Below are 71,403 nucleotides of genomic sequence, written 5' to 3'. Positions count from 1 at the left end.
CTTTAAATAGCAGGCATTTCAAAGAGCCCTGTGCTTGGCAAATGGCAACACTTCAGTCAAAGAATTCTCCCCCCCTCCTTCCCCCAATCTCTAGACTCGAAATGTCCCTCCTTCCCACCCCAAAGTCTGTCTGACAGGCCCATCACCTGCCTGTTTACCTGTCAGGTATTTATCTCATGGCAATGGGGAAATGCCAGCAATATATTTCTATGACAACACACAAACAGGGAGTTGGAATGAAGGGCTTAGACTGATCCCGCAAAGTTGAATGCATAGAAATGAGAGGTTGAGAGTGGAAGAAAGCTAAGCCGAGCATCCTTAGCTAATTGCCTTCTGCGTACCTGGGGTCTATTAATGGTCCTTAGCTCAGATGACAGGTAAGTGGGCATGAGCAGAGTCAGGCACAGGATTCTTCAGGGTACCGGGATTCGAGATTCATCCTGAGCAAAAGAGAGCTTTGCAATGCTTGCGCTTCTTGAACGCTGGTCACACACACACAATCAGACCCCCAAGTGGGAAAAGGCAAATTTGACAGTTTAAAGCCAGATCTTTTACTCAATCGATCAGAGTCTCGAGACGAGTCCCCCCCACCCCTCAGTAATCGATCTTCTCAAAGGAGTAGGGCAGGAAATCTTTAATGGATGTAAGAAACAGAGTCTATGGGGTGTGATTGTGTGTGTGTTCAAAACGACCTGCTGGGATGAGGAGAACCAGAACTGCCCTGTAACCTGGTGTCATTTGCTGGGGTGGTGGGGGTGGTGGGGAGAAACGACTTGGAAGCGGCTAAGCTGGAGGGTTAACACATTAGGAAAGGCTTGTGTCGTGTACAGCAGGGCCAAGAACCAGGCCATGTTTGTGCAGACTTGGCTCCCAGCCCTGCTCTTTCCTCCCCGTACTTCCTCCTCCTCTTGGCTAGCCAGTGTCTGGTTTGAGGAGGCTCTCGTGGTCTGTCTGCGCTTGGCTGGGCTCCATCCTTCACTGCTTCTCCTGGATCCCCAGTGGGACGGCTCAGCTCAAAGCCAGCCAAGCATTTGTGCTTTGGCTCTGGAAGATTCTCGCTTGTCATTCCGGTGGGACCCACTGTCTTGGAACAGACAGACAAGGAGGACTGTACCTCCGTCTTAAGGTGCTGGGCAATATTTGGATGAATGATGGATAGATGTGGGAACGGAGCCGGAGAAAAACCCCACACCGACAGGAGAGAGGCATAGTTGCTGCTGCTGTTCATATCTTTCTCCTGCTCTTTGTTGTTGTTATTGCCTGTTGATCTCACTGGAGGGACCCATTTACTCTGGACGGAAGGCATTCTACATACTTCCTTTATTCTCCATGTCAGATTTTGCTTTGTTTTGTTACCGCAGTTGGAAAAATACTGTTGCTCTTAAGTTATTTAGGGGACAGTACACCTTTCCTATATATAGTCGCACCTTGGATCCCCAACGCCTTGCGAGTTGAACGTTTTGGCTTCCGAATGCCGCAAACTCGGACGTGAGTGTTCCGGTGTTCCGGTTTGCGCACATTTTTTGGAAGCCGAACGTCTGATGTGGCTTCCACAACTTCCAGTTGCACGCCTTGGTTGTCAAACATTTTGGGAAGTAGGACAGACTTCTGGAACAGATTCAGTTTGACAACCAAGGTATGACTGTATAGTAGGCCTGCACATTTAACTTGTACACATTCAACTTTACATGCTTGGCAAAAAAAGGATTAATTTTTTTTAAAGGGGGCAGGCATCCGGGGGGAGGGGAGGCTTTGGCAATCCCACCAGCCATTGCACCCAATGTGTTTTGACCAATTGGCTATTCCAGCCTTAGGAGACTTTGATTATTTGGCAAAATTTGGTATATACCACTTGATTGCAGTAAAGCCTCTAACTCAGGGGTCAGCAAACTTTTTCAGCAGGGAGCCGGTCCACTGTCCCTCAGACCTTGTGGGGGGCCGGACTGTATTTTTTTAAAAAATATGAATAAATTCCTTTACCCCACAAATAACCCAGAGATGCATTTTAAATAAAAGCACACATTCTACTCATGTAAAAACACCAGGCAGGCCCAACAAATAACCCAGAGATGCATTTTAAATAAAAGGACACATTCTATTCATGTAAAAGCATGCTGATTCCTGGACCGCCCACGGGCCGGATTTAGAAGGCGATTGGGCCACATCTGGCCCCCGGGCCTTAGTTTGGGGACCCCTGCTCTAACTGGTATACAAAAAGAAAGGGATGTGGGTGGTGCAGTGGTCTAAACCACTGAGCCTCTTGGGCTTGCACATCAGAAGGTCAGCGGTTCAAATCCCCACGATGGGGTGAGCTCTGATTGCACTGTCCTAGCTCCTGCCAACCTAGCAGTTCGAAAGCACGCCAGTGCGAGTAGATGAATAGGTACCACTGTGGTGGGAAGGTAAAGGCGTTTCTGTGCACTCTGGCTTCTGTCACAGTGTCCTGTTGCGCCAGAAGCGGTTTAGTCATGCTGGCCACCTGACCCAGAAAGCTGTCTGTGGACAAACGCCGGCTCTGAAAGCGAGATGAGCGCCGCAACCCCATAGTCGCCTTTGACTGGACTTAACCGTCCAGGGGTCCTTCACATTTACCTTTTTATACAAGAAGATGACCATGCAAGAGTTTTCTGGGCCTTGAAAAGGGCCTCAGGAGGCACATAGGAGAAGGGACAAAAAACGTCAAAATGGGTCAGGACAAAGGCCCATCAAATCCAGCATCCAGTTCTCACAGTGGCCAGCCAGATGCCTTTAGGAAGCCCACAAGAGCAAGCAAGACAAGAGCACAAGAGCGCTTGCTCCACTTCTGATTCCCAGCAACTGGTCTTTCTTCAGAAATTGTGTGTGTGTGATGTAGTGGTTAAGGTACTGGACTGAGTCCTGGGAGACTTTGGTTCCAATCTCCACTCAGCCATGAAGGTCACTGTGGAGGTAAAGGTAGGAAAAGTTGCTGAGCTTTTTTCTTTTTTTGGCAAAACCGCAAATGACATTTTTTGGCTATTTTTATGGGAAATGGGCAAAAACGACACTGCCGACATGGGTTGCCATACGTCTGGATTTTCCCTGACATTTTTGCTGATTTCTGCCCAGATACTGCTGTCGATGGCGGCATTCCAGATATGTCAGGCAAATTCCGGGCATATGGCAACCCTAGAAACAGACTGCTGCACCCTTATAGTTCTCTCTGCTTGGAGAATTGTAGTAGCCTGTTTCTTTCTCGGAGCGATTATGCCTGGTGATCCCAAGTCAGGTGTGTTGTGTTGACTGTCTTGTTCCACGCCATTAAGAACATCAGAAAAGCCCCGCTGAATCAGGACAAAGGCCCACCTGGTGCATCATCCTGCTCTCACAGTGGCCAACCAGCTGCCTGTGGGAAACCTTATCCCTTCCCATTCATCCCTACTCCCCGTATTTCCGACTTGGATGCTTTCTTCCCCCTTGTAGATGACACCACTCGCCGTCCTTTCCCTAAACCTCACACCGCAGCAGTGGGAACCTTTGATTGCGTGCTGTGGCCTCAGGCCCCGCAGTTCCCTTAGATGATAAACACATGGAAACAAGTATTTTGGGTTAATGGGATAAAATAGGCCACAACTTTATTGGTTACAGATGTGAGCGGTTTGGCTTAGGCCAGTGGTGGCGAACCTATGACACGCGTGTCAGACGTGACACGCAGAGCCCTCACTGCTGGCATGTGCTGTTGTTGTTGCCCCCCCATTTGTTCTCCCGCTCCTCCTCACGCTACCGCTTGTCTCCGCTGTTAAAACCCATTGTCTCCGCTGTTAAAACCTGGATCCTTTTTTGTTGTTGTTGCTGCTGCTGCTGGTAGCCAGAGATTGGTTTTTAACCCTTTCTGTGCTGTTTTTTCTGGCGCTTTGGCAGACGATGATTGTGTGTAACAGCGTTCATTTTTTAACCCATTCTGTGCTTGTTTTTTTTTTTTGGTGCTTTGGCAGACTATGTCGGTGCTGCGTGTTAGTTCCAGTAAAAGTATTATTCGTCATTTATTTCTGTTCTCTTTCCCCCCAAAAGCACAGCAGCTTTGGGGCATCCCCCCCAAAAAAGCAAAGCAACTTTTGCACCCCCCAAAAAACCTCCAAAACTTTGGTCAGCAGCTCCCCCCAAAAAGCTCAACAACTCTGGGCACTTTGTGGTAAATAAGGGGTTTTTGGTTTGGTTTGGTTAAATAATTAGTTTTTGATTTATTAAATACAGTTATATATTACAATTATACATTTTTGTTATTTAAACTATAAATATCACAAAATTATGGTTTTTTTCTTGAAGTGACATACCACCCAAGTTATGCTTGGTTTTTGGGCGGATTTTGACACACCAAGCTCAAAAGGTTGCCCATCACTGGCTTAGGCATTGGGTGAAACTGGACTACATCACCACTCCTGCCCATCTGCAGGGAGTCCCACTAAGGGTAAACCACCAGTAGGGGGAGCCTTATGACATATGTCAAATCAGGACACCCTGCGAGGTCTCCAATGGGGTCATAGCATGGCCCTAGCCCACGCCCAGGCTTCAGACAAGATCCACACCCCTGGCTCCCTTTAACAGGGTACCTTTAATGAGGAGGGGCAGACTGAGGCTACAGCCACCCCTCCATCCAAACAAAGGCTTACCCAATGCCTAACCTTCCAAAGTTGTGACGCTTGCTACAAGGTAGGCGAAAACCAAATGGCTGGTGCCAATTTTGCCAAGTGGGAAAATAATTCCTACCTGGCCCCAGCAATATGGCGGCCAACATTAGTCCATAGCAGGAATAGGCAAACTCAGCCCTCTAAGGTGTTTTGGGACTACAACTCCCATCATCCCTGACCACTGGTCCTGTTAGCTAGGGATCATGGGAGTTGTAGTCCCAAAACTTCTGGAGGGGCGAGATTGCCTATGCCTGGTCCATAGCAAGGTCGCGGTCATAGCAACACATAAGAAGAGGGTGGGTGGGCTGGGAGATCTGGCGAGGAGGTGAAAGGAGGATGCCCCCCCGGCCACACCCCTGGCTGTGCCGATTGGTCACTGGAAGGTCCCAGGTCCCCTGCCGCAATATTGCCCACCGGGGAAGCTGAGCGGGCTTCACAAAAACCCACTTTGGGTGGGGGCTAACCCTAGATACATCCTACTGGGGAGGGCTCAAAATCCAGGTGTGCAGCGAGCAGAGTTAACATCTGTGTCAATCACAGGACGAGGACCTGCTAATCAGCAGCCGTGATTCAGGGGCATGCTACACCGCCAGCTCCTAGGGGGATAAGATGGCACTAAGAGGCAGCAGTTCTGCATTAAAATTCATCAGCCTGTTAAATATTTAACACTCTCCCCCCCCCCCCCGTTCTATCCAAGCTCTATTCCCATGAAAGTGGACTCCACTTACCTTCCGTATCTGGGAATGAAATGCTGTAATCTTACTTCCCATCGCAGGCATTTAAACCCCTCTCCCTTTCCCAGAAGGAAGGATTAAACCCAGAAGTTCTGGCTCCCGGCTGGTCTGTTTTAACCGCTTCTCCCTTTCTCTGTGACCTCACTGTCTCTGCACATAGCCATCAGTTCTCTAATGGAGCTGTGATGCTGATGACTCCTGCCAGCTAAGCAGGATCAGAACTTAGGGTGATGCCTACAAAAAGGTTTTGTTTGGGTTCCTAACTCTGTTCGCTGAAGGCATAATGCGTAGAAGAGTGCTTTCAGAGGAAGAAGGGTTTTTCTCACCTGTCAGCCTCACTGTTAGGCCACTAAGTGAATTTATTTGATCGGGTCAAGGAATACACGAAAGCTGCAAGAGGTTCGGATCTGTCCCACAGCGGTCTGCACACTCTGCTCATGCCAGCCTAGAAGAAAACATGTGGAACAGAGTCTGCAGTTTGCTCCGAGAAAAGCTAAATTACTGACTTACCCTGTACAAAAGCAGGAAGTAGATCCTATTCAGGGAACAACCTGGGATGAGATGCAGCAGATGTTCTCAACATGTTTCTGGTGGAGGGGCAAAGCCAGACATATATAGCTGGTACAAACATGTGAAATAGTAGCAAGAAAGGCAGCCAGTACCAAATCAGAGACTGCACCTTTTGTGCAGGTGGGGAACATCTGTTAGCAACATTGGCCCCTCCAGCTGTCATTTCAAGGGTGCATTCATGATGATTTGTGCTCATGGTGATATTGGGGTGGTCATATGCAATGATATTGGGGTGGTCATATGTCAGGCTTCAGGGAATCGTCTTCCTCCCCCCTTTGGCAGTAGATAAGCAGAACAAAGGAAAAGGAGCCTTCTTACCAGTTAGAAACTCTAATGGTCACAGCAAGAGAACAAAGAATCCATTTCCTAGGAATGACGGTGCTCCCAATTAAGGTTTCCACCACCCACTTCCCCCCTAGTCACCCACGTCACTACTGTGTCTTGTAACCTGAGCTTGTAACCACTGTGCTCTCTGTGCTGCCACCTTATCTGCTCTTCTTGACCTTGGGCTGAGTGGATGGATACTTTCCAGAGACAGCGAATCTGTTAACTCTCTCTTCCATAGTGCTTGTTCTCCTGGCTGTTCCCCATCCAGTATTTCCCAGCTTCTGCCTTCTGAACTATGCCCCTCTGCAAACCACTGTTCCAAATCTATACTGTCCTCCTGCTCCTGGGAAGATTCAGGATCTGGATCTGGAGCAGGGGGAGGGGAAGGGGGAGGCTCCCACTATTTCTCCTCAGTGCAGCCCTTCTCAGCACGGTCCCTGACACACTGCATGTACCGTAACTTTCTGTGCTGAAATCCTGTAACTTTTCATACCACAAATGTTCAGGGTGTGTGTGCGTGTGTGTCTCTGTATGTGCGTCCCTCTTTTGTTACACAATAGCACAAGAGTGTCCATCCAGACTTCATCGATAACGTTGGGAAGGAAGCATTGCAGAACAATTAACAAAGCAGAATTACGTGTGGACGGTCCAGTATAAATCTACCATAAATGCACCAGGGTGGCATCGATAACATATTGCAGAATTCGCCTACTAAAACCCCCTAAAAAGTCAGGTCACGGTCTGATGTGTCAAGCACACCAGTAATTCCCATCCTTCGGAAACAGAACAAAACAAAACAAAAAAACCAACAACAACAAAGCATCAGGCTTGGGGCATCAGTGTGGTGTTTTTTTAAATAAAAAAATTAAATATTAAAGTCTCCCAATCCACCTCCAGGTCGAAGCAAATTTATCCCAATTTGCATGGGGCTGGGAGGCAGGCGGCTGAGTCAACAGCGCACAAGGAGATTGGGCTGATTAATTATGAATTAGGACAAATTGGCGGCCTGCTACTCACTAATCTATGTAAATAAGGACGATAATACCGCAAGTGCCTGAGCAAACAGGAGCTTGCTAAGGAGAGCCAGGCAGGCCATCTCCCTGCAGTGGTGGGTCAGGGGAGACTTTGTGGCGCCATTAACTTTTATGGGGGTGTCGGAATGAAATTTGCATGGGCAATGAGATGCTGCCTATCTCACGAGCTGCCCCGTTGAAATGGATGCTGGATGCATCAATGGGTCAACTAACAAAAAAAGGTGGGGAGGGATGAATTGCTGTTGTAGGCAGAGGGGAGCGACTGATAAATGGATAAACAGGGAGGCTGTCCCTCTTGTCTGCCTCCCTGCCTGCCTGTTTGCATATCTGTCTCGGTATGAGATTGACAAGGATGGTCTTTTATTAATGCAAGCAGCTAGGGTCCTGGGATACTTAACTCTTTGCATGTGTTTGTTCAATTCTTGAAGTATTGGGATGGGCAGGGGGAGCCCCATGCCCTCCAACATTTCTCCAATGAAAATAAAAACATCTCTCCAACATTTCTCCAATGAAAATGGCGACGTCCGATTCCATACCCTCCAACATTTCTCCCATGAAAATGGGGACACCCTAAGGGAAAGCGGGACACTCCGAGTTCAAATCAGAAACCAGGACGGCTTCTGTAAATCCGGGACACTTGGAAGTTCGGGAGCCCTTAATTCGTTCCACAAGCTCTGCCGTATCATGCCCGCTGTCTTGCAGCTTTCTGAAAGAAGTACCGACAAAAGGCAATAGTGGATTGTGCCCCAGCGCTCATTTAATTTGAGCACCGGGCATGACAATGTAGGTGCCTTATTCTTCTAAAAAGATATATTTCAGTAGCAGGTCTGTTTCCTGAATGGGGTCCAACATTACGACTACAGTCATACCTTGGGTTACAGACGCTTCAGGTTGCGTGTTTTTAGGTTGCGCACCGTGGCGAACCCGGAAGTACCGGAACGGGTTACTTCCAGGTTTCGGCGCTTGCGCATGGACAGAAGCACTAAATCGCGCTTTGCGCATAGAAGTGCCATATCGCGACCCGCACATGCGCAGACACGGCGCTGCGGGTTTGCGAATGTGCCTCCCACACTGATCACGTTCGCAACCCAAGCATCCACTGTACATTAAAAAGAAACGTGCAATTTTTTTAAAGCAATTTTTTTTATCCCGTAAGAGGAAAACTCTACAATTTGCAGATGGGCAAATCCTTTATCAACATCAACCAAAGTGTTAACATGTGAAGCGACTCTCAGATAACCAGACCTGGGGCCTTCCCAATAAACAAATTTAGCGCAAGAGTTCTGTACACTACACTGATAGTATATTCTGTGGCTGCAAACAGAATAATGCAGTAGGCAGAACAAATGTTGGCGACCTGCCTTCCTGCCTTTGCTGCTGGGAATCTCATTCTGAGCTGAACTTTATATTAAGAGTTTGGTTTGATGATGCCCATGTATCAAGACTTTTTGAAATGGATGGATGGCACAGAGTGGCACAGACATTGGTTGTGCAAGTGTGAGGGCATTCCTGGTACCCAAACATTTAACACCACTCAATGGTTATTCCATCATATGCATCTTGTTTCCTCCCACCCCCAATTTTCTTTGGTTACTTTGGTGGGGAACAAAGTCTTATTTTTACTTGTTGTGATGTTCCTAGGCAGAAAGTAAAAAAAGGTAAAAGGACCCCTGGACAGTTAAGTCCAGTCAAAGGTGACTATGGGGTTGCGGCTCTCATCTCGCTTTGAGGCTGAGGGAGCCGGCGTTTGTCTGCAGACAGCTTTCCGGGTCATGTAGCCAGCATGACTAAACCACTTCTGGTGCAATGTAACACCGTGATGGAAGTCAGAGTGCACAGAAACACTGTTTACCTTCCTGCCACAGTGGTACCGATTTATCTACTTGCACTGGCGTGCTTTCAATCTGCTAGGTTGGCTGGATCTGGGACAGAGCAATGGGAGCTCACCCCGTCGCGGGGATTTGAACTGCCCACCTTCTGATCAGCAAGCCCAAGAGGCTCAGTGCTTTAGACCACAGTGCTACCGGCATCCCTTAGACAGAAAATACTTCTGAGTGGGAATTGACATCCACTACTAGTGGCAATCAATGGAACCCCAATCGCTTGCGGCTTTCCGGGCACAGTACACACCATGGAAATCATGCACCAATAGTAATCGAATAATAGGATTTGAGAGATGGAAGGGTGTGGTGGTCATCTAATCCAAACCTCTGCAGATACTAGGAATCTTTGCAGCTACAGGGTCCCTGACAGATGGACATAACAGAAACACCCTGTTAAGATGTGTCTCAATGTGCAGCTGAAATCTGCTTCCTTACCATCGTCACCTGTTAGTTCAAGGACATAATAATAGATCAGGCCTATGGCCCACCCAATCCACCATTCTGTTGTCACAGTGGCCAACCTGACAGCTATAGGAAACCTGCAAGCAGAACCCCCTCGTGCGCTCTCTGGAGTAACGGAGGGCAAGCCTTCTCCATCTTTCAGTGGGACCAGAAGTTCATCAAAGACTGGACTAAATTTGTAAATTATTTGAAAGACAATTGTACTCAATTAAATACGTTGGTAGGCTTGCAAGAGGCTTTGTAAGTAAAGATATAAAAATCATTGTAGAAATGAAATTTTAATGATATATTTTGGATGTTGTGGTAAAAAAGCAATGGTTCAGTAGTGAAAATGCAGAAATTTGAATTGAAAAATAGAAAATCATAAGGAAGGTTTGAAGGAAGCCATGGCCTTAAAAAGCCAAAAAGTATTATATAAGAAGAGAGATTGTATTGAAAAGTATGAAAAGAATTATTGTAAAATAAATAAAAATTATTTGACCATATACAGTACTGTATATATATTGTTTGCATTGAAAATTCTTCTCTTTCTTTCATGCATATAGGGCAGAAACAAATACATCTGATGTAACTTGTGAGAAAATAAAAAAAAATTCCTTCCAGCAGCACCTTAAAGACCAACTAAGTTTTTATTTTGGTATGAGCTTTCGTGTGCATGCACACTTCTTCAGATATACTGAATTAGAAGTCCCCAGATGTTGTGAAAAAATGTATTTGTACTGAAAACCTAACAAAAACTTTTTCTGTTGGGGAGGGAGATTCCTCTGCACCTGGTCATATCATTCATTGGACAAAACATGGATTATATACACACAGAAAAATAAGAGTCTTCTCCGTCTTTTCTCCATGGTCTTTCAGATATTTGAAGACAGGGATTGAACCTCTTTGTGCATGAGGATCCACACAGGGGCCTTGTGCTGATTCCTGTATGTGACTGCCTTTCGTGTAGGAAGTTCTGAATGTGTCAAAGAGCTTCCACTATCCCCGAATCCAACGAGATTCTTCCTTTGTGTGTTGCACCTGTGAAGATAGAGATCCTTGTACAAAGAGTTCCACTGCCTCGTTAGGAGTTTTGTCTGTGCTTTTAGGATGATGTAGATAGATGCTGCCACCTGGCGTTTTAAAGCATTTCCTAAGATTAGGAACTTGAACTCTCTTTAATTTGAAGCAATGCAAAATAAAAATAAAACCACAGACAGGCTGCTGGGGCGGTGTTGCTCTTTCCCTGTATTCAAGTGAGCTTGCAACTTGGGAGACTACTGCAGAGCTCTCTGACTTATTTAAGCAAAATCAGATCTTTTGGTATTGACTTGGAACCCTTGTAGAATTCAAGTGAGCAATCTATTTATCGCAATATTCAAACCAGATTAAGGGACGTTGAAAAACAAAACATTGAGTCAGCTGTAAATAAAAGTTGCTTCCCCAAGTTCTATGGTTTAAATGCAACAGGTAACAGGGTAACTTATATCTCAAAATTAATAATTCCAGTCCTTTATGTTAGCCCGACTGAACGTTTTGCCCTGAGCTTTTGTCAAGGGCAGATATTTAAACATACCCAGAAATAGCAGCCATTGCTGATGTTCTTTCAATGTGCCGAACACTGCAGAACATATCCTTTTCTACTGTCCATTGTACAACCAGCTATGCTAACCCCTTATTTGGGTAGTCTAAAATCATGGCACAATGAAACCTTCAGATTCTATCTGTGTGACATTAATCCGGAAATGCCGTAACTGCAAGGGTGGCTGATTTTTTATAAACAGTATCTATTAGAATGGTGAATGGCACTATTTAGCGGGAAGAAATCCCAATGAAAGTCCTCGTCATTATATATATTACACAGCGCACTTGAGTAGCAGTCAAATGTAGTCTAAAAGCTTGCACCATGGTTTTGTTGTGGCGTGTTTCCCCTTTCTCCTATGCAACTTTCATACCCTCCAACATTTCTCCGATGAAAATAGGGACGGTCCATTCCACAACGATAATTTCACTATTTATACCCCACACATCTTACTGGCTTGCCCCAGCCACTCTGAGCTGGGCAGCAGCTTCCAACATATATGAGAACATAATAAAATATTAAACATAAAAAAAAACCCATTCCCTATACAGGATTGCCTTAAGATGGCTCGGGTAACTAAATACCCTCCGACATTTCTCCAATGAAAATAGGGACATCCTAAGGAAAAACGGGACATTCCGGGATTAAATCAGAAACCAGGATGGCTTCTCTAAATCAGGGATGTCCCTGGAAAATAGGGACACTTGGAGGATCTGCTACTTTACAATTCCAATACCTCCCAATCCCCTTGTTAGCTGGTTGTAATTACATTCAAAGCCTTTGGCAGTCGATGGGTGAGATACTGAGTTGAACTTTTTAATAATAATAATAATAACAACAAGAACAACAACAAGAACAACAACAACTTTTATTAGTTTTCAATTACAATCCAATAATAGCCTCTTTATAACAATACCAAATTATCATACGATTACTAATACCAATCATTCAAATACTGAATTATATCATTTAGGCGTCCGTGGTGTTTCTTCCTGTCCTTGTAACATGTTATGTCTATATTTTCCCGGTTGTTGCTGTTCTCCACCATGTCTTGGGCAGAGCTGATCTCCCATTGCTGTTTCAGAAATTTCTCCATTGATACTGAGTTGAACTAGTAAACTCAGCATTTCTGTCTCTCCAGAGCCATCAGTCCCGTTCTTCTTCTGTATCCTTAAAATGCTTCTGGGGTTAAAAGGCACTTCTAGTATGAATAAGAAAAGACAAGCCCAGGCCAATAAGATGCTTGAGAAGAGCTTGCATATGTCTCAGAGCAGCTGGGCTCAGCGTACCAATGGCTTAGACTCGTGCAAACTTGTGAAACGCCCAGGCTGGCCTAGGCCTGAGGCCCCAGCAAAGCCCCCCTAACAAAGCCAGATCCCACAACTGCTCTGCTTGTGCGTTAGCTACTTTCTTCTCCTTGCCCAGATCCTCCTGCTCCCCATAGTAAATGTGCCATTGGGATAATTCCCTATGAGAAAAAGCGGGAATGTTATGTTCCATTGCTTAACCTAGTGGGATTAGAGATCTCAGTTTCGACCACACAGTGGGGAACTGTTTTAACTGCTATAACAAGGGTGTCTCTGGATCTTAAATTGAGGCTCATACAACAAAAAATAATTTTTAGAGTATATTGGACCCCATTATGCTTGTTTAAAAAAGGGCTATCTAAGGTATCTAACTGTTGGAGATGCAATAGGGATAATGCTTCTCTAAACATATCCTTTTCATTGTCCTGTATTGAAAGATACTGTATGGAACAACCATACATTTGCAGAGCATAATATCCTCTTGATATACCCAGCACATGGAACCTTACAAAAGGACAAGGCGAGTAGACTCTCCGTCCCCTTACCATAGCAAAAAGACTGATGCTGATGAATTGGAAAAATAAAAATGTGGCTCCCTTCTACGATTGGATTCAACAAACTTGCAACAGGTGAACAACCTGCATATAAACAAAGACTTGCCATAGACAAATTCAATGATATTTGAATTACAATACTGTAACAACCTTGTAAAATATAGTTTGGGGCTTTCCCCCCCTCCCCCTTTTGTTTTCCCTTCTACATGGGTTTTGTTTCTCTTTTTCTTTTTCTCTTTTTTGTTTGCGTCTCACCATGTCTGGTGCACATATAGTTAGGTACTTTTTCAACTTTCAATAAAGATGTTTGGGATGCAATAAATAAATAAATAAACAAGTTATTCCGGTTGACTGATTAAGGTTGACCTCTTTGCTAAAAACCTGGATCTGGATGGGAATCAAGAGACATGCAAAAGAGGATCATTGGAATGAAGCCTACCTGAGAAATGCTTGTGGTTTACACCCACAGTAAAGTACTTGCTCTCTGTTTCCCCGGTCCTCAATCATCTTATCAATCAACACATAATTACCATCTGTCAAATGCAGGTCTCTATAATTTCTGATCCACTGTAAATATAGCAACAATCATTAGCAGTTGCTAGCTAATCCTTCAGGTGTTGTTGGGTTGAAGGTACCTTCCAGCACAGAGGCTTGGTTTGCTGGTTGGTTCTGCCAGTTTTGGATATATGAAGCATATTAACAGTAAAGGTAAAGGTAAAGGATCCCTGGATGGTTAAGTCCAGTCAAAGGCAACTGGGGTTGCGGCGCTCATCTCGCTTTCAGGCCGAGGGAGCCGGCGTTTGTCCACAGACAGCTACTGGCACAACGGGACAGCATGACAAAAGCCAAAGCGCACAGAAATGCTGTTTACCTTCCCACCGCAGATGTACCTATTTATCTACTTGCACTTTGACATGCTTTTGAACTGCTAGGTTGGCAGGAGCTGGGTCAGAGCAACAGGAGCTCATCCCGTCACGGGGATTCAAACCGCTGATCTTCCGATCGGCAAGCCCAAGAGGCTCAGTGGTTTAGACCACAGCGCCACCCGCGTTGTGAAGTATCTTAACAGTACTGAGCTTTAGTTGGATCTGGCGTAATTGGACCACTCTTAGCTGTCAGGAGTGGGTCAAGTATATGCAGGAACAGAAGTGGGGGGACGACTTCCAATGCTTGGAGAAAGGATTGCTGGAAAGGTACCCAGGCAAAACCCCTCATTGTTCAGAAGCAGTATGCCTCTGAAGCTCAAACTCTGTGCATGCTTGCTTGAGTTCCAGAGAAAGCAGTAGGTTTTTACTTCTGAGCTACGAGAGCATCAGATGCAGGCAAGCAGCAACAGTAGATGATGGTTTGGAAACTTTCTGAGGCCATCAGGACTGGGTCAGTTTGGGTTTGATACAGGAAGGCAATTCTGATGTCCTTAAAGCTTTACCACCAGGCTCAGAAGTATTAGCTTTCCATTTCTCCCATGCATTGCAAAAGGAGTTACAGAGGCTTTTCACTTTGAGCAGGCTCTGAAAAAGGACACTGCCCAATTATTTAAGCCCTGGGGGACTGAATCACTCATGCCCAAGTTGTGCATCCCAGGGGAAACAACGGTAGTTTAAAAATCAGGGTAGCATTGGTTGAGTGCCAGGTATAGAGCAGGACATTTTTAAGTCCGAACTTGAAAATGGAAACCATAAAGCTGGTGGTAAACAAAAGAGGTTTAAAGACACTCTCAAGGCAAATCTAAAAAAAATGTTGCATAAACATGGACAATTGGGAAACACTGGTCTGTGAGTGCTCCAGTTGGAGAACAGCCTTTACCAAAGTTGTCATGGAATTTGAAGACGCTCAAACTCAGGACGAAAGGGAGAAACATGCTAAGAGGAAGGCACATTTGGCAAACCTTCACCGTGATCAACTCCTGCCCAGAAACTTATGTCCCCACTGTGGAAGGACGTGTGGATCCAGAATTGGCCTCCGCGGTGATTTATGGACTCACTGTTAAAACCATGTTCATGGAAGACAATCTGACTTGGCTACAAGTGATAGCCAAAGAAGAAAGAAGCAATTGGTGCTGTGTGGATAACTCTGAAATGCAGGGATGAATTGGGAGAAGCCCAGCTCCGGCCGGCGCTGATTTCCCTCCATACTGTGACAAAGGCCTTCGACACAGCTCCTGCTGTCGGTATGCTGGGTGTGCCACTGCACTGCCCTTTGGCCACTCTTTCCCCCCCCCTTCCCTGACAGATGTCCTGTGCCCAGTCCCCACCCCCACCCCCACCCCAGGAAAGCAAAGTCCAGCCTAGTGCAACGGAATCAAGGGCTTTCTGAGTCGACATGATAGCACTGATGAAATGGTGCCGATGTTCCCTTGCTGGGAGTGAGACGAAAGGTGTGTATTTATGATTCTGGAAACGCTGTTCCTAGGGACAAAGGACACTGCCTTAGAGTGAGTCAGGTCGTCAATTCACTTAGTTCAGTACTGTCTGCTCTGACTGGCAGTGCCTGGTCAGGATGTCTTTCCAAGCCCTGCCTGGAAATACCAAGAATTGAACCTGGAACCCTCTCCATGCCAACAATGTGTTCTGCCACTGAGCTGCAGTGATTGCATTGTCCAGATTTGCCTTGTTGATTCAGCAAGCGGCGGGGAGCCCAGAGTGGCTGGATCCAGTGTGCGGCAGGTATGGGAAGCTCTGCCAAAGGCAGCATTGCGGCTGGGGAATCCTTTATGTTGGGAAGAGTGGGGCCGTAGGGGGTAAGGATAGCCCGAGTCATTTTCGGCACCAGAGGCAAACTACAAAAATGGTGCTTTCCCCCTGTCGCCAGGGGGAAAGGGGTGAAGGAAGATCTACAACTGGAACATGGGGAGAGTGAAGATCTACATTGGGAAACAGAGAGTTGGGAATCAAGTCAGTCTTTTTAAAAAATTATTTTATTTTTACAAAGTAATAATCATAATTAAATGAGAATAAAATTGTGCACCCCACCACCGAGACCATTGCATCGTAACTATCCAACTTCCCAAAATTTCAACACCTCTTGTGATGGCTTGACCCCTTTCCGTTTTAACAGTGCAAATTCTGCCAACACCTTCCCTATCTCCTCAAAATCATTTCTCCTGTGTATCCCCCATCTTACCTTAATGGCACACATTAATTTATCATTAATACCTATATCCCACATCTCTTTTTGCCAAATCAAAGTCAGTTTTACCCGATGGTTGAAGTCAGAACCAAAGACCATCGCAGCCAGGGTGTGGGGGACTATCTGAATCACACTGGGTGGGGGCAGAGCCCAGAGGGCCATTGTTTCTTGCCAGGAAAATCATACCAGCTCTTTCTAGTTACTCTGCTGTGGGCATTCAGGAAGCTGGAAAATATATACCTGAAGGAGCGTCTCCACCCCCATTGTTCAGCCCCGACACTGAGGTCCAGCTCCGAGGGCCTTCTGGTGGTTCCCTCACTGCGAGATGTGAGGTTACAGGGAACCAGGCGGAGGGCCTACTCGGTAGTGGCTCCCGCCCTGTGGAACGCCCTCCCATCAGATGTCAAGGAAATAAACAACTATCTGACTTTTAGAAGACATCTGAAGGCATCCCTGTTTAGGGAAGTTTTTAATGTTTGATGTTTTATTGTGTTTTTAATATTCTGTTGGGAGCCGCCCAGAGTAGCTGGGGGAACTCAGCAAGATGGACGGGGTGTAAATAAGTTGTTGTTGTTGTTGTTGTTGTTGTTGTTGTTGTTGTTGTTGTTGTTGTTGTTATATTGGACGTCTCGGGAGGAGGGAGGGGTATGTGTATTACATCAGCTGAAACATGGCCCAATTGGGCCTAATGCCTTGAAATATGCTGTGGGCGGGGTGTGGGTGTGTTCTTCATGTGCCTGCTACCTTTTGCTCTCTCCCTCCTCAGGTCGACATTGAGATGTGCTCCAGCAGCAAAGGGCACTGCCCACAGTGAAGAGGTGCCTGGCGAACGATGGCCAAGCGGCTTCTGGTGGCTATTGCCCTCTGGGCCCTGGGAGGCCCTGCTGGGCTCCATCATCTCTACCTGGGCCGGGATAACCATGCCCTATTGTGGATGCTGACTTTGGGGGGTTTTGGGATGGGGTGGCTCTGGGAGCTGTGGCTGCTGCCGGGTTGGGTGACGCAGGCCAACCGCACCTTGGAACTGCCCAGAGATGGACCTCCACCTTTCAGCCCTGTGCGCTTCCTTGGCCAAGCCTCAGTAGGCATCTACTTTGGTTTGGTGGCCCTGATGGGTCTCTCAGCCCTCCCGGGTTTTTACTTCCTGGCTCTCCCCCTGGCGGTGGGACTCGGAGTACACTTGGTGTCCGCAGTGGGTGACCAATCCTCTGATCTTCAAGCTACTTTGAAGGCGGCCTTCCTAACTGCACCAATCTTCTATGGTCGCCCTGTGGCTATCTTCCCCATCACTCTCACAACTAGTGTTACAGCCCAGCGGCACCGGTGCTATAAATCCAGCAGGGGCACCAGGGAGAAGCTTGGTGCCCGACTGTACCGACTGGGTCTAGCCTACCTTGCCTTTACTACACCTTTGGCATACTGTGTCTTCTACAACACAGCAGCCACTGCCAGCTACGTAGCTGGCACTATTAGATCCACGCTGGATTGGCTCAGTGTGTTCCCATCCCTGAGCAGTGCGCTGGAATCAGTGCTTCTCTTGCCCTACCATGCTTGGAAGATGCTGGGCTTCGGCGGTGGCTCCTTCCAGGAGTGGGAGCAAGTTTTTGCCTTCATGCACTCGGTCCAGAACGAGAGGCAGCGGATGGCATTCAAGGTACAGGGCAATACTCCTCAGCTCAGTTTTGTTTTTGTTACGGTATACTTTATAGTAGGGGACCCAGGTGGCGCTGTGGGTTAAATCACTGAGCCTAGGGCTTGCTGATCAGAAGGTTGGCGGTTCGAATCCCTGCGACGGGGTGAGCTCCCGTCGCTTGGTCCCAGCTCCTGCCAACCTAGCAGTTCGAAAGCACGTCAAAATGCAAGTAGATAAATAGGAACTGCTACAGCGGGAAGGTAAACAGCGTTTCCATGTGCTGCTCTGGTTTGCCAGAAGCAGCTTTGTCATGCTGGCCACATGACCTGGAAGCTATACACTGGCTCCCTTGGCCAATAATGCGAGATGAGCTCGCAACCCCAGAGTTGGTCACGACTGGACCTAATGGTCAGGGGTCCCTTTACCTTTACCTTTACTTTATAGTAACTGGGCTAGAGGAGCGGGATCTGGGCAACGTCCGTTTGTGGGTGACGCTGTGACCATGTGGGTTAGGGTACCGAGGGCCCCATTTCGGGAGTCTTTTCGGAACGTGGGGTTTTGCAGTGAAAGGTTTCTGCAGGACTTTTACTGACATTTGGCACCGTTTTGGAATAAATAGGGCAACGTCGGGCTTTTTTGTGATGCCGCGATCCCATGGTTTAGGATGCTGAGCTCCCCTCCTGAAGTCTCCGCGGCACACGGGTTTTGGGCCACAAAAGGCTTCTGTGGAGCTTTTGGCGATGTTTGGTGACGTTTTGGAGTGAATTGGGAGACGTCAATTTTTGGGTGACCCTGTTTAAGAAGTCACTGTGAAACACAGTTTTTTGGTTGCGAAAGTCTTCAGCGGGGCTTTTGCCGATATTTGGCTCCATTTTGGAGTGAATCGGGCAATGTTGCTTTTTTGGTCACGCTCATATTTCTAGATTCATGGTTTTTGAATCTTCAGCCAACTCAGGGATAAGGCTAGAGTTGGACTTAGCTGGTAACTAAGGCTACTTTATCCATCTTTCAAGTACAACTGGGAAACAGGAAGTTTGGGCTTTGGGAAGAGGGAATCGAAATGTCTCTATTCCCAAATTTAACGCCCTCCCCTCAAATGTCAAGGAGATAAAGAACCACATAACCTTTAGAAGACATCTGAGGGCAGCCCTGTAACAGGAAGTTTTTAATGTTTGTTCTGTATTTTGCTATGTTTTATATATGCTGTAAGCTGCCCAGAGTGGCTAGGGAAACCCAACCAGATGGGCAGGGTATAAATAATAAAATTATCATTTTTATTAAAGCTGAGGAGACCTGGGTTTAAAACCCCACTTAGACTCACAGGAAAAGTGAGCTATAAATAATATAATAGTCTTATATGTGTCTATTCAGAAACCCCATTACATTCAATGGGATGCACTCCAGGTAAGCGTGTACAGGATTGCAACCTAACAGCTCAAACCTAACTAAGTTTACTCAGAAGCAAGTTCAGTCCAGGATATTACAACCCTCTCAACACACTATAAGCAAACAGGAGCAAAAATTAAAATTAAAATAAAAAACCTCCTTAAACTCATAGAAGCAAATTCAATACAAGTCCATGGGACTTACTCCTGGGTAAGTGGGGTTAAGACTGCAACCTAAGCCCGAATCATAGAGCAGAGAATGCCAGCTTTAAGGCCAGTAAGCTGTAAAACAACAACAACAACAACAACAACAACAACAACAACAACAACGCTAGAAACCATAGGAAAAAGACACTCAGTCTCCTAGGTTGGATAGCTCAGCTGGATAGAGCGTGGTGCTGATAACACCAAGGTTGCAGGTTCGATCCCCATATGGGACAGCTGCATATTCCTGCATTGCAGGGGCTTGGACTAGACGATCCTCAGGGTCCCTTCCAACTCTATGATTCTATGAAGGTCATTCTGCATAGGACTCAGCTTATACAGGTCTATAAAACTAGGCATGTCCCCACTGACATCAGCCTCTACTGTGCCACTGGCTGTGAGGCCCACCAGAACATTTCCTCCACCTAACAGGCCTGAAATGTTTCCTCCTTTCCCTATTAGGTCTTAGGAATCCACGACGATGCCACACCTGAAGAAATCCACAAAAGCTACCGGGAGCTGGTGAAGCTTTGGCATCCAGATCACAATCGGCACCGGGCGGAAGAGGCGGAGAGACGCTTTATTGAGGTGCAAGCTGCCTACGAGCTCCTCACACAGATGAGGAAGCCAAAGCCGGCATGACGGACTCTGACTGCCTCCATAAAACCCTAACGTTTACGTTGCTGGGGGGAATAAAAGCATCACACCTAGAAGCCATGGTTCTCAAAAGGGCTTCTCAGCAGGCTCAGGGCAGCCCTACATTGGTCCAGAAGATGGAGGACACAAATTGTATAGTATGCCCTTCCACTTGGTCATCTGTTGACTTGGTGGTGCCAAGTCTTCCTCCTCCCTGTTTTTCCTCCCTCCCCTTCAAATTCTCTGGGTCTGTTTTCCAGAGACTTTGCAGCACTCTATGGACTGGCAGGATATCCCTTTTCTTTTTATGTTGCCTATCTTTTGACATAGGAAGAGAAGCAGTGCTTTCAAGTTTTGCTTTTCTGCCCTAGAAATATTTGTATTGAAGGGAGGATACATTTATTAAACAAACAAAATGTTTGTTAATAATATTTGGGAGGTTTTTTGGGGGGGGGGCAGGAACCACTCAGGAGGTTTGAATATATATATATATATATATATATATATATATATATATATTCTTTTGTTATTGTATTTTTTTTAAGTACAGAAAAGATAGGATTGCTGTATTTCAAAAAGTGAAAATCCAGACAGAAAAGCTATTGAGCTTTCTGTAGTTTTGACCAAAGTTGCTGAGCTATTTTTAAGGGAAATCGCCAACATGGTTTGCCATTCATCTGGATTTTCCCAGACATTTCAGCAATTTCCACACCAGGACACAGTTTCCGAAGGCTGGTTCCCAGCTATGTCCAGGAAATTCCAGACGTATGGCAACCCTCAAAAGGAAGAATGGCATATACTGTAATCATTAATCCAAAACCACAGAGACTCAAAATCTAAACTCAAGAAAATAATGAGCACCGTCTCACATTATCACCAATTTTTTCATTCCAGAAGGAAATAAAATCAGACAAATTTGTTTTCATACATTTTTCTCTTGCTTGTACATAATAAGTTCGCTTGTGATTTATTCCTTTATCCCAAATACTAAAGAACTAGTCTGACCAGGGGAGATGGGGAGGCATCTTTCCCCTACAATACACTGAAATTGACATTTTTGATGCTATCTGAATAATAGTACCCATTTCTGCATCTACATTCTGAATAGTCTTCCAAGTAGTTGAAAAGTGCATTTATTGGGTTTCTTAGAATTTTGTGAGTTTGGTGGTGGGATTATTATTATTATTAATAATAATAATAATATATTATTTGTACCCCACCCATCCGGCTGGGTTTCCCCAGCCACTTTGGGCGGCTTCCAACAAGATTAAAATACATTAAAAAGTCACACATTAAAAACTTCCCTAAACAGGGCTGCCTTCAGATGTTTTCTAAATGTCAGGTAGTTGTTCATATCCTACATTCTCAATAGATCATCTCAATAGTTCATCTCCTACATTCTCAATAGATTTATACATTAGATCAACTGATTGGTTCAGATGGATATTATTTCCCCCATTTTCTACATTGCATTTTTAACATAATTCACCAGTGTGTGCTGAATGGCAATATCTTCAACTACAATACCTGTTGGTGTGTATTTATGGACCATCTGCATTGAGCAACTTCTAAATTGGTAATTATTGGTAATTATTGGATCTCCCCAGAATTATTGGATTATTGGTAATTATTGGATCTCCCCAGAAATCTACAACTGTTGCTTATAAATGTTTCTTGGACCTTTGTAAAGTAGATTGGCAGGAACATCGAGAGTTGTGGAATAGGGAATAGGGATTTTGCTATACAACCTAAACAATGGGAAATTGCTCTAGAATCTATATGGAACATTTCTCTAGATTTCAGGTTGATCCAGGAGAAAAAATACATTTTGGGTATATTGGACTCCGCAACCTCAGCACAGGAAGGCTCTGTTTAAGACATATAGATGCTGGAGGTGAAATGTTGAAAATGCCTTGCTGTGGAATATCATGGTGAGCACATCCATTATGTATTTGTTTTGGTCTGACATAGTTGTCAATGTAAATTTTATATTGCTAAAAAGTTTGATACTTTCAATGCCCATGTACTTTGAAACTATATTCCTATAAGTATAGGAGTTAACAAGAGGTCAAAAGTACATCTTATGTAAGCCCTTATGGTTGCCATACGTCTCAAAGGATATGTTATACCTCGCCACAATTGCAACATTTTTATAGTGTCAAGTGGATACCTATTTGGACACTTGTATTGACTTGTATGTTTTATTTTAGATTGGAAATATTCTCAGTGCACATTGTTTACTGTCATTATTAACCTTTCTCTGTCCTTTTCCGTGTTAAATTTGACACTTAAAAAACAAATAATGAAAACATTTTTTCCGTCTATAAGACGCCCCCATGTATATGACACTCCCTGTTTGGGGGGACTCAGATTTAAGAAAATGGGGGAAGCCGCTATCCGTGTTTAAGACGCGGCCATAATTTTCGACATTATTTTTTAGGAACAAAACCTAGTCTTATACACGGAAAAATACGGTACAACATTTCCAAAAGATTTGCAGATAGTCTGCATTTTATTAAAAACTCATGCAAGTTACAATATCTACAACAGGAGGAAAAAACAGGTTGAGGCGAGCCAAGACCTTTAACAATTTTCAAGTGGTCCATGTGGGACCCCAAATTGTGAATTGTGAATTGTGGTGTTGTTCCTCAAGCACAGCTGCCTTTCCTGGGAGATGCAGATAGGGGTTTGTTGATTTGAAAAGCCTGCAAGCCTAGCTGATCCCAGCAGGTGCCGCTGCCGAGCTGCTGAAAAGCAGGAATGAATGGGGCTGGGAAGTCCCTGGGAAAAGAAAAATGATCCTATGACTTCGCACAAAGAAAATATGTGTGGGGTTTGTCTATATTTCAGAAAAAGCAACAGCATGATAACAAGCTGCGGGCACAAATGAAAATAGACTTTGTGCTCAAATCCACAACGGGTCATGTTGGTAACATTGGGTTCCGAAGGAGAATTCCAAATTCTTATTCTGAATTCGAATAATGCCTCACCAAAGCTCAGTCGTGGAACTTGTTGCAATGCCCCAGCTTCGCCTTGGGAATCTGAAGAGATCTGCTCAACAAAGACTCTGAGTCAGGCCCGGCTCTAGGTAGACCCCCGGTGGTGCAGGGCACCATGGCGCCGGCCTGCCAGAAAGGCGCCGCGAGCTGCGCCCGCCCGCTGACCGGCCGATCCGCCGGTCCGCCGCGCAGCTGCGCCCACCGCGCTGGGAAACGGGGCGGGAGGGCGCCGGAGAGATCCGGCGCACCACAGCGGCAGGGGCGTTTAAGACGGCCCTGCTCTGAGTATCATGTGCAGAGGGTCACACCTAAATAACTAAATAACCAATAAATAACCTATCCTATCGGCTTGTAGGTTTTGCGAGGAGAGGCGCTGAACTGGACTTTTCAAAGAGGGTGACGCTAGCAGTAGGTGGAGCATGTTGCCGTATAGTTGCTAATAAATCGCTAAGAGTTTTGGTTGCTGAACAGAAATAATAGTAATAATAGTAATAATAATAATAATTCTATTGTTTATGGGTTTTCCCCGCCGTTCTGGGCGGTTTCCAGCAAAATATAGAGAATAATAAAATGTCAGATGTAAAAACTTCCCTTCAGATGTTTCCTAAAAGTTGTGTCATTCTTTTTCTCCCTGACATCTACAGGGAGGGTGCCACTACCGAGAAGGCCTGGTTCCCTGTAACCTCGCTTCTCGCAGTGAGTGAACCGCCAGAAGGCCCTTGGAAGTGGATCTCAGTGTCCGGGCTGAATTGCCACTTTTCTCCTATAGGAGAGCTCCCAAGGTAGTGTGTGAACATTTATTTATTTATTATTAAATTTACTGTTTTACAATTTAAGAGTATTCATTTAAACAACCTTAAAATATCAATGACTTCCCTTTCTTCTCTTTCCATGGTTCATTTTGCATAACATAAATCCCTGCATATTTTTTATAAACCAAACCATTCAATATTCCATTATTACTTCCATCAAAATTTATTTATGTTTAAGCCCGACAGGCAGAAATTCCAACTTTTTAGCACAGAAATGCAGAATCGGTGATGGAAGCGTCACCTGTTGGATTTCTACCTGTCACGCTGCTGCGAGATGGCAAATCCACGTCTCCATTCGCGCAGGCGGAAGGAAGAAAAGAAAGGGTTAAACGAGAGAAAGCGTTGTTTCCTAGGCGTTGCGGTATTGGGCAACCCGCGGCATCTCCGCCACGTTTCCCGTGCTCGGATTGGCTTTTTGAGCCCCGCGGCTTCCCCGATTGGCTCAAGGACCGTCACGGTTCGGGAGAAGAGTAGCCCACCCCCTTTCACCTGATTGGCCGTCCCTTAACGAACAAGACCGATTGGGCGGGAGGGGAGGCGGAGCTTCAGCGGCTCCGTCGCTCTCAGAACTCCGTCGCGCGTGAGGGTGGAGAGGCGGGCGGAGTGGGCGAGAGAGAGACGGGAGGGCTCCGCCTTTCCCTCGCTCCCATTGGCCGGCGTCCGTGCTTAAGCATTGGCTGAAGGGAGGAGAGGCTCCCGCGGCCCCATTGGCTGCGGGGGCTCGCGCACCGTTCTCTGCTCGCTCCCGTTCTCTGTCTCTTCGCTGGTGGGCGGGGCTCGCTTTCCCGGTGTTTGGCGGCGGCGGCGGCCTGAGGTAAAGGGGGCGGGTGGGCAGGAGACGGGGGGGCGGCGGTTGTGGAGACGGGGGCTGGGTCGTCGTCGGGGTAGGACGGGGCTCCCGGGTGCTGCTGCTTAATGGGGTCGATGGAGGGAAAGGGGAGGCAGGGCTGAGGCGAGCGAATGGGCCGTTTCGCGAAAGGAAGGGGTGGGCTTCAAGGCAGGCCGTCGAGGGGGCGGTGGAGCGGAGCTGGCTTGTGAGGGAGCGAAGGGCCTGCGCGGACGGTGAGGGCCTCTTTCCCGCAAAGCAGGGCGACCTGTGGAAGGACCGCGAGAGTGCCTCTGAGCATGTCCAGAGTGCGTTTCCCTATGGTAGTGAAAGATTACTGCGGGGAGGACCCCCAGCCCAGCCCCGTCCCACAAACCCGCACACGTATTGGGGATTTGGCTTCCAGGCCGGAAGGGGGTTGTTCCCAGACAGACTGGAGCCTAGCCTTGGTACTAGGGCTTCCATACGTCCGGATTTTCCCGGGAGTTCAAAGGCAGAATTGACGGCCGGGTTTCCTAAAAACAACAACAACAACCCAACCACTGCAACTTCCTTTTAAAAAAATCAACAATTTTGGGGGTTCCTTTAAAAAGCTCTACAATTTCTGTTGTTTCCTTAAAAAACAGAACCAACAGTTTGGGGGTCTTCCTAAAAGCTCAACAACTTTCAGGATGTCCTGGTTTTTACTTTTGGAAATAGTACCCTACTTGGTACCACCCCGAAACAACGAAGCATTGGAATGATGGAGGCGGCGGGCAGCAGAGTGTGAAAAATAGGGACGCGAATGAGAGGAAGCTGTTCCCAAAGGGTATGAGCAGCTTGCAGTAGTCGCTGGTTTTGCTCTCTGCTGCTGCAAGGTTTGGATCTGACCAGCAACCATTTGGGTGGTTATTGGTTTTGGGTTGTGTGTGTGTGTTTTTTTAAGAACAGTCTCCTGAACAGAAGAGCAGCAGTAACCTTTCTCTTGAAGCGGCAGCACGGAGAAAACAAAAGCTAAGAACTTTATAGCTTGAGTGTAGGTGGGAACGGGCCCATGCATAAGGGAAAGAGCTTGGGGAGGGGAAGGGGAGACAGCTTGTGGGGGACAGGAAACTTAGGCTGAGTGAAGTTGAACAAAAAGTAGGGTTTTCCTAAGAATGGAGAGAGCCTTGTTTGATTAGTTTGTACAATAGTGACTAATCATTTGCTGCTTTTGTTTGCCTACCATGTACTGTATGCAATTCATAATAAGCTATGCTGCAAGACTTCAGATTCAGTTGTATGTATGTATTTTTTCAGAAAGCTGCTTTGCAAGCCTACAGTTCTGATAAGTACAGTAGTTAAGCATTATGCAGGGAATTTGCTGTGTTGTAGGGCTGACCCGGAAGCTGTACGCCGGCTCCCTCGGCCAATAACGCGAGATGAGCGCCGCAACCCCAGAGTCGGTCACGACTGGACCTACCGGTAATGGTCAGGGGTCCCTTTACCTTTAGGGCTGCCATATGTCTGGATTTTCCCTACATTACCGGGATTTCAAAGGCAGAATTGACATCAGGGGGAATTTCTTAAAGGTGGCGCTTTGTCCTGGATCATAGGCAAGTCAATTGAAAAATCATAGTTTTGGGGAGGGAGCTCAAATCCAGGGTGTCCTGGTTTTTGCTTTTGAAAATATGGCAACCCTACTGTGCTGGGACCTGAGTTTGAATAGCAGCCTAGTTGCAATCAGGTGGCTTTTGAGGAGTCGGTCTAAAATTTTGGTTACCTACCTCGTAGGGCAATTGTTAGACAATTGTTCTAATTGTGTTTGTGTTCCATTGATTTCAGTGGCGTAAAGTAGTTGGCATAAAGGTAAAGGGACCCCTGACCATCAGGTCCAGTCGCGGACGACACTGGGATTGCGGTGCTCATCTCGCTTTACTGGCTGAGGGAGCCGCCGTACAGCTTCTGGGTCTTGTAGCCAGCATAACTAAGCCGCTTCTGGCGAACCAGAGCAGCGCATGGAAACGCCGTTTACCTTCCTGCCGGAGCAGTACCTATTTATCTACTTGCACTTTGTGCTTTCAAACTACTAGGTTGGCAGGAGCTGGGACTGAGCAACGGGAGCTCACCCCGTCACGGGGATTCGAACCGCTTGACCTTCTGATCGGCAAGCCCCAAGCTCAGTGGTTTAACCCACAGCACCACCCTTGTCCCATGCATGCCTACAATTCTCACATGCAATCTGACACTCCATTGTAGGGATCTTCTGACATTGAGCCCTGGATGCATTCCAGAATTTGTTACCCCAAGAATTACAGTAACACAAACCACCAAAATAAATCAAGAATAAGCTCTATTTACTTATTGATAAGTAACTGTAAGGAGCAGGGAAAGGAAGTGACCATATATTGGTTTAACACTTCCAGAAGGAGTCTGGTTCTCTTTCATTTACTGTACTATTAATGTTATAAATGATAAGGGAGGAACAGCAGAGAATTATATTGGAAAGAGGCAATGAATTTAGCAGATGCTCTCTCTTGCAGCTGAGCTTGTTTGGAACATATGAGCATGGCGTTCTGTAATGAGTTCTCCCTTGAGGCCTCTCCAGGCTAGAACTGAAACTTCTTTCTGAGGTATAAGCTGTCATGGCAAAAGCTGAATGTTTTCAGGGGTGCTTCATATGAAGGGGAGGGACTTCTGTCCTCTAGCAACCCACTTGCTTTCTATATTGGGCACAGAAGAGGGACAGAGCACTCCATCTCTCTTGCAGCCCACACACTCACCTGCATGCAGTTCTTCGTTGCCTGTGCGTATTAGGCTTGTACTTTAAATACAAGGCTGTGATGAATCTCAAATTCTAAAGTGCAAGTTAAAGTAGAAACCAATGAATAGTTATACTTCTTGAATTGTTCAGTGTGGTTTTAATACAAAGGCTTGTATTACCTTGCATTTACCTTGCTTAGAAAGACATGGGGTAAACATATTTGTTCTCTAGGGCATTTCCTATTTGTGTAATACACCTAGTACAGTATATTGCGAACTGTGTGTGTTTGTGAGAATACCTGTAAGTTACAAATTATGCCCCTTGCAAAGATTCATGTATGTGATCAACAAGATTAAAATAGCTTGATAAGGGACTATTGTACTCAAAAGCCAATTAGCCAGCTGCTGCTGCTGCTGCATAATATACGGTAGATGTTGTTCAAATGTGGAGTGGAAGAAGATCTCCCTTTGCTTGAAATCACAAAATGAAAAAAGATTCTTACAGGTAATAGACCTCTGCTGTAGAACAGCATTTCTCAGCCTGTTGGTTGTGAAGCATGTGCAAGTGGGTCATGGGCTTTATAAGCAAACCCAAAATAATTATTGCATTTAATTTACAATTAAGTCTTTAATGAATTGTTGCCCATATGTAGCAGCAGAGCACCCTTCTTTGCCCATGCACCAACTCCTGTCAGCAGGCACTCCCACCCAGCTGGAGAGACTTTATAACTCCTCGGTGTGGCCACAGCTCCATCCCCTGCAACCCTTTCCTTGTCAGAGGGCTCTGAGAAGGAGATGCAGGGCGGGTCTTTGAAAGGCTGGTGCAGGAGAGGAGAAAAGATGCCAGGGGTTGTTGGGTGTGTGTGTGTGATGGTGTAGTCTCTCAGCCCACCTGAGCTGGAGGAGTTATGTTTTTGTCCATCAGACAAACTTTTGCAGAATGAACTGCCAGTTTTCTTGCTGTACTGGTCATTGGAATAAAAAACCCCACAGTACACCATTGTTACTATTATTATTTTACATTTTACAAGTGTAGGCAAAAAAGCTTGAAAATAAATACCTGTTTAGGATTGCAGTCCATGAGTGTATGGGCCTCTATACAGTACACTTCCCTGTGAGTAATTCCAGTTGAACTCAAGGGAACCTACTTCTGAGTAGATACTAGTATAGGATTGCACTGCAAAACTGCCATCCTAAAGACATAGCACAGTCCTAACCATGTCAGCTCAGAATTAAGCCCTGTTCAATACAGTGGCATTTTTAGATAAATGCAGTCAGGTTCCCATCCTTACTGAGAAATACATCTCACTGAAAACAGTGTGAGCTACACCTTCTAACTGAACATAATATGTAGGATTATGCTGCAGGTCTGCAATCCTATGCACAGTTAACTGGAAATAAGTCCCATTTAATCCACTTTGACATAAAATCAAGCTCAAGGTGGTGCTTAAATATTCCAATGCAATTGATTTGTGGATTGCACCATTTAAGTGTGTCCCCAGGATTGAATAACTAGGGTTACTATACCACTAAGCATAGTTGTTGAGCAGATTAAAAGCTTTTGATCTGATTTTACTGGTTTTATTGGAAAAGAGCTTGGTACTTTTAAATCGTTCTCATTGATTGATTATATTCATTGCATATACAGTACAAAACTGAATAAGTATAATTATTATAAATATTTTAGCAAATTCTACATTAATGGGTGTGTAAGTAAATTTTTGCTTGGATACCTCATATAATGGTTATAAAATAGGCAAAACTAATTATTGCAAAAGACCCAAGGTTCAAAATTCTTGTAACAATAAATCAATGGATCACCATATCAAGTAAATCTGTATTTGTGGGTTGCCATACCAAAAAGGTTGGGAACCACTGCTCTCTACTGAAGAGTGTGTATTGTGATGTTAAGAGTCCTGCTAGTAGATTTAGTGTAAAATGTAGGCAGAACAATTGACCTGACCAGGCAACTGCATAAATGAACTTGCCACGGAATGCTTTAGAATGATTTCAGATTTGTTTGTAATTACTCTTCAGTAGAAACCTAAAACTATTGTCCTACAAGTCTTACCTTACTTTATTTTATCAACACTTCACTTTCCTTCTCACAAAGACAGTTCCACTGAATGCTTCAGACAAATCGGCATGGATGATAGTGTAGCAAACTTTTCAGATGATCAAATAGGTGGTATAAGTTAAATGTAAACACAGTTCAGAGGACAGTGCAATAGTTCTGCTCAGTTATTTGTTTACGGATGGGAAGGGAGATAATCACATTTTTTAAAAGTCTGTCTTTTCTAACTTATTAATAAAATAAATTCATTGAGTGGACCTTATTTTTCTGGAGTGTGAAGAAAAGACCCACACTTCTCCACTTCTTTTTTTCATTCTGTGTAGCTTTTTATACTTGTTTTACACTCATTTGAAGAGTTAGTTGAAAGCGGCTCACATAAGACTTGCTGTATCTGCACATGCTTGGAACCGGACCTCCTTATTTCAGCAATAGAATTGTCTTTTATCTTCCATACTTCAACTAAGCTATTTCATCTGATAGTGAAGGCCAGTATTTTCTTTCATTAATGTTAGGTCAGAGTTGTGAATTGCCACTCACCCAGTTGCATGTGGCAAGAAATAATTACTTCCAGATGACCAAATGTCATTCCTTTTCTTTTTGGGGCCAAATTCAACTTAAAATAGATGCTTACAAAACTGTCTAGCTAGTAAGCAAATGTCATTATAGTTTTGGTTTGTTTTTAAAATAAAAGCACATAGACCCATCTTTCAGTTATAATTAGCATACTATATGGCTGACAACCTTTGGTATCTGGCCACATTCAGAAGTGCTTTTAGGTATTCTTCGTGCTGCTTCTAAATTTTGTGCTCCATGAGCTCTTAAGTGTATCGTTGTGCAATCAGAAACACGTTCCTTCAAATGCCATTTTGGTGTGTTTGGCTCAAAGGTAAAATATTTTTCATCTGTTTCTTTGTCTTAGCTTAGCTGCTGTAGATTTAGATTTGTTCTTTTCCAGGTTCTGTTTCTTTCAGATTTAAATACATTATTTTCTGACATTTTAAGTGTGCCTATTTCACAACTGTCTAAGATAGTCTTGCATAAATATAACAAATGTACCCAATATTGCTCTTACATTTCACACTTTGGTAAAGTGCACTTCTACATTTTAAATCTGAGATTTATGACTTAAACTGAGGCTTTTTTTGAGTTTGAGGAAGATTGATGGGATCCACAAATGTGCTTGCTAGTGGTGACCATATCTTTTTATCAAGTGAGGACAGCGTGGACAAAGTCTGGGGGTTAATCCCTAGAGTTGTGTTGAGCTTCTGAGGCACTCGGAAAGCAGTATTCTTTATTTACCATTGGCCTAAATTTTCTAGCTTCTTTCTGAAAATTGTTAACTCTACACTTGAAGTCTCTTTCAAGGGAAAGCAGGATAAAACTGTTTTCAATAAATAAAATAAACTTATTTCCTGTTTCACCACAAGACAGAGCAATTATATTTCACAGGATTAGTTAAAATATCTGGCTGCCATCTTCTTGTATGAATACAGTAATACCTCTGGTTACGAATGCGATCCGTTCCGGATCGCAGTTCGTAACCCGAAAAGTTCGTAACCCGAACGCTGCGCAAAGCGCCATTTTGCGCATGCGCAGACCGCGCGCGCCGCTTCTGCGCACGCACGTGCAGCGAAAACACTTCCGGGTTTGCGCAGTTCGTAACCCGAACTGTTCGCAAACCGAGGTGTTCGTAACCCGAGGTACGACTGTATATACACACAGATTTAGAGCCATGACACAGCTGATAGTGTATGTAGAACATAACCATTGTGGCTAGTAGACATTGGTAGCCTTATCCTTTATGATCTGTCTAATGTTCTTTTAAAGCCATCTAATTTGGTGGAGGGTCACTACATTTTGTGTGAGTGAATTCCATAGTTTAGCCGTGAGCTGTGTGACGGACTTCACTTTGCAAAATCATTTATAAAGCTTTTTCCTCAAAGACTTCGTTGTCTATTTTTGTGGATGTGTTTTCATTAAAGAGTACAGCAGAGTAAAATCCTCCATAGCCATAAAGTATGAAACCATGCTTATCCATAGACATGGTAGATGTAAACTGCACGCTATCGTAAACTGACGCAAGGACCAATTTGATAGAAATGCTTAGTCTTGCTCTAAGACCTGTTGATTTCAGTTAGGAGTTAAGCTCATTCTTACATTTTTCTCATGAAATCAGTTGGACTAAAAAGCACTTTGCTATGGTCGGACCAGGCTCCAAAATTAGGAAGTGTTTTGCATGTGAAGTTCTGCGTAGTTTGGGCTGGATGTAGTCTTCCTGTTTGACAGAAATAGCTGTATAGTTACAGTCAAATAATCTGCAAAGAGCCCCCGATGAGTGTTAAAACAGGCATTTGCTTCACAGGATATTAGCTACAGCCCTGTCTCTCCAAGTGCGATAATACACTGTATGTAAGGGTCTGCTGATAATCAGGAAGTCCCTGCACTGTGTACCTGTTTAAAATAAGTGTAGCAGTACTGTATGTCCAAAAGTGAGTGTGGCCACACCATACACTTGCTCGCACAGACAGGCTGGGCTGAACTGTATAGATCAGCTGAGGAGGATGCTTATTGCCCCCTGCCTTCTCATTAAGTGATCAATCTGGTGATGAGGGAGGGGCAGCTTGCATCCCCATGAGGCACTGGTCTGAGCAGAGAGGTTTAAACTTTACCACCACCACAGTGCTGTGCATACTTTTTTTCTTTGATGCCACTGCCAAAATTGGTGGGGTCAGAACATTTTTTCACTAGGCTAGATCAGGTCTCGAGGCCCAGTTTAACCACTCCTGATTCATATCGTAATTCTTAGACTTTGTTTACATTTATCCCTTGCCTCCCCTTTTCTCCTATGCTTCTTAGTATTTCCCACTGTTGATATTTGAATTGTAAGGTTGTTCGTAGTGGGGTTCTGCCTCTCTTTTTTGACTTTGAAGCTTTGTGAAGCATCAAAACTATAGCTAGCATTGTATTACTGGTAAATAATAAAACCCATTACTGTATATGGAAGAAGATCTATAGGAATTGAAGCTCACAACCACTTAGAATATAGTTGGGTGCTTCTTGTTAGAGCTCAGATACAACTCTACTTAGTTCAAACTGGCTTGTTGGAATTATTCATGCTGTTCAGAAGATTTAGATTTGCATGTTGCCATTTGGCCTATTTCCAAAATGTTGGCTTGAAATGTGGCTTCTGAACATAGAAAACCGAGAGCATGGTTGGCTTCTGGCAGGATTAACAGTTGTCTGACTGCTAAGAGAGTGGCTGTGTGAAGCATCCCTTGCTTGCTACTTTGTTCCAGGCACGTGCATACTTGTAGCAATTAACATTCCTTCAGTAGCACCTTAAAGACCAACTAAGTTTTTATTTTGGTACCGGTATAAGCTTTCGTGTGCATGCACACTTTGTCAGATAGGATGAAGATATCTGACGAAGTGTGCATGCACACGAAAGCTTATACCAAAATAAAAACTTAGTTGGTCTTTAAGGTGCTACTGAAGGAATTTTTTTATTTTGTTTCGACTCACACCAACACGGCTACCTACCAGCAATTAACATGTCATGTTAGGAAAAAATACTATGCTTATATGTTCCCTTTAAAGCACAGCTTGCTCTATGATAAAAGTGTAACTAAAAAGTTAATCACTTGTGGCTGCAATCCTCTGGTTCAATTTCTGCATGTAGAGGATACTTGTGACTTGTGAGGCAAGCCACCATTTAGATTTCAATTGTTGGATCATCTGGTGATCTGCAGTAGTTGGGTGCATGTTTCTCTTGCACCTGTATAATTGGCTTCTTTGGATTGAAGCTTAATACGTTCATGTGGTACGCAGGACAGAGCTGTTGGTTAGTGGGGAAATGTATCACAACTGTCTCAGTTGTCTTCTGCTCTTCTTTAAGAATGAGTATAAATAGTGAGAAACTGGTAAATAGTGATGAGAACCAGGGTTAGCAATTCTGTAATATATATTTGTGTGTAAAAAGCTCAGTCATGATACATTAGTGAAAGTTCATATTTAAGCCTACCCAGTACAGTCCTGCATTGGAGGGTATCAATAAAAGCACCTTTTGACTACTATTCATGTTTATCAGTCCTAAATATGATTTCCTTGTGTGTGTGTGTGTCTGTCTGTCTGTCTGTCTGTGTGCCCCCCCCATTTGAAAAAATCAAGTTCTTCTAGAATACAGACAGATGTTCTTGGATTCCAACTCCGATCTTCCATGGCCATTAGCCATGCTGACTGGGGCCAATAGAATTTGGAGTCCAACAACACTTCGAGCCTCAGTTTCCCATTCTTAGTGAACTGTACCAGTTTTCACCCACAAAGTTTTGTATTATCAGTGTAGGTAGGCACTATTGCTTTCCAGTTCACATGATGCCATGCATGACAAAGTTAATTACTGGTTCTGGTAGTTACATTAACTTAAGATGACAACTGCAAAGGGGCATTTTTCTAGACATCTTATATCAAAGGACATCTAGATGGATTATTATTATTTTGCAATATGAAGTATTTACAATTAGGAGAAAAATGAGCAGCTGCTACTTCAATACTATTACATACTACTACTCTGTTGCACTGTGTTACTGAACCTTTAGAGAATGCACAATTTCAGGGCTTTTCTCCCATTCTTTTAAGTCTAACCCTTAGAAAATAACATTTTTAAAATACTAAAAACTTGAAGTGCTGCTTCTGCTAATGAATTCTGAACAATCCTGATGTCTTTATAGTTTCAAAGTTTGTTTTACCAGAATGCAATAACTGCAGTTCTGGAACTGCAAGCTTCTTTCAAATGCAGGGCAAAGTCTACCTGAAACTTTACCGGGTATCTCGTTGGCTTTTTGTTGACTCCTTGTTCTGCAGTTCACTTTAAGCAACATGAATTGAATTCAGGTTAAAAAAAAACAACTATTGAAGAATGCATTTACAGACCACAATATGTCTGCCAGACTAATAAATCAAACTCTTGTATGTTTGCTTTTTCAGAATCTGAAAAACAGCAATATGAACTGCTGTGCTTGTGCTTCTTGACAGAAGGTGATGCTAAGAGGAAAAATATACAGTGATCAACAGGTTGTCCAAGAAGGTTTTTGACAACTCATCGGTTGCCTTGGAAGCTGGAGGTTTGCTGTCCCCAAGCAGATATTTGCCATTTCCTGCCTTGATGCAAAGCAGCACTTGAATTAAACCTGCCACTCTCTGTTCTTTGAGGAAACAGATTCTTATTGCTGTGTAATTGAACACTAAATACAGGGAACCTATTATGTCTAAGAAGCAAAACCAAAAAGGTAAGATTTAAGATACTAGATGGGCATATATAGTAAGGAGTGTTGTGTTACAGGCAAATGTCAAGTATGAAATTTTGTTCCTGCCGTTTTAGTCCACAGTAGAAGATAATTGCTCTAGATCGGCTATTCTCGAGCTGCCTCCCTAAGTAAGAAAACACTCAATGTCTTCCAAAATATGAAATGAATCCTAATAATGTGTTCCTTCACATCCGTTCCCTTCTCGACCCAAAGGAAGACAACCTAGCAGCCTTTTGGGTTCCTGGTGTTGGAAATCAAGCAAACAAGGAGAAAACAGGGTCGCTTCATGGTTCTCTGTACTAACAATGAGCAAGGTGTAAGGAGGCAAATGGTCTCCTATGGCAATGGGTTGATATTCTGCCCCTTGACCCATTTGAGAGACACACACATTTCTGATCTGTCGAGGAAAAGCTGGTGTCTTTTCTAGGATCTTCCTCTCCCTTCCCAGGGAGTCTTATGTGACTCTGAGAACCACTGGTACAAGGATCATACGTCTTTTTCAAATCTGGTGTCATTTGTGGCAGCTTATGTCACAGAGGATTAACAGTTTGTGTGAAGGAGACTTTCACATTGTTTAATGTGCAAAGTCTTGAGTCCTTGAATACATGGGTCTTTTAGGGCAGAACTAGATGTGGCTCCTCCTGAAAATGGTAACTGCCTACCAACTAGCGTCCCACTTCCCACGGTGACATCCAGCAAAACTTTACTGTGTTCTGATGTCACAGTGTTGTGCATTTCTCTGAACTCCCCTAGCAGCAGCAGCAAATAATATAAAGTAGCAAAACACATCATTACATGATATTGGGAGACAGGTAAGTTTTACTACCTGTTATAAAGGGGGAGAGTTAACAAAACCTCGGGTTTCTGTCAACAGCTGTAGATTTCTTGCCAGTTCTTTGTGGCTTGGGGTTGTGCTTTTCCTGTATGTGTCAGGTTTTATTTATTAAAAGCTTTGTATGGCACAGTTTGATCTAAAAGATCTGGGATAGCTAACAGTCCAATAGCAATAAGACTAATAATACAAAGTAACAGAGCAAATATTTTAAAATGGACAGAGCACAACAGGAAACAACTAAGTAAATTCAGCAGCAGGAAACAATGGAAACAGAAAACAAAAGTGCTAAACTTTGAGTTCCAAGGTTCTCTTAAGAAAAGCACTGCCTTTGGCATGGATATCAGCAGAAATTCCATCAGATGGAAAGCTCTTCTGCTGGAAAGTAGCACAGATACGGTGCCACTGTCAATAAGGCTTTGTCTTTGGTAGCTCTCCATCATTCACGATTTCAGATGGCCCTGCAGCAGGTATTCTGAGAAAGACATCAGCCATTATTAAGATGCCAGTAGGCTCCCCTGAAACAACATTACTTGGAACTTATGCCTTTATTTGTAACTTAGCCCTTTGGGGCTGACCTCTTCCATGACAATTTCTGCATGGAACACTACACTGATGTACATGTCTTGTAGTCTTTTTCACCATTGAACACAATTTGTGAGCAACATGGCACAACTTTGACATGGCTAGTTCTGAATTTAAACCTTAATTCTGCTAGTATTGATCTGCAACCCGTTTTCAAGTTCCTGATCTTTATTGGTTGACTTCAATTTTTATGATTGCTTGGAATATTAAGAAAAAGTTGCTGACAAAAGAACTCTCCTGCATTTGCAACAAGCCTAGTGTGCAGCACAATGAGGCCTGCCTGTTGCTGTAACCCCACCACAAACACACGACCCAAATTGGAGAAATGCTTGCAACCTCATGCAGTATTTACATTCTATACACACTGTTACCATCAACAATGGAATACTGGTAAAAGTCTGTTTCAGCACCAGGTATTTTTCAAGTTCATATAAAGCCAGTTTCTAGTTGCTTGAGTATTTGTTAGATTCCAGCTTGAGTTGTTGCTGAGCATGAATCCCCAACTTTAGTGTAATTCAAATTGCTTGCAAATTTATATTTCACTGCTCAGTATCTCGCTGTATAACACACCTAACCAATTCAAATTTAAATATCTCCTAATAGGTTCTTATGGCAATCTCAAACTGTCAGAACACTTCCCCTTTCACTTCACCAGCCCAAGAAATGAGTAAGCACAGCTTCAAACTTCTTAGTTTATATCACTCCCCTAACAAGACAATACCAGTTTTTTTTAATAACTATTATTTCAGTTGAAAACACACTGCATTCAGCTGACTATTCTCATTATAAATCAAACTTCACATTTAAACAACTAGGTGTTAATGTTTGCAATGCAAAAATCCAAAACACTCCAAGTTGAGAAAGTAGAATAGTGATGGTGGTGGGGTCTTCTCTCTCTCTCTCTCTCTCTCTCTCTCTCTCTCTCTTTCTCTCTCTCTTTTAAAAGATGTGTGTACTTCAGGTGTATGAATGTGCTCCTAAAATGTTAATGGAACCTCAAGCATTTTGTTCTAACCTTGCTCTTGTGTTCACTGATCAGTAATTCTTCAAGGTCTACTTGTTTGCCCTACATACAAATAATCTGACATGTAGTCTCTTGAAATAAAAATCTTTCCATCTCTGGGATTTGTTTGTTGTTTTTAACTGTAAGGATTGTGCACAAGAACACTTTCCACACTTAATACTGCCCACTTGTAATAGAGGGTATCAACTATATTGGAATGAGCTATTTTGTCTTTTTTATTTAATAATTGGTGATGTAACAGGTGAATCCTGGAATATCTCTTACCAGTTGCCAGTGTTCAAACACACTGCATTCTATGGAAAAGGGCATTCTATTCTATTCCATTGACCAAAAACTTTTTTTTGGGTGAACCAACTTTTTATCTTGAAGCAGGTCACTTCTGTGATACATATTTGCTCTGTATTTTGCTCTTCTGATAGCAGCCTGAGGATAACCTCTTTACATACTACACTGATGTTACAAATCTGAACAAGTACAATTTTAGTTGTAGAAATTGTGCGGATGGTAAATTGCTTCTGGAATGATTCTATAATGTAAAATAGTATTCTGATCAATAGGTTTACTGTAGTTAATAAATTTGTCTATCCCACTTAAAAGTTATTATATGGTATTTCTTGTAACTCCATGTGATTTTGTGAACCTCTTGTGAGGATCAACTATATCCAAAAGAAAAAAAGTCGCTCACTGCATAATCTAGATGAGCAATAATGTAGATATCAATATATATGCCATAATATAACAAACATATAGGGATTTCTTTCTTGGAAATGACTTAGTTTGAACAAAGTGCTCCATATACAAGTTAGAAATATTAAAAGCAACTGGATTCCCCATAATAACTTCTTGGTAAGAAAATTTCTCCCAGGTTTTTGGCTAATTAAACAATCTGTCCTGTCCTGTTTACAACCGGGGGGGGGATTGTTTTGCTTGCTACTATGTTACGTATTTTTGGGTTTTTATGTTGTAATGTGTCCTGTGATCCTCAGAAGGTAAGTATGGAAATTTAAAAATAATTACATGAATGAATTAATCTTGCTGCTGTGCCATAATACCCGTATATCTGAGAACCCCTCACCAAAGTAGCTGAATATGGTCTCTGTATGCCAAACTTCTAGAACAGAGATTGCATAATTGACTGGACATTCCTTATTCCAGCTGCTAAATTGTTATGAGAAGTACTACTCACGCTGTGGAAAAAGAGTTCTGATTCCCCCCCCCCAAATCCTAGAGCAGACACTTTGTTCCAGACTACGTTATGTTCCAGGGTATAAATGCTTAATTACAGTTGCATTAATAGTCTGTGCTGTAATGTCTGGAAACAAGAGGCATGGCAGGAAGGGTTATACTTTTATCATAGTCTTGGGTTAGTAGCTTACTGGAATTATTTGTATTTTTTGAATTGCATCTGTTTACCCAGACAAAATGCTTGTGGGAAAGTAAGACCAATGCTGTTAAGCTACACAATCAATTAACAGTGGCATGTATGTATTGGAGGGTAAGGAAAGTGGGTGGGACAAGACACTGTATTCTAGCTATATTGTTGTTTTAAAATTCTGGTAGCTTTCACCCTTGTCTAGTGGATTATTGAAGTCTCTGCAAAAGCAAGAATGGGAAACCCCCAATGACACACTTTCTGGCACCAAAGCTGAAAAATTGTTCTTTTTTTAAAAAAAGGCATTGGTATTATACAGCCATAAACCTTGCACAGGACAGCCCAACTTTCAAAGTAAGGCGTGCCACCTTTAGGTTATACAAGAGTTTGAGCAGCTTGGTGCCTGGGATTTTTTCCAGGCTTGTCAGCAGCACTGTGAAGTCCAGCCTTCTTCAGATGTACCTGACATACGGTCATTGCCTTGCACAGAATCTGGGCTCATTCTTTTTCCCATTCTTGCCACTTACAAGTACTGATAAGAATGTTTCATTCTGCTTCCTCCTTTTCTTACATTAAAGGGGGAAAGATGTAGTCTGAAGCAATGGTATTATGTATAGGGCTATGCAGTGCTTTTTTTCTTAAAAGTTTAGGGGTATTCTCATTTTGACTCAAGAAAATCATTTTATAGTTCAAATCAGGAAAAATAAATACAGTAAATGGACAAAAGTACAAAGATTCACAAAATGTTTAGGGGTATGCGTACCCCCAGAAAAAAAGGCACTGGGGCTATAACTGCATGAACCATTCCAGCTTAGCTAGTGTGGGCCAGCAAAGATTCAGGCTTGCTTCAAAGATTGCACACTTTCCAAACAGCGGCCACAGTCATGTAGTGCATATAATTTTGCCCACCTTTATTTTATTATTGCAATTTCTCATGCCTTTATTTCACCATATGTATATGAACTGGGAAGCTGCAGTAAGGAAAACACATGGCAGTGACAATAAATCCTGTATAATCTTTGCCCAGGCATAAAACAGCTGAGAACTGTATCTCTATGTAGTGTTTAGTAGTTCAAACATCTGGTTTCTTTTGCCTTTCTCATTGCATAAGAACTAAATATTTTTAAATGAAGTCATAAAAGCAGAGTGATTTAACTGCCAGTTTTCAGTGGATGGAAAAGAAGCCTAATTTAATTTTGTTGAAAATAATATTGCATCTTCACTGAAAAGATACAAAGGAAGTCAATTTTTCTGGACCTGGTTGGTGAAAACCTGACATTACAGAACTCCTCAAGCTACAGCTCTTAAAATTTAGCTAGGTTGTATTTGGAGTAAGCCCTTTGAAATCAATAGATTTACTAAAATTAGTCTACTTGATTGTAGTGGGTCTATGCTGAGTATGACTTAGTAGTCTTCCCCAGCTGTTTTGTCATTCCCACCACTCTCACAGGCATGCTTGGTAGGCACACAGAAGGGGGCCTTTTCAGTGGCTGCTCCCACACTTTGGAACTCACTCCCTAGAGAAACTATACTGGCTCCCTCCTTGTTGCTCTTCTGCCAGCAAGGGAAGGCTTCCTTGTTCCAACAGGCTTAAAAGCTCACTGCTTTTAATGAAAGGTCTGATGCGGTGCTGTTTTATTGTAATTATTGGTGTGGTTTCAATAGATTTTATTTATGCACTTAGTTTTAATTCTGTCAATGTTCAGTTGTTTTTTCTATGTTTTTAGCAGTTCTTATTTTTATCTGCAAGTCTCATTGAGTCCCATCAGACAAAAAGACACACACACCTGCCTGGTGCCCTCCAGATGTTTTGGACTTAAATTCCCATCAGCCCTAGCCAGGAAGCCTATGCTGGCTGGGTCTGAAGGGAGTTATAGTACAGTTGTACCAAGGTTCCCAAACGCCCTGGAATTTGGACGTTTTGGCTCCCAAATGCCGCAAACCTGGAAGTGATAGTTCCGGTTTGCGAACTTTTTTTTGCAACCCGAACATCCGGCAGGGCTTCTGTGGCTTCTGATTGGCTGCAGGAGCTTCCTGTAGCCAATGAGAAGCTGCGATTTGGTTTTTGAACATTTTGGAAGTCAAACGGAATCCGTTCCAGATTCCGCGAATTTCGTTTGACTTCCAAAGTATGACTGTACAAATAATCTGGAGGGAACTAAGTTAGAGAAGGCTGGTTTAGTGTTTTGTATAGATATGGGCAATACATTGGGTCTGTTGCATCTTCTGCCTCTGATGTCTGAAATGTGTGTGTTCATCTACCTCTTCAATAAAATCAATAAGATACTGTAATATTTTGTGGTAAAACCTAAAATAACTGGTTCAGAGGGGTTCGGGAACAAATCCAATTAAAATTATGTTAAATAAGAACTTCAATATGTAGTCTTCAAGTTACTATGCTGTTCCCACCCGTAAATTGATTAGTTGTAGGATGTTCTATTTATCCCACTGCTTTCAGACTGAGATCAGTTGTAAGTGAGGTTGATGGATGAGATGCTTACAAAATTCTCATTTCTAGCAGCCGGCTTTTCAAATAGGAATTCTCTGGATTTTGTGCTAGTGGGAGCTAGCAGAAAAAGTTCCACTAGCACAAAGGAAATTCCACCCTCTCATGCCCCCAGGTGCCCCTGAGCCCTCCCCACATCAGCGCTCCGGGGGACTGGGATAACCCCCGGAACAGCACACAGGAGGGGGAATGGGGAGATTGTTCCATCTGGGAAGCTGAAATGCTTGCACTGACAGAATGATCATCTTAGCATGATGTTGAATTCTGTGTCCCCCCCCCCCCCGTGTCTGATTGGAATCTGATAAGCCATTATGGAAAGAGGGGTTCAAAACTTGTCATAGCATTATATTACAGTATATTGGATAGCGTTCTGGGCTTGGATTGGCTCAGATCCCATCTCTACCCTAAAGCCTGCTTGACAGCATAGCTCACAAGTCACTGTCTCTTAGCCCTAAGTATCTTAGCCTATCTGCAGAGGGTATAAGAATAGCAATAACTAATGTAAGCTGTGCTGACTTCATTGGTGAAAGAGCAAGATATAAATCCACAAGGCTTTGTCACCAGTAGAGGGCCTGGCAGCTGTGCAGAGAAGCTACTGATCCCTCTGTCCAATTTGAGTCCTTTGTTGGTTAACTTGTTCAAAACAGTTCACATTGTGAACTCTTAATTGGCCAAAGCAAAAGAGAGACTGCTGTACTTTTAACTAAAGATTATTATATATCTGGATCTTGAAAAATAGATAGGATTTACTTAATAGATTTAAAGGAAGAAATCAAACAGCCTGTGAGAAATCTCATACTTTCTGTTACGTTTCCAACTGTTGGAACTGTAGTCAAATTGAACAGGTGTGGATAGAAAAGCATCTGTAGCTTACATTTAAAAAGTATTAATTTAGTTTCTATCTGTACAGATGATCTGCAAGAGTACAGATAATCTCTCTGGGGACTGAACCACAAAAAGTAGTTGATCTGTTTAACATCTTAATCTGGAAAGTGGCTTTACGGGAGGTGCTTTTATGAAACCAACAACTGAGTGGTTTTTTACCACCCGAATTCAACTATTCCTGTAATCATGAATGCCTGGCAGACAGCCTACTATAGGAGGTGGGCAGTAAAAGTAGTTTATATTGGGCATTGTCTTCTGGCAAGGATTGTCAATTGCCCCCCTGATAGCAGGTCTCTGAAGTATTTGCTTGGCTCACTGTACTCACCAACTTCTGATCTAGCAACGAGACTCCCATATGTGTCCTGTTCTACATCATTTCTCAAATTTCTTGTATAATATGATTTTGATCTAAAGCCATGTGTATATAGAAGTAATCCCTATTGATACTGGGACCTAGTTCCAAATTGTCCTGCTTACAAATTATACTAAACCTATAATAATAATAATTATTATTATTTATTATTATACCCTGCCCATGTGGCTTACAGCATATATAAAAACATAATAAAACATCAAACATTAAAAACTTCCCAGTACAGGGCTGCCTTCAGATATCTTCCAAAGACCGTATAGTTACTCATCTCCTTGACATCTGAAGGGAGGGCATTCCACAGGGAGGGCGCCACTACCGAGAAGACCCTCTGCATGGCTCCCTGTAGCTTCGTTGCTCACAGTGAGGGAACCAGCAGAAGACCCTCAGAGGAGGACCTCAGTGTCTGGGCTGAACGAAATTTTCTCTTCAGTTCTTTATAAATCCTTTTATTGTATTATCCACCATTTATTTTAAAGTCGTTATTAAAAAAGCACTCTAAACATGTTTACTATCTTGTCAAAAATTGTCTTACCTAGGAGTGATTGCATCCCATCATTATACCAGCAGTAGCTAACATGTGTTAAACTCCTCCTTTCTGGTACTCCTGGCTTAGTTACCCTTGATTTTAAATTTACAAAAGTAAACAACTGCAAGGATCACAATAATCATGGGTACATTTGGTTGTAGCTACACCACTTAAAATAGTGATAAAATTATTATCTCAATCTACTGATCCTCTGTACATAAAGCACTTGGGCTTGCAGTTGGATTTTCTGTTACCTCTCAGCAACAACTCCCATTGTGTGCTTCAGGAGTCCCACTTGCACACGAATGTCAAAAGCTGGCTTGTTCTCCCAGGGAAGCTGCTGTTGAAAGATCAGAGTTTTTTTATTTAAAAAAAACCAATCACCACCAGCCGTATTGCACTTGCTCTTCCCTGGATCCAGACAACCCTGCAGATGTATCTACAGCTTGTATATTCTGTTTCAATCATTTATATCCTGGTTTCCTAAATTGAGCTCATAATTTTATCACTACGGTACTTAAAGTCATGTAGCTACAACTGTATCAGTGTGATATTTGCAGTTACAAACTCACTTTGGATGTTAAACAGAATTTGGAAGACGTTTTGGCTTTGGGGCCTTTACCTATGAATTAATTCTCCATTTCTTTTCCTGTTGTACCCCTTCTCCCCTGTCTTCCTGTGTACACCAGACTGTATGTCGATGGGCAGGGTGATTTTGTTTATACAGCTGCTAGAAAGGGATGTTACTGGGGGGGGGGGGTTAAATCAGTTGTCAAAATTTAAAGCTCCTATATTTCCTATTCAATATTTAGAGCAAGCCCTGACCTTTTAATTATTTGCAATAGGAACCAACCTTTTCAAAATGCAGCTCTGGAACCATGTTAATCGACCATCACCATTGAAGAAATGTTCAGGCATTGTGAAAATGTTGGGTTGTTTTGGCTCATAATTCTTGCGCTCCAACTTAATACTTCTCTTCTAGCCTAATATGTGCATTTGAATTATGGTTTCTTTTAGCTCAGCTGCATGATTTTTCTGTGGCTTACTACAGAATGATTAACTAATGCCACTGCGGATTTAATAAATTTAATGTCTTCCCATTATAACTAGTTATAAATTCCATGGGAAAGCACTGGTAGGCAATTGAGCAGTGCTCCTTGATGGTAATAGTACAAGTAAATATTTTTAAGATTCGTTCTGCTAATTCACCATTGTCAGAAGTAATAGCAAAAGAGGCTGTAAATTTCACAAACTGAAATGCCAATATCCCTGCATGACCCAGCTGTTTCTTTTGAGCTGATAGTAGGGAAGCAGATGATGTCCTAACCTTTGGACAGCTCAAAGTGAATTTGCAAGCTACTTCAAGCATCTCGAAGTGAATGAGTACACTATGGTTGAGTGCATCATGCATGACTACGTATTACAGGGGGTGGGATTCTTTAGAGGCATTTACTCACACTTACATTGTAGGGAGCAACAGCTGGTCTTGGCTTCTTATAACATCTATGAAAAAATAGTTGCTCCTCTGTATAATGGTATACGCTGTGGGTGCTTGTGATGTTTCCACTTATTTCTTAGCATGTGAAATGGTTCTTGAAAATTGGAGTTTATTAAAAGACATACTGTTTCTCATATGGTACAGATATCTGCATTTGTGGACTTGTGGTACAAAATTGATAGATATCAATATGTTTAGCTACATTAGGGATTTAGAAAAAGGTATTTTAATATAACTGCTAATTGCTATAGAGACCTGTTTTTCTTAATCCGCTGCATGTGTTGCCTTTTCTTTTTTAGAATTATAAATTAGTATTCTACCTCCTCCATAATTACTTAAAAGATGGAATGATCTATGTTTGTCAAATATTGACATTATTACTAGTTTACAAATTTCCAAAATTGAAGATGATTACTGGTTTTTTAATACAATTTTTAGTTTATCTAAAGCTGTATTTTTCGATAGGACTAAATTGGCTGAACTTAAGAAGGTGCTTGAATTTCTTGCTGTTGCTTCTTCAGTACAGCTGGGAATGACTTGAGAGGACAGTTTCTCTCCTGTAATTTAAAAATTACCCTAATGGTCTATTTTGTTAAGTTTTCACTTATAAAAGCGGCAAGATTTCACCGTGCTCTTGGGTTTAAATTACTAGGTGTGACTTGCTGTTGCCTGTAAATTGGAGGGAAACTGCTGTTAAATAGAATTGGAAGGTAATAACAGGATGAGTAATTAGAGGTGCCCTAAAAGTATTTCCTGGCATCTCCAGGAAAGCAAAGAGTGTTTTATTTAACTTGCTTTGCATTTATTGGAAGTGTTATCTTGGAAGCTAAGAGTCACTTAATGCTTAGCATGACAGATGTGTTTCAAGTATGCACTGTCTGTGTTAGTGTGTGATGGACACCTTAACATTTGAAGTGGGGGAAGGTATTTAAAAACACAGGACCATGCAACAGACATGAGCTTGGGAGCCATGGTTGACTGTGTCTACATGTACATATGTGAATATCCACCTCACAATGCTACATCTCTTTTTGCATGTCTATAGAGCAATATTTTATACAGACTGTAAAGTTGCCCTTATAGCGCAGTTAGAAATGTTTTCAAAGCACCTTTTATGTTTGTCCTCTGCTCAACTAATTCTGGATTGTAAGATTTATCCCAACACAGTGGTTCTCCGAGTAGAAAGCTGGCCTTTATGGTAGAAGATCACTAGGTCTGTGATTGCCAAGTATGAAGGAAAACGAAAGTTCAATTTGCCCACCATCATGGCCGCTTTAACCAGGACAATGGTAGAGCTGTAATATTTTCCTCATCTGTACCAATTCAGGCAGCAGATGGTGATCATGTTTGAATTTTCTCTTCCCCCCCCCCCATGCCTGCTAACTCTCTACATAGAAAACTACTATGTTAGGAAAGAATGTTCAACCTAGCTTTCTTCCTCCTTTGTTTAGGGTTTTTTTATTTGTTTTTTTATTGTGAGGAATGTGGCTGCAGCCTGAAGTTACACAGTATATAGAAAGGGCTCATTATAAACTGGCCAAGAGCCTTGCAGTAAAAAGGGTCACTGTGACAATTTGAGAACTGCAGTGCCAGCATTGCACAGAATTTCTTCATACTATATCCTGGTTGTTGTTTTTTTTGGTTTTATATATATATATATCTAGGTCATCAAAGAGATCTATTGAAAATACACACAGCTTCCTGCAATGGTGAATTCACTAGGGGCAGGGACGTGTCTGCTTTTTGCTTGTAAAATTCTGTAGAGCATTGTCAGCCGTGATATAACTGAACACGATAATAATCTATTCACACACACCCCTTAATCTCCTAATAAACACCTGTCTGTGCTGGAAGTGCAACTCCAATGACAAGTAGAAATCCCAATGAATAATTTACAGAAGCATGTTAGTTTTCTAGTACTGCCAAATGTGCATAATTTTCTTGTTGAAGATGTCATGTTTCATCGTTTTCCAGAAGCTGCTGTTCATAATGTGGTGGATTATGCTGCATTGATAGACTTGTGCTGTTGATACCGTAATGAGAGGTTTTCAAGTATAAACATCTGATGGGTGGATCACCTTTTTAACAAGGAAAATAAATTCAGAAACAAAAGTTTTTTATGTTCTCAGAGACATTTTAGGAAAGCTTTCGGTGCTGATATGTAGAGCTAAGTTATTGTGCAGGTTAGTTGCAAGTGCTCCTTGCTCTATTTTTGTTCCTTACTGGCATATTCTTTGTAAAACAGCAGGGTCTTAACCCTCCTGCGTTTTCTGCCTTCAGAAGGAGGGTGGTTGTTCCTCACCTGTCTCCTCCACAATGTTCTCCACCCTTTCACTTGGACTTGGCTACGCTCATGCATGCCAGTGCTCATCACTCATATAGCTTGCTACATGCAAGCACACGGTCTGCTCTTGGTCAAAAAACAAAGCAAAACTGCTACATTCATCCTCGTCACAGCACTAGGCTGAAAAGAGAAGTTTCTTTTTTGCTCAGCCTAGCACTGTGATGGGGAGGATAGTCACCTTTTCTGCTGTTCAGAGAGAGTGATCCCCACCACCACCACCACCACCACCACACACATCTCAGTTTGGTGCTTCCCAGTGCGATGATGGGGAGGAGGATGGGCTGGCAAGTCATTTAAAGCAGCTTGGCTGGCCTGATTCACTGCTTTGCCACCCGTCTTCTAGACAAGGACAGCAAGGGAGAAGAGGTGGGGTCATTAAAGTGTGCCTGAGCAGTAAAGTTGGAGGAAGGTTATTTGTTAAAAAGTTACTGCCTTGTAAGAGAATATATGGCAAGGCTCTGAAGTGCTTTAATGCCAAGGAGTTGTGTCACATGTGGAAGTGGATGAGTTACTAGAGTGGAGGGTCATCGCATTGTCTGAAATTTGGAAAAACTGAGTGATTTGGCAGCAGAACACTAGTTAAAATTGAGGAAACCCAAGCTAAACCAGGTGAGGCCATAAGTCACATATCAGCCTCATTTGCATTTAAAGCTGTCTTACTTACAGTAAGTGTGCAGAGGACCAGGGACACTGAACTTTTCCTCTTCCTATGTCTCGCCTCTCCTCATCTTAGCCTGTTGCTTGAACTACTTTTCTCTTTTCCTGAATCACTTCCAAGGAAGTATTCAGCATCCCTCTCCTCTCCATTCGTTCTAAAAGAAGATCCAGCTAACCTATTTTGTAGGTGAGTGGAGTGAATATATGGAAAGAAATATTGTGCATACCAGCATCACATCTAGTTTGACCCGGGATCTGTACTTTGGGGAGTTTCATGAAAAGGTCAGTATAAACTGTCACTGATAAGGGGCTTATTATGTAACTTACACTACTGACGTGGCAGGTGGATGGCATATCATCTGTGACTGTATCCATGGTCGTGCTTACAGAAGCATGGATTACAATATGCATGCTTAAGATGTTTCTAAATCAGGATATGTTGGGGTTCACTGATTATGACACCCATTTTCTGTCATACTAAATTAGAAGTGAATAGCTTGCCTTTCCACTAAGTATATCTTCTTGTTGGCATTGTTTTGAGAGAAGGTGCAGGGTTGGGTTTAACTTTAGTAGAGAACTTGGCAAACTGGTTGGATCTTTAAAATGTTGGACAGTTGCTTTTGAGCATCGTGTGTGTGTGTGTGTAAAGACACATTCTCCCTATATGCACACAATGTTATTAACACTTGGTTATCTTTCAAGGTGTGGGCACTGCAACTACAGAGCTTTTCCCAAGAAAGTTAGGGCCAAATAATGGATAATACTATGGTCTGCAAGGTGTTTCCAGGATTGCAGCTATTAACAAACTAGTTTTGGTGTGGTATGAAAAAGAGTGGCTTAGAACAATAGCCTTGAATAAAATGACTTGTAGTGGCTACATACATGCCTTAGTCTCTTTGTGAAAGGAAGCTGTGAACAGTTAAGGTTTGGGGTCTATGGCAGCAATGGGCAGAGTTCACACTTGCAGGATCTTCCTAATTTTTTACTGGAATCCTGAGAGATCCACTAACTGGAGGCATGTGCAAAAGAGATAGAATTAAAGAATTTTAGGCCCAGGAATTTGTTTTAAGTCCAAGAATTGAGTGGAGCTCACAGCCCTTTTGCACACAAGTCTTTGTTCTCCCCCTCTGCCGAGCTTTCTTCATTTTAGCAGCATAATCTTTTTTGGGGGGGGGGGTTATTGTGCTAAACAAAGGGTTGCCCAAAGTCCTGGCTGATACATTTCAAAATTCCCTCAGTTTCCCAATAGATTATGATCTACCTTCTGCCCACCCCCTGGTCTATGGAATTGATCACATCCACTCAAAAGGAAGAGCTTCAGTGTGCACTATCGTAAAGGGCAAACCTCTTCTGCTTTCAGTGGCTTGATCATACTGTGAATGCATACTTGCTACTCAAGTTCTGGAATTGCAAGCTGCTGCTTATGAAAACAAAGACTGCTGTGTCATTGTTAGCAGGCAAGCTGAGATCTTAAGCACCTAAAGAGGAGCATTTAACCGATTAGTGTCTTGGTAGCTTTTTTCAACCATTTCTTAACAAAGGAAAGAGAATCCAGAGTCACGAAAAAAACATGTTTCATGAAAACATTCCCCAACAATAGCAGATCCTACGCACAACAACTTGCATCAAGGGTCAGTGCAGTATCTATTAAAGTCAAACAAGAGATTGGCATATTGATTAGTTTGTGAATGGACTTTGAGAGATAGATGTTACATTTTTACTGCCTTGGAGGACTTTGAATTTTGGGCATGGAGGCAAGATAAATTGTGAATGGGCAGTAAAATGGCAATTGCAGTTCAATGTAAACAAGTGTAAAGTGAGGCATGTAGAGGCCAAAAAACTTGATTTCACATATATGTCTGAACTGGCATTGACTGACCAAGAACAAAGCCTTGGTGTTGTGGATTGCTATGAAGCTGTTGGCCCAGTGTGCGGGAGCTGTGAAAAGGGCAAATTTCATGCTAAGGATCATTAGGACAAGAATTGAAAAATAAAAGCACCAATGTCATAATGCCTTTCCAAAGATGATGGTGAGACCACACTAGGAATACGATGTACAGTTCTGGTTGCCTTGCCTCAAAAAGAATACAGTGGTATCTTGGTTCTCAAACTTAATCTGTTCTGGGAGTCCGTTCGACTCCTGAAAACCATTTGAAAACCTAGGCGTGGCTTCTGATAGGCTGCAGGAGCTTCTTGCACCCAAGCGGAACCTGCAGAAGGATGTTCAGCTTCCAAAAAACGTTTGCAAATCGGAACACTTCTGGGTTTGTGGCGTTCGGGAGCCGATTTGTTCGACAACTAAGCCGTTCGGGAACCAAGGTACCACTGTATTGCAGAATTGGAGGAGGGGTTTTTTTGTTGTTGTTGTTGTTGTTGTTTGTATGTTTTTAAGGGCATTCAAAATGATCGATGGGGTTGGAGCCACCTCTTCTATAAGGAAAAGTTCCAGGATTTGGGACTTTATAGTTTAGAGAAAAGGCAAGAAATAGGAAATGTGATAGATGTTCCTAAAATTATGCATGGCATGGGGGAGTGAATAGAGAAATGTTTTCTCAATGTGCTGGAACTTACGGACACCCAATGAAGTTGAATGTTGGAAGATTCAGGGCAGAAAAAAAGGAAGTACTTATTCACACAGCACATAATTTGAGTGGAATTTGCTCCCACAAGGGACATCATGAGCACCAATTGCATGGCTTTGAAAGAGGATTAGACAAATTCATGGTGGATAAAGCTATCAGTACCAATCAGGGCTATCATCTGCCTTCTTGGTAGGAGGCAGTATGCTAGAAACTGCCGGTCAGAAGAGTGCTGTTCTGCTCAGGTCCTACTTGTGCATTTCTTATGGACATCTATCTGGTTGACCACTACCAAGCAGTCAATCATTTTATTTGTAGGCTGGCTTTCCAAAGTTCTAGCCATGCTCAAGGTGGCTTGCATAATTACAAACATAATACAGTGGTACCTTGGGTTACAGACGCTTCAGGTTACAGACTCCACTAACCCAGAAATAATACCTCAGGTTAAGAACTTTGCTTCACGATGAGAACAGAAATCATGCGGCGGCGCAGCAGCGGGAGGCCCCATTAGCTAAAGTGGTACCTCAAATTAAGAACAGTTTCAGGTTAAGAATGGACCTCCAGAACGAATTAAGTTCTTAACCCGAGATACCACTGTAAAAGTAGTCATAAACAAGCAAACATCAAAAAGTACACATTGAACCATTTCCAAATAAATCATAAGCTCTAGGTTAAATATACAAAAAAGAATAACGGCAACACCCCGCAACGATACCCCCTAAACGATACCCCAGCCAAGAGTCTGTTCAGCAGCCTCAGCTTTTGCAGCTGGAGTCAGTCAGGGTCCTGCCCTCCCAGGCCAGGTGGGAAAAGGCCTACAAGGCAGGGAGCAGGATGAATGCAGGATTTTGGAATAGATGGGCTACTGGCCAGATAACAACAGTGCTGTTCTTAAGTTCTTTCATTATAAACCCAGGGGTAGCCAGAAGGCAGATGGAGATCTACAAGCAGATTGCAGAATGATTAAGAGTAGGCCAGGTGGGTTTCTGACCCCAAACTGTTTAACAATAGCAAAATGTATTCCCCACTCCCAATTGGTGTTTTGAATACCTGTAGCATCTCAAATGTAGATTTGCTCTCCTGTATGCAGGTAATCCCGGTATTTGAGTGAATGAGTTAACTGGTTCCATTCTTTTCATAAGTAAGCCCACAGGCATTACTAGCCTGCAGAGGTCTTCATCAGCATGCTGAGGGATTTGAGGTCTAGATAGGACAGGCAACTGGACCAAACAAAAACAAGAATTTCAGAAGAAATGAATGCAAAGTTCCACATCTAGGTAGGAAGAATGAGATAAACACATATAGAAGATACACACATACAGAACACCTAGCTTGACGACAGGATATATTTAATAGAGATAGGTGTTAAAACAGAAACTGAATATGAGTAGGAATGCTGAATAATTTTGTTCATTGACGCTCTCTTTTGTTCATTGATGTGTTGTGGGCTGTAGTTCCCAAAATCCCTGACCATTGGCCAGTCTAGACAGTTGTTAGGAGCTATATTCCAAAGCATCTGTAGGGCACCATATTGGCTACTGCATTAGGTTTGTCTTCAAACCATTCATAGCACAAGCTGTGGATAAGGTTTGTTCTTGGCTTATTGCTTGTTGTTTGTATGGGGGGAAACAAACCATTAACCAGGGCTTAGCTTCAAACAGTGCAGGTGCAGTAGGACCGAAGGAGAAGTGGAGTGGTTGCGATTTTCAGTCTTTGCCCCACCATGCTGCATGCTCACCTTTAAACCATAGTTGAGCTTGACCATGCTTTGAAAGTGACATGTGAACTAGCCCACTGGTTTCTGAGCAGTCTTCGAGGGCAGCCTCATTGCAGCACATTGCATTAACATTTCGGGAGTGTAAAGAACTGTGGCCACGCTCTCTCTGTCTGACATGGCTATGGCTGGCTACAGGTCCTTTGTGTCTTGGATGCCACTTCAGCTACCGATGGAAAGGTCAGATTTAAAAGCACCCTCAAAATTTACACCTGAATCTTTAGGGAAAGTGCATCCCCATCCAAAGTAGCCTGAACACTACCTCTCAGATCAGAGAATGCCTCTCAACCACATAGGCTTTACCAGGGATTTCAGTAGTCCTGGTGATCAAGCCCACCCCTCACTTACTGCTTCAGTCCTTTAGTTCTGAAAATTGTAATTGAATAACAGAAAGGGAGTACCCCTTTTGTGGCACACAAGTCCTAAAAGCATAACAAATAAATGCGTGCTCGCAGTTATGCTAGCATTAAACAGAATTAGCAGCTGGCAGATCTTGATAAATGAATTGTAAAAACTCTGCAGTTTGCATACCCAAGAGGGAGCGAGAACATTAAATATTGAGTAAAGGTTTGGTGCTGCGATGGATTCCTCTGTGCACATTCAGTAGCTGCGTATTATCCTCAAGATTAGTACCAAACAACAAAGGCAGCATTGAGACTACTCCAGTTGTCTTAATTGATATCAGACTAGTTCTGTTAGAGGCTACACTTCCTTCACTGCTGCTTTGATCCTTCTGTATTTTTCTTTTCTTTTGCCTGAGTAGGCTAACAAAGCAGAATTTCAACAACGTGTAGGGGTCTCACAAAACTGTATGGGTCAAAGCAGATCTTGCGAAAGCTCATCTTTCTGATCCATTCAGCCTGAGCCTCCTGCCATGTTGAGCCTATGTTGACTTCCAGTTCTATCAAGTGTGGCAAGGTTCTATGCATGCTCTTGCTACATCACCAGTGGTGTGCCATATGCTTATCTGGGTTGAATTCAGTGAATATTGGTGGTGTACATGTGGCTGGAAGCTGGCATGGACTGACTGAAAATGGGAGCAGCAGCTAACAGAGAGGGTTGTGTGAATAGGTCGTGAATCTTTAAGACAATACTGTACATTGCTGCTCCCAGTTTTCTGCTGCCGTTATGTTTGCTCTGAAGTAGAGCTAAGGATTCGCAAAGCTATGTTGAAGGTGTGTCTAACCCAATGATAAATCTTGAAGATAAGCTTTAGTATGCCTAGTGATATATCAGGCTAAGCTTCTGACCTTCAGAACTCATCACAAGCTCTTCCCAGGCAGTCTGATTTGGGGCTGGTCTTGCCATATTGCCAAGGCTGGCTGTTTTCAGAGTTCTGCTTCAAGGCAGTGTATACAATTGCTGCAGTGTTCAACAGGTGGAACCCCTGTGCGCTCTGCCTCTCTAGTTGGGTGTGTTTGCATACTCTTGTCACCAGGGATTGGATGAGACCTTTTTGCATAATCTTCAGCCTACTTTTTATTACCTTTCTTTGCAGCGCAGTGATATATCTACAATTAGTCTGAGAGTTTATTTCCATCTTCTTGGTTCCTTTCATTCTGAATATTCTGTGTCTCTCTCCACTTCATCAGATTCATCAGGATTTATTTTTGATGTGCAGTCCAATACTGTGATGGCTCAAGGAGGTACCTTTGAAAACATGAAAGAGAAGGTAAGGAATTCCTGGACAGTTCTTTTAGCAGGGATTTTGGCATGTTATATTGCTGCTAGATGCTTATGATCTGCAATGGACATAAATTTGGAGTACATAGAGACCTCTGCTGTAGGTCAAGGCTGTTACCCCTTTTGCTGCTTTGTTTGATTCCTGTACTACTGGTTTGGGAGGAAATGATCTCTCTGTAACTCTCCATTTCTCCCTTGCCTCCTTCCCTCTGCCATTCTTGCAAGTAACTTAGGCCATGATTGAGACATGTGCATTACAGCAACAAACACTCCAAAAAAAGAAGAAGCTAGCATTGATTTGGGGGCAAGGTGTACTGGCCAGTTGCATTTGGCAACATATTGAGTCATAATGTAGGCATTACAGTAATAACTGAAGCAAAAGGGACCCAGGTGGCTTCACCTGTGTGTGTTCATGTTGCTTCCAGCTATAGCTTCTGTGAGGTTTGTTTCCTTGGGATGGGCTTCAGAAAAACATTGCCAGAGAAAACAACCCTAATGGGCTGTTCCCAGAGCAAAACTGAAACTGACATCAGCTGGAAGAAAAGAAACTTAACTAGTTTCCTGTGTTGGAAGCAAGGGGAAATGTTTGACTTGGAAGCAAGTGGTTAATATGTGACCTGCATATCTCATTTTTCTAGATCAGTGCTGTGAGAGCAATAGTCCCCAACCGCAGCAACAACGAAATTATCCTGGTGCTGCAGCACTTTGATAACTGTGTAGACCGAACGGTGCAGGCTTTCATGGAAGGTGAGGTTTTTTTTAAGAATCAAGTTCTATCTCAGATGCTGGCTGTCATCTGTGATGGGGATAAATGGTGGGTAGGTGCCTTACATTGTGAATATGTGCAGTTACAAACTCTTCACTTTTGCACCTTGTTTATTTGGTGTGGGTGTTTGTGATTCTTGGTTTTGTCAGGGACCAGGAAGGTAACATTTGGGCTGTGGAATTTGGTATGGAGAAAGACTGGAAAAGAAGGAAGGGTGTGAGAGTCAAGAGTAAAGAGTTCCAGCTCTGTAAACTGTTGAGGGGAAAGTCTCCTGGGCAACTATTTTACAAAGATCACAAGCAAGCATGACATCCAAATTTGCATCATCGTGGCAAAATAGATATTCCTGCAACTTTCACACAAGTATACATACTTGAAACAAATATTTGGTTCATGTAGGAAATATGTGTGCAATGCCCCCAAAATATTGTTTTCTAACATTTTAATGCAGAAACAGCCATACATTTCTAGATTTTACTTTCAGTCAACGTGGGCTAGAAATTTGTTTCTCTGCTCAGAAGTTTGTGTGCTTGGATCAGTACAATTTTGCTTTAGTGTATGGGTTCTATATTGCACCATATTGACAATATAAATTCTCACTTTCCCTGCTTCATTCTTTTTTTATATGCTTATGTAGTAGGTACATGAACATTTAAACGTTTATTACTTGAGGCTGGGCATGAGCCAGTTTGGTGGCCCAGCCCAAATGTACCTCTCATTAAATGGTAATGGTCTTTAGACTATATAGGGAGAGCTTTTTCTTGGCTTTTCTCAGAATAAACAGCACATTGGTTTCATTCCTGAATATGTTTTTTTTTCATAAACCCTTTCAGAATCTATTTAGGATCCACATGAAACAAAAAGGCCATATTTCAGTATAGGATTGAAACTAGAATTGTACGCACAGAGTTCTTAAAATCTTTTGCCGCTACACTACCATAAAAAAAATCAGCCAGTGTGTAAATTATCTATGCAATGGCTAGAAATAATTTTTTAGTTACTGGGAAGTTAGTAGGTTGTACTTCCAGTGCCAGGAAACACCTCTGTATTAATGCAGTTTTCTTGCTCCAGCACATGCATGCTGCAACACATTGTGTGGAATACTGTAATTCAGAAGGGGCACACTTGAGTTCAAATTAGATCTCTGCAGCAGTCTGTATCAATTTTCTCTAGTTCTCGCTGCCATTTCTTGTGCCCAGGCCAAACAGGCACTTTGTAGCATACAAAGACTTTTAATATCACACACAGAAAGAGAAAATTCCTACAAGAGCATTTGGAATACCCCTTGTACGTAAATGCTCATCCCTCCTTCGTTTTCCTGGCTCTAACTTTATGGAAATTCAGGCTCTGCTATATTGTTCTCTTTGGTTTTTTTGTCAAAAACTCTCAGAAAACACCTGGGGATAAGAAGATGGCCTGCTTTCTGACCCATGGGCAGAAAAGAAAAGTATAATTCATCCCTTCATGTGCTATCTGCGCCGCATCAGTTACTTATGTAACTCTAGATCCTCTTTTAATATCTCGTGTGACTATCTACTTTCTACTTCACATTCATAGCACATAATCCATAATACATTTCTGCTTACGATTTTTCTTTTTTAAAAAACAGGTAGTGCCAGTGCAGTGTTGAAAGAATGGACAGTAACTGGCAAGAAAAAGGTAAGCCTTAATTTTGGTCTTGAACTGCAGTGTATTGGTTTGGTTTGGAGTCTTTCTGGAAGGACCATGGGGCTTTCTAAGCCCATCTTCTTGTACCACTCACACCAAACTGCAATGACGCAAGAAAAAGAGAATTTGTTAAGAGAATCTGTTGTAGGCCACCACTGCATATTTATTACTAGATAACGTTGACCTGAGAAACTACTTACTTCGGTCTCCAGTGTCTGGTTGCTTTTGGAACAAAGTTTCAAAAACACAATTCACTTTTGCTTACGGTAGCAATATTGGTGGGTGTAAAATACTGCCCTATACCCACAGGTTGGTTCACAGAATAAACAGAATATAAAACCACAAACCATTCATGAGAGATGGTATCACATGGGAACATTTTCAGCTGGCATGCTGAAAAAAATTCCTAGTCCTGCAAAACTGTACCTTGGCACCTGTCTGTTAGGCTTCTTCCAGGTTCAGGGGTAGTTTTCTGATTTCTGGATTAAAGCGTTATCCCTTTGGCCAGTGAAAATGTTACTCAGCCATGTCCCTGGCTTCTAAGATTTCACAGTGCGGTTCTCACTTGCTGTCAAGCACACCTTTTCGGTTGCAAGGGCTAAAAATGGAAAGCTGCAACTCTCAGAGCCCAGTGACACAACCTGTGCCTTTTCTGCGTTTGTACAAAATAGTGGTGTGCACACATCTGTGAGTGCAGCCAGTCCTTCAGAATAATTGATGGTTGAGAGCAGTATTTTTAATGCTCTCCTGCACTGAAGTCTTTCTCTATGCACAGTTGCCATGCATAGTACACTTGGGCCACATTAATCTCAGTCTGTCGGTTCTAATTGTTAAATAAATCCACCCCACTTTTAAGGGATCAATGCCTAGGACGTTCAGCTATAAAGTATTTAATTCTCTGATGTTCAAGTAGTAAGAACGATCCTGGAAGTTAAGCTTAGCGTTTTTCTTTCCTCTCTCCCCCCCCCCCCCGGGGTGGATGTATTAACCCCTAGAACAAAAAGAAGAAAACTAAGCCAAAGCCTCCTGCAGAATCGAGGGCCAGCCTTCCTGACCCCAGCAAGCCAGCATCCACCGAAGAAGAACAGTCTGTAGCTTCATCTGATAAGGGTGGGATCAACGGTTACCATGTCAATGGCTCAGCCAATGACACAGAGTCTGTGGACTCACTCAGTGAAGGCTTGGATGCACTTTCCATAGATGCCAGAGAGTTGGAGGAGGGCGATCCTGCTATGCCTGAGGTGCCTGATGGAGCAGGTTAGTTCTCTGTCAGATTGTTGCCGAAAAGCAGAACTGCTGCCTGTGTGTATAAAGAAAAAGGAGGGCCTTGTTCTCTCCCTTCTGCTATGCTTAAATATGTAGTAATAATAAAAACAGAATAAATACCTTTTTTGCTGTTTAGCACTTATAACAGAAAGGAGGTCGACTAGTTCTTTGGAAATAGGGTGGAAACTATTCCAGGTTCCCAGAGGGAGGAGATGGCAGTAGGAGCAAATTCTACAGTCGTACCTTGGAAGTCAAACAGAATCTGTTCCAGAAGTTGGTTCGACTTCCAAAAGGTTCGGAAGCCAAAGTGTGGCTTCCGATTGGCTACAGGAAACTCCTGCAGCCAATCAGAAGCTGTGGAAGCCCCGTCGGACGTTCGGCTTCCAAAAATAGTTTGCAAACCGGAACAGTCACTTCCAGGTTTGCAGTGTTTGGGAGCCAAAACGAGAACTAAGCTGTTCAAAAACTAAGGTACGACTGTATACACCTGGGTTTCTAAATTTTGTACTAAAGGCTCACTTAGAAGTCTGAGTGGTGGCTTTATAGAGATGGATGTTGATGTATCTTCTAGGTAGATGAGCGTTCATAGCACATTGTTCTTTCTGGCCATATGATGCTCTGCCAAAACTATAAAGAGGTGCCTAGGAAAAATAGTTTGGGAACCCTGGCTTACATAATTGCACTGTTTTATGATCTTCAGATGCATGAATTAGGACCTTCTTTTCCTCCTTCTTTAGTAACATTAGAAAACGGGCTAGCAGACCTCAGTCCAAAGCCTGCCACCACACGGTCTTCCCAGAATGCCCAGCCTCTCCGGGTACAGCCTGAACTGAGAAGCTCCGGCAAGCCGCTCTCCAGGCCTGTATCCAGCAACCATTCACCTGCCCCTTCATCTCTGACGATGCTGGATGAGGTCCCTGCGTCCTCTGGAAACAAAAAGCTAGGTAGGCTGGGTGGGATCTGTTACTACTGCATGACTCTGTTGTCCATTTTCTAGGCTTCACTGAGCACATCATAGTTTTGCCGAGAGATCTGGAAAAACAGCTACAGAGTGACTACATTTGTTCTCATTACTGGGCTGAAAAGTTTTAATGTGTGCCTCTTCTTGACTCACCATGGGGGTAGGAATGGATAGCATTGGACTAGGATCAGAAAGACACCTAGGTCAAGAGCCTACTCAGCCATAAACAACACTGGATGACATTGTCCCAAGTCACTCTCAGCCTGACCTCCCTCACAGCTTCTTTGAAGGTAGAAGAGGAAGAACCTGACCCACAACGTATGCTGCTCAAAACTCCTTTAATAATGGTGGTATAAAAGATGAGAGAAATAAATGTGCCCACATCAATGGGATCTTGAAAACTGGATATAAAATCGAAAGCTGTTAGCTATTAGTTCCATATGCTGTAAAGAGTGTATACAAAGGCATTAGAGATGTACGGTTGTACTCTGAAAGCCAAACGCCTTGGGAGTCGAATGTTTTGGCTCCCGAACAATTGAAAACTGGAAGTGAGTGTTTTGGTTTTCGAATGATTTTCGGAAGCCGAACGTCTGGCACAGCTTCCGCAGCTTCCGATTGGCTGCAGGAAGCTCCTGCAGCCAATCAGAAGCCACACCTTAGCTACTGAACTTTTTGGAAGTTGAACAGACTTCCAGAACAGATTCCATTCGGCTTCTAAGTTACGACTGTATTCTATTTGTCTTGTTCATCTCCAGCAGTCTTAGGAACATGTCTGCATGCTGCTCCTCAGCCCAGTATAAAATAATCGTTTATATTACTGTTCTGCAGCTCTTTGGGCTAGATTCAACTAAATAATTGCACTAGCAGGAACCAGCAATACAAGTCCCACTGGTGCAAAGGGATTTTTCTCACCCTTTCCCCCTCCGTACACTGGCCCTCTCAAATCAGCTTTGGGATTGGAACAGCAAAGGAAGGGAAAATTGTTCTGTCTAGCACACAAAAATATGTGTGCTGACAGAACAATGGTAATAGCACAGCATTGAATTTGTCCCTTTTTATGTCCATTTATTATCTTGTAAAAATGCATTAAGAAGACGTTTTCTAAACAATAAATCACCATCCTTTCACTGTGTTTTAACACAAACAGTGTGCTAGCTGCTACATTGGTATCTGGCACCTGGTGGGTTCCGAGTTGTGATCTTCCTGTGGAAGATTCAAACTGATTGATCACCTCCACCTTCCCCACTGCCTTGGTGGTAACTTTCCAAGCCTGCTTTAATATCATACTGCTACCACCCTGTAGTTCTTGTCCAGTTTTATGCTTGTTTTGCAAGTCCTGTGGTTGGGGGAGAAAGTACATGCAGAATTACTGAGCAGTCTCGCAGCTCTGAGGCTTATCCCCTGGATGATTTGCGAACATAAGTCACCAGGCAAAATGTCTCTTCCCTGTTGAATTTGAATTTCAGCTCTGCTTCCATTTGGGCTGCAGAGAACTCTTGTAAGAATGTGTTGGGTAAGCCTGGGCTTCATTTGCAGAGCGCATTAGGTCTGCTGAAATTGAATTTAATTAAATTGCCTTGTGGTGGGAGGATTATGAGCTCTTTAATAGGAATGTTGCATCTCTGTTGAGGAGGCTATAGATGACACCCTGTCTGTCAACTGCCTTTCCCCCAGCTGCTATAAAACTAAGACACAGAGTTGGTTAACTGAAATCCTTTAATTAGTTGGTTTTCCTGCACAATCGTTGCCCACTGTTCATATCATTTAGAATTTGTACTATCCCATATTTTTTCCACGATGTTCCTTACTGGAAGCTTTTCAAGATCGTGTACAATTTTCCCATGATGCAAGCCAGTATCTCAAAGAAACCTGGTGGTTAACGAGAAGCGGCAGTTTCTTACCATGCCTTCCTTTAGTCTCCTCTGTTCCTGTCTCTACCTGTCGGCAGCAAGGACCTCCAAGACCTTGATTCTAAGGATGGCCATTATCCCTAACTTCAGGGAGACATGAACATCCTGCTCCCAGCATCAATGGTTCACCTTCTTGCAGTAACAAGGGCTATAACAAGCAACTGGCAATTTAGCTTAGCGGGGGGTGAACACTTCAGCATGCCTCGGTAATGGAAATAAGCATGGAGATGTGCTCTGCTGGAGAGATGAGGCAGAGTGTCTATAACCTTTATTGCTCTCTCTTGAATCTTTCATCTTTTCTTTTAGAAGAAACTACTCTTGTACAGATTTGAGTTTACTGGAGGAAAACGCCTTCTCAAAGTTAAAACTGAAATTTAATTCATAATTAGATGCCCCACATGTGCACACAGTCCAGGGCATCTGGGGTATTCTTGAAGTCAAGGGATCGTCTTCTGGTCAATCTGGTAATCTGTTTTTTTAAAAAACAAATGGGTACTTCATGGCAATTAGTCAGTAGTTGACTATGCATTAATTTCAGTGCTGAATGCAAGCCCCACTAGGATGAGTCTCACCGAGGAACTTTGATTGGAAACTCCTGAGTTGATTCTACTGAAGGCAGGGCTTATATTTGCTTCTGAATTTAAACTCTGTGCTGGATGCAAGCCCCGTTTTTACCAGGAACCTTTGCAGCCATGGCTTAATTCATGTGAAGGAAGAGAGGAAGAGCGCCCCTTAGAGTGTGCGCCCAAATCTCCCTTTTGAAGTTGAATTTCCTAGCATCAAGGGATTTACCGGTAGGTGGTCCCCTGCACCTGTCAAAAATGCTCCATGGAAGATTGGCCAGTTCTGGATTGGGCTTTCAGGTGGATCCAGTTCCTCACCTCTGCTTTTATAGCAATTTGGAAAGCTTGGATGGACTAATACTAGATGGCTTTGTGTGTTTCTTCTCCCCCGGCAGGTTCTAATATTGAAAAATCAGTGAAAGACCTCCAAAGGTGCACTGTGTCACTGGCTCGGTATCGTGTTGTAGTTAAAGAAGAAATGGATGCCTCCATTAAGAAAATGAAACTGGCCTTTGCAGAGCTTCAGAGCTGGTATGCTAACACCTGTAGAGGCTGAATTATTCAGATATGAATACGCTTAATTTGTCTTGGTAAAAGGCAAATACATTTACGAGTGTTTTCCTTGGGGCCTGTCACTTGTAAGGTAGTCATGTACATGGTCAAAAGGTGGTGAGGGCAGTTACCCCTCTCTTCCTTGAAAAGCACACATTGCTGAAGGAAGAAGTTGGAAGAGTGACACTTTCCAGTTTCCTTTTTCAACTCATGTTCTTTCCAAGGCTCAAGATTCGCAGGCACTTCCTCCCTGTCTCTCGGGTGAGTGGGCTCTTCCAGAAGAGAAAAGTGACTGAGGCAGTTACTGAGTTTTGCCCATAATATTGGTACATTTCTGTAGTGGTTCCCCATCTTTAAGTGCCAGGGGGAAATGTTCCTCTTAGACCGGGCCTTTAAAAATGTGTTTTTTGGGGGGGGGAGTTATTGGGCTGTTTTTGTTTTTATTACCGGTATGTATTTTATGTTTTTACATTGTGATTTTATGATGTAATCGCCCTGAGACCTACGCTGTGGTCTAAACCACTGAGCCTCTTAAGCTTGCCAATAGGAAGATCGGCAGTTTGTATTCCTGCAACGGGATGAGCTCCCATTGCTCTGCCCCAGCTCCTGCCAACCTAGCAGTTCGAAAGCACGCCAGTGCAAGTAGATAAGTAGGTAGTCGCCTTTGACTGGACTTAACCATCCAGGGGTCCTTTACCTTTACCTTTATAGGGCAGTGTACAAATTTAATAAATAATAATAATTTGTCAAGCAGTCTTTTCCCCCATCAGTGCCCCTTTCTTGGGTTATAATCTCTGCAAAATGAGAGCTCTAGTTTTACTAGCTTAAAAAATCCTTCTCTTGTAACAATTAATTCTTTGCTCTTTGACTCACACTTGCGTCACATTCAGAAAGGTCAAAGACCTGAGTGTGGTTCAGCAGCCTGGCTCAGATAAGTCTGTGTGTCCCAGTTGCTATAGAAAGGGTGAGGGTGGAATCAGCAGAAACCAGGAAGTTCAGTTCCGTGACACAGGGATATATAGTGCCTGTTTGGAAGCAAGCCAGGGGAACCTCCTTCAATAAATGCCAAGTAGAGAAGGTTCCTGCAGGGAGCCTTTTGTACACAGGGCTGATAAAACACTGAGCCCTGGGGTCAGTTTGGCTCTGCATTATAGCCAAGATTAATTGCCTTTTCCTTAAAACGCAGTGACAGATCTGCTAGAAAGAATCTCTTCCACGTTCCCTGTGGGTTTCAAGGAACAACTGTTGCACGGGTTGAAGTCAGTGCAAACAAATAAAATGCTTTTCTGTCCATTTCTGAGGAAACCAATTCATGTCAGTATGTAAAGCAGGAAGGGTGTCACAGGGGCAACTGGTTTTGGAAGAATTTTAGTTTTAGATGCTGTGATGGTTGACACAGCAGAATTGTTCCTTAACACTATAGGAGTTGCTCTTGGTTTTCAAAAGATGTTATATTGTCTTCCGTAAGACAAAGCAAGCAGTGGAACAAGAACATAGCACAATGCTAAGCTTTCTTTCAATAGATTTCCCTCCAGAGAACCAGCCTTCTTGTGGCAGACACAGTTGCCTTAGGCTGTGTGTGTGGTCCTTTGAGGTGCCATTTCAGATTATGTGGGCAACAGCATTTGCAGCAAAAGAATTAAGGCCACCTAGAACTGTAGAAAATTCTGAAGATTCAGAGCTTAAACCTCAAAGTCAAGGTTCTTCTGATTTCCAGGCAGTGAATTGATGGTTCATGCTGGGTTTCTGTGTATTCAATAAAGTTATGTCACAAATTCTGCAAAGGATTTGCAGTTTCCTGCTGCCATCTGTTGACCCATTCTTTATACTGGTACTGATCCATTCAAGCTCTCTGAACAGCATGAATAATTCACATGCCTATTGTCCCTGTTCTTTCTGCATCGGGTTTATAACAGACTTGTTTTTTGCCCACAGTCTGACAATATACAGGCTATGAGTGTAAAAGGTTTGCCCCCTTCACCTCTCTCTTTTATCCTCTTTTTTCCTAGTCTCATGGATCGAGAAGTAGCCCTTCTAGGTGAAATGGACAAAGTGAAAGCAGAAGCAAGTAAGTGTTTGTTTGTTTTTTAAGAAATTGTGTTAATAGCATTTTTGTATGGAAATGCAAGACGGTGGCTTTTAAAAACAAACAGTGAGCCAGACCTTCTCTCCAGCCCATTCCATGTCCCTTCCAAATATAAAATCCATTATCTCATAGGCAAAAATGACATTAAAGAGTGAATTCTGAGTACAAATACCAAAGTCTTGCAGGTATGGGCAAAACTGCAGTTTCCACTGCTGTAGCTAACCTGAGCAACAGGCCGAACAAAGGCTAGGGCAAAGACAGTGGGCAGGCTACCCACTGGAGTCTCATTTTTGGTGTGAGAACTTGATTATGAAACTTAATTCAATAAGGCTTGTCTAGAAGAAGACTCCAGGAACACTTCTCAATAGACCATCAACAGTTGTGTCTTCTGGGTGCAGTTGAAGGCGATGGGTCTTATTTTAAAGAACTAAATGGCTAGGAATAACATACCAAAGAAATTGCTTCCTCCCTATGTCACATGATGGTGTCAAAGACGGGTTCATATATCATACCTTTGGCATCCCCTCCCACCAGTGAGGTAAGTATTTAGCAGGAAATCAATCCTGGGGGGAAAGGGTTAACACCACTCCCAGCCCTTGGCATTTCAAGTACAAGCTATTATTATTATTATTATTATTATTATTATTATTATTATTATCAGCATTTGATCATATCCCTAGATCTCCCATTTTGCATCATGTTTAGGCCTGAAAGCTCCAATTTAACAAATGCTGTTAGTCAAGAGCACTAAGAAAGCTCGCAGCATACTGTGAAACTGAATGTCTCAAAATTAACTATCAAAAGACCAAGATACTCGCTTTTGGGGGGGGGGACCAAAAATTAGAAGCTGGGAACTTCAAGGCCACAAATTAGAACAAGTTACCTAGGAATGGTGGTACAGGCTTCAGGGACCAACAAACTTCACATAAACTCCATCGGGAGCTCTGCAGAAAAAAACGCAAACTATTCTTAAATTTTTTACAGCCCAATGGGGCTTTTTCGTCCCCGCGGCCCTAAAATATACAAGGCCAAAACATTGACACAGCTCATTTATGGATCCTTTCTGGGCCTGTCTTCCTCTGCTCCCCCCCCCCCAAATCCAAACTTTAGAGCTCTCCTACATGTCCCCAGATGCTTTTCAAACTCATGGGTCAGACTTGAAACAGGGATAATGAGAGTGGAGGTTTATATCTGCCTAACATCAATCTACAAATGGCTGGCATTGAATCTGCTCCCCAGAGGAATAGCCCCACTGATCCTCTGGGACCAGTTCCAGTCAGGCTGACAGACAGCAGTCCTGAACACCCTTCAGAAACTAGGTTTTGCCCCTCGAAGGCCCTTCTAAGTCTGGAGTTGAGCCAAACAAAAGCTATGGTTAGGCAAAGAATCATAGGCACCGTGAGACAACAGGACTGCTCAAGGTGCCCTGACTATAAAATTGGAGAAACAGAGAGACAGATAGCCGTACCGGCAGCATATCTCTTCTTTCTCGTATCCAAAAATGCAAAATTGGCTTTTACTCTTGCCAGAAGCTTGGCTCTGCCCTCGCCAGTCCTGGAAGGATCCTTTTAAAAAGTCCCATATGATCAGAGAATTTGCACCTGTTCATTGGGGGAGATAGGAAGCCCAGAGCACCTATTTTTTAGATGTCCCTTTTATGAAGAGGCACGTAGAGAGAGACCATTGATCCCCTGCTGGTGAGGCACGCTGACCTCCCGGAAAAGCAAAAATGTGATCTTCTCTTATTAGGCAAAGATCAAAAGACGACCCAGATGGTCGCCAGATTCTGTGTACAGATCTGTAGGCGCAAACCACCACCCCGAGCCAAACTACTTCGTTAAGAAAATCCCCAAATTCGGTTCCCCAGGTGGTTCTGGGTCATATCTCTGCGGTACCATATCTCAAAGTTTTTAAGTGCCTATACGCTTATCACATTTATAAATTTTAAATTTACTGCTGTACAATGTTTTAAATGTTTGTTTTCCTTCTGGGATTGTACCCCCAAGTGTGTTTTATAAGCTGGTCTCCGACCATAATAAACCTATGCTGTTAGTCCAAGTCAGGGCAGAGTGTGTGGAAGCCTTCTAGGTGGATTCCTCATAACTATTCAACTCCTCCTTCCTAGAGTTGGCCTTTTGGGGCTACGTACACAGTTGGTGTTTTTAGCATCTGCTTTAATGTAGGTTTCAGTTTTGTTCATTAATTTGCTGCTTGCAATGAGCCGCTAATATCGGTGAGCAAGTGATTAGTATCACTGAGCTGCTTATGTAACTGTCTTGGGCGTCATAACCGCTTGGTCTGCATTCCTTTACATTTCAGTGGACATCCTAAGCAGCCGGCAAAAGAAGGCAGAGGCGCTGAAGAAGATGACTGATGTGGCTGTCCGAATGTCCGAGGAGCAGTTGGTAGAGCTTAGAGCTGATATAAAGGTGAACCTTGGACTTCTGTGTGCTATGCTAGCCCTAGTCTTACCATAAATCATGCTTGTGGCCTAAGCAGTTGATGTAGAGATCAAAGCAAAGTGGAGTTAGAAATAGTCTCCATGTACCCATAGCTTCATTCCCTTGTATCCTCCTGTTACAGGAGAGCTGTAGCTGAATTTATATTTATATTTATATTTGCATGTAGGATGCCTCATGCTCAGTCCACCATACCATTTTAAGTTAAGGAGTGCTCTTGCATACCGGAGCTGAGAAGAGTCTTTGGAGAATAGGGTTTGACATTGATAGGGTCGGGGTTGAGAGAACTGGGCTAGGCACTGGTCTTCCAACTGGTGGGTCACAGAATCATACAATTGTAGAGTTGGAAGGGACCCCTGGGGTCATCTAGTCCAACCCCCTTCCTTGCATGCAGGAATCTCAACACATGGTTGCCCACCCAATTTAAAACTATACCAGGCCTTCCTTAGCTTTGCTGATGTGCTAGTGGTTTTATCACACCACTAGGAGGGCCGTGGCCTGATTCGAGGTGGGTTGCAACACAAGCATTACCACCATACATATATATGGTAAAAGATTTAAAAAATGGGCCCCAAAATACATGTCCTGGGTCTAAAAAGGTTGCAGAGAGAGAGAGAGAAGAGAAGAGACTTGGTATCCTCTTGAAACATGTTGCTGGAATTGTGCCGATGTTCACCTTGGTAGCAAAAGAACCTTTGAAAGAACACATTCTTCATAAGGAATCTCTTCTTACTGATAGTCTCTGGAACCAGCTCTGCACAGGTGTGTTCCCAAGGGTGCCTGAAGTTCTAACCTTTTTCCTCCATCTGAATAATAGAAAGAACCTTCAAGGTATTCCAACCTTCTGCCAATGCAGGAGATCCACTGTTACAATATCCCCTATCCCCAATCTAGTCAAAGCTAAGGTTTCATTAAAAGTACTCAATCTGATCTTTTTTTTTATTTCTAAAGAAAACCAAGATAAATTAAAGTATTCAGATTAAGTAAATGTATGTAAATTCATTTGCTTGCATAATGCATTTCAAAACAACTGCATTCCCTTTTTCCCCTGGCAAACATTTGAACTTCACTGGTGTTCAGCATCTCATTTAGAGAGAAATTCCAGTCTAGACAGGAACCTCTCAGCTACCAAGCAGAAACCTTTGTCTGTGCTGTCTCTTTACATTTGTTCTCACTTTTGTTTTCTAAAAAGTAGAATAATCTATCTGATCATGGAGTATCAAGCATGCTTGCTTTAAACACACAGCTCCAATAAATGCTCTTTTTTTCCTACCACCAGAGGGCAGAACAAAGTTGCATAAACATTCCACTGAGCCCAGACACGCTGTTCCACCAGCAAGACCATGCATAATTTTCATCTCATGTAACTTACCATTAATGACACTGGAATGAATGTTTTGAAAATGCTTGCAGATAAATGGGATTTCCTTGCAATTGGAGGGCTTAGTTTTCTGCCCCTGTACCTTGGACACACTCTCACAAGCTGTGCCTTGGCAGATCTCTTGGCATCAGGGCCTCAGCTTGGCTCAAACCCTGAACATACTTAACAGAAAGTCATTAATGGAACCTTAACATGCCGGCATTTTCCTCTTTAGCACTTTGTTAGTGAGCGCAAATACGATGAAGATCTTGGAAGGGTGGCTCGTTTCACTTGTGACCTAGATGCACTCAAGAGGAGCATTGAATCTTTTGGACAAGGTGAGCCAACCTAGGCACCGTGTGTGTGTGTGTGTGTGTGTGTGTGTGTGTGTGTGTGTGTGTGTGTAGTATAGATAAGTTCTTCCCCTTGTTTCCAGAGCTACTTTAAAAAGAAATAACTTTATGGTACCCTAAAGGTGTGACAATGCCATGTTTTGCTATGAAACCAAATTCAGCATTGTCTGTGCAGAGGAAGAGGGAATTGCTAAGTAAGGCTTTATTGGGGATTTGGACATTGCAAATTCAAACTTCTGTTCTGCCATTCATCTGTCTTTTGTCCTTGGGAGGTCATCTGCTTCAGAGCTCTGATTGTTGGAATAATGAAGTGGAAACAGGTTGGGGCTGCAACAAAATGTTGCACTTCATTCTCCCTCCTAAAAGGTGTACTCCTGTTTTAGAATTTCCCCCACATAGCCATTCAACTTTTTCCCTCGCCCCCTTCCTCTTGATGTATCGCTCCTTTTCCAATGGTTACTCTAAATTCAGTGGCCAAATTCAGTCCCCATTGGACCATGCATAATTTTTGCCCCTTTAAGGTGTTTATCTTTTAAAGGGGGGAAATACTGCAAACCTTGGGATTTGCGTTTTGACTATAGTCCTGTGGCTGACCACCACTTGAGTTCCCCTATGGGGAAAAGTTTGTAATATTACCACAAGGGTGCTGCAAGAATAGAGAGAGAAGACAAATTTTATTTTCAGATGTAACACATCACCTTTGAATATGAAGCACTTTATCTCTCGTTGTTGTCAAGAGGAGGTAAATTCTCCTTTGACTCTATTATAAAAGATGTGTGCAGGGAATTCAGATTACGACAGCCTCCTCCTAAAAGCTTGGCTTGTGTTCTTATTTCAGTTTCGCACCCAAAGAACAGTTACTCCACCAGGTCACGGTGCAGCTCTATTGCTACGTCTGTGAGTAGCCCAGATGAGCCCAGCACTGCAAGCACAGTATGTGCCTCTGTTTCTGCTCCGAGCCTTACGACGACCAATAAGAAACCACCACCCCCTGCAGAAGCCGCTACAAATACAACAGGCCGTCCATATCAGCCCTACCGTGAGGTAATGGATTAATGTTGCCTGTTGTGGTTGAAACTGGCATGTGGGTGGACCATGAGTACGTTGCTTTGAATGGCCTTTGCTTGTAGTGTAAGAACGAGTGGTTGCAGCCGCTCTTGTTTATATCTCAGCTTTGCATGCGCTGCAAGCCTTGCAACATGGAGGCTACCGCAAAAGGCCAGACTACCAAAGCCCTCAGCTCCTTGTGGCCCAGAAAGGGCTATGGCTCTGTGTCTCGTGCTCTTCCACTCTTTTTCTGCATGCATTCATGCACCCTAAATGGCTGTTTTATCAGGCCAGGGGTAGAGGGAGCTATGCTTCTTCGTGGCTGTGAATAAACAAGGCAATTGTGCTGTAGGGCAGCCCCCCCCCCCCGTGGTCCCCAAGCTTCATTGGGCTGGTCTGTGGTGTGTCTGAAAAGATACAATTAACATTCATCATACAGCATTGCAATTGCTACAAAAGGTAGAAAAGCCTTTAGGTGGTCCACCAAGACCCTCAGTGGTTTTCAAGTGGTCCATGGGGGGGGGGGAGGTTTAAAGGTAAAGGGACCTCTGACCATTAGGTCCTGTCGCGGATGACTCTGGGGTTGCGGCACTCATCTCGCTTTACTGGCCAAGAGAGCTGGCGTACAGCTTCCAGGTCATGTGGCTAACATGACAAAGTCGCTTCTGGCAAAACCAGAGCAGCGCATGGAAACGCTGTTTACCTTCCCGCCAGAGCGGTACCTATTTCTCTACTTGCACTTAATGCTTTCGAACTGCTAGGTTGGCAGGAGCAGGGACCGAACAACGGGAGCTCACCCCGTCGTGGGGATTCGAACCGCCGACCTTCTGATTGGCAAGCCCTAGGCTCTGTGGTTTAACCCACAGTGCCACCCATGTCCGGGGGGGGGGGAGTTTAGGAACCACTGAATGGGCAGGGGCATGCGGAAGTCGTCATCTTGATTTCCCCTGGGCAACCTATTTCCTGTATGCTGAACTGATCAGAAGAGGCTTGCCTTTATTGTGTCCATTTGCACAATTTAAAATTATGCTTAAATCCATATTTCCTTTAATCAACCCCTGAAAATAGAATGAAAATCTGTTAGTAACTAGAAAGTGTATGCAATTTAAGATGCTCTCTTCCATTTTTTTATATATTGTACGAATATGCTCAGGTGATGCCTTGCAGGTTTAAAGATGTGCTTGTCATCACTTATATCTTTTTTTAAAATAATAATAATAATAACTTGACCCTAGTTGTCTAAATGCTCTAACTCTGTTATTAAATGTGGGGGTGGGCTGCCCTTTTTGAACCACTCTTAAAACTGGAGCCTGGCAAGACATTCTTGTTATACTTATTTAGTGGTGGAGTATAATTGGTGATTGTGTGTCTTGGCTCTTTGCTGAATGTGGCAAAACCTGCCGTCTGCCGTAGCTATTGCTTACAGTAATCCTCCCTTTCTTTCCGTTTTAGGGCTTCCAGGGCAATAGAAGATCTGGTCAAGGTTACAGGGCCCAAGTGCAACGCCAAAATGGGCCCCCCCACCCCAATCCAAATCGGTACCGAAGCGGGTCTTGGTACCAGTCCAACTCCAGGTCCCGGCCACCTCCTGGAAATGCAAACAGCCTCAGCCAGACTTACTCCACAGGAACCAATGGAACTGGTCCTGAGCCTGGTGTGCCAGCCCCAACTGCACAGTCCCATTCGGGCACACTCAGCAAAGAAGCCAAGGCTCTGCCGCAGCGGAAACCTAGGTCAAGCCAATATGAGGCGACCAATTCCTGAAGAGCACGAACTCTCTGCCACTTCCCAAAACTGGATGACGAGATTGTAGGACACACCTAGCTAGAGATATTAACAAAGGAAAGTTTACACTTGCTGCCCCCTGTGCCACTTTTCTCTTCCTTTAATCATTCCTTTCTGGGAAAAGCGGCTTCCTAGCGCTTCTCCTGCCCTTGCTTCCTGCCACATGACATGGGCGAGGCTTTAGTGGGAAATGCACACATGATCTCCAGGCATGGCCTTGGCAAACCTCACTGCTGCCGCCACCTTTGCACTCTCTTATTCTGGTTCCGTCCTTAAACATGGGCAGACTTTCAGACCTAGAAGCAAAAAATAAAAAGGGGGGGGATGTCTTCCAAGAACCCCAGCCCAAAAGCTTTTGCTCTCCCCCCGCCCTCCCTGAATGCTGCTAGCCAGGCCTTACTCCTAACACCAAAACTCTTCATGCTGGCAATGAAACAAATTGTTGTGTATTGCGAGACCAAGATGAGAGATCCTAATGGGAGGAGCCATTAAGAGAGACTGCTGGGATGGTTATTTTCTTTTTACATCTTATCTAAATACTACATTTGGGGAAACTGGGCTCGTATCTCTTTCACTAGAAAATGGAGAGGTCCAGTCCTCCTGAGAGAAGCATCATTTTGACTGTACGTCATGCATACATTTAGATGTCCCCTACTTTTAATGTTTGGTGAGGGATGGGAGGTTTAATTTGCTCCCGATCACGATCTCATCGTCTGATCCTAAACTAAATTTCTAGCAATTTAATTAGCAGTGCTAATCCTAGGTGATTGCAAGTTCCAATAAAAATTGCTACGGTCTTTCTCTATCCTTGTATAAATAAAAATGACGTACACGTTTAAAAGACGGCGGACCTCTAGCTTGTGCTGTTATTTCTTGTAATTAAAGAGAGTTTGTGGTGATGTTGGCTGATCAGATGAGTTCAGAGTATGTCAAATCTAATTTCTAAAAGCGTTTAGCAAGTGGAACTGGTGTAGTTCTGGCTAGCTTGTGTAATCTTTAGTTCTCGGTGCAGCTGTGACCAGTAAGACAAAATGGAAAATTTATTTGAAACACCCGATGGATAATACAGACAGCTTAGTCTTGACTTCAGGCTTGGCTTTGCAAGCCAAAGGGAAGGAGCAGAAGAAAGATCAGAGGCTTTCGGAAGGTAAAAAAAAATGCTGTCAAAAGTGTTTAAAGCACATCTTGG

General features: G+C 43.2%; 2 protein-coding genes across 10 annotated transcripts; both read left to right on the top strand.

Moving 5' to 3' along the window:
- Positions 1-15,351: 15,351 nt before the first annotated feature.
- DNAJC22 (DnaJ heat shock protein family (Hsp40) member C22) lies at positions 15,352-21,987 on the top strand. Of its 3 annotated transcripts, XM_060271994.2 has the most exons (4): positions 15,607-15,744; positions 16,974-17,861; positions 19,892-20,017; positions 21,862-21,987. In XM_060271994.2, the coding sequence occupies exons 2-4, from the start codon at positions 17,040-17,042 to the stop codon at positions 21,871-21,873; spliced, it is 960 nt and encodes a 319-aa protein (XP_060127977.1). In that variant the 5' UTR covers positions 15,607-15,744; positions 16,974-17,039; the 3' UTR covers positions 21,874-21,987. The 3 variants fall into 3 exon arrangements, with proteins under 3 accessions (XP_034959790.1, XP_060127977.1, XP_034959789.1); XM_035103899.3 differs by lacking the exons at positions 15,607-15,744; positions 21,862-21,987 and adding an exon at positions 15,352-15,455 and having other exon boundaries at positions 19,892-20,489; XM_035103898.3 differs by lacking the exon at positions 21,862-21,987 and having other exon boundaries at positions 19,892-20,489.
- On the top strand, positions 21,874-71,057 carry SPATS2 (spermatogenesis associated serine rich 2). Of its 7 annotated transcripts, XM_035103892.3 has the most exons (14): positions 21,874-21,996; positions 23,709-23,846; positions 34,481-34,782; positions 53,348-53,427; positions 54,077-54,185; positions 55,814-55,863; positions 56,868-57,129; positions 57,876-58,082; positions 60,968-61,103; positions 63,134-63,192; positions 65,530-65,639; positions 67,265-67,367; positions 68,221-68,426; positions 69,882-71,057. In XM_035103892.3, the coding sequence occupies exons 3-14, from the start codon at positions 34,758-34,760 to the stop codon at positions 70,191-70,193; spliced, it is 1,659 nt and encodes a 552-aa protein (XP_034959783.2). In that variant the 5' UTR covers positions 21,874-21,996; positions 23,709-23,846; positions 34,481-34,757; the 3' UTR covers positions 70,194-71,057. The 7 variants fall into 7 exon arrangements, with proteins under 7 accessions (XP_034959783.2, XP_034959785.2, XP_088519069.1 ...); XM_035103894.3 differs by lacking the exons at positions 21,874-21,996; positions 23,709-23,846 and adding an exon at positions 24,391-24,690; XM_088662943.1 differs by lacking the exons at positions 21,874-21,996; positions 23,709-23,846 and adding an exon at positions 24,696-25,010.
- The last annotated feature ends 346 nt before the right edge of the window (positions 71,058-71,403 follow it).

Source organism: Zootoca vivipara, chromosome 2 (genome assembly GCF_965207765.1).
Source record: "Zootoca vivipara chromosome 2, rZooViv2.hap1.1, whole genome shotgun sequence".
In the NCBI taxonomy this organism is placed as follows: Eukaryota; Metazoa; Chordata; class Lepidosauria; order Squamata; family Lacertidae; genus Zootoca; species Zootoca vivipara.
Note: the sequence above shows the minus strand (reverse complement) of the source record. Positions and strands in the feature narration are given on the sequence as shown.

Bases quoted from the DNA above. Each gene is read 5' to 3' on its own strand.
- DNAJC22 (XM_035103899.3), top strand. From the start codon at position 17,040: ATGGCCAAGCGGCTTCTGGTGGCTATTGCCCTCTGGGCCCTGGGAGGC. The intron at 17,862-19,891 runs GTACAGGGCAAT...TTTCCCTATTAG, and splicing joins GGCAGCGGATGGCATTCAAG to GTCTTAGGAATCCACGACGA.
- SPATS2 (XM_088662945.1), top strand. From the start codon at position 36,827: ATGGCAATCTCAAACTGTCAGAACACTTCCCCTTTCACTTCACCAGCC. The intron at 58,083-60,967 runs GTAGGCTGGGTG...CTCCCCCGGCAG, and splicing joins CTCTGGAAACAAAAAGCTAG to GTTCTAATATTGAAAAATCA. The intron at 68,427-69,881 runs GTAATGGATTAA...TTTCCGTTTTAG, and splicing joins CATATCAGCCCTACCGTGAG to GGCTTCCAGGGCAATAGAAG.